The sequence below is a fragment of the Amblyomma mixtum genome, chromosome 9, assembly GCF_055824585.1.
Source record: "Amblyomma mixtum isolate Tamu chromosome 9, ASM5582458v1, whole genome shotgun sequence".
In the NCBI taxonomy this organism is placed as follows: Eukaryota; Metazoa; Arthropoda; class Arachnida; order Ixodida; family Ixodidae; genus Amblyomma; species Amblyomma mixtum.
The window spans coordinates 37826794-37898882 of record NC_143020.1 but is presented as its reverse complement, the minus strand read 5'-3'; the positions used below and the strand labels follow the sequence as shown (position 1 = coordinate 37898882).

The window sequence follows — 72089 nt, the reverse complement described above, 5'->3', positions numbered from 1 at the left end:
AATTAAGAAAGAAATGGGAGTTTCATGGGGCTAGCAAAGGAATAATGATAGCGCCGCGCAGAAAATTGCATCTTCGCGTTAAGGAACATAGGCCAAAACTTTACAGGGCAGCACCGACGCTTCAATATTACTTCAGGGAGCATAAATTAAAAAAACTTTTTAAATGCTCTGTTCCGCAAACGTATGTCACGAGATGTGCCTTACTGCGCTTATTTTTCCAAGAATAGCCGGCATTGTGAAACTGAGGGCGGAAGCCGAGAAAGTGAGGAAGTGCTACTTAAAGGAAGTTAACGTGACACAGCGCAGTAAAACGGAGGTTTTGAGTCCTTGACAGGATAGAAACTGATTTTCTAATTGTGCAGCAGCATTGTACGAAGTTTTTCACTCATTTTATACGTCTCTGGGTTCTGCCATTCGAAGCTTAGAGCACCCCGACAGATCCAAATCTTCTAAATGCAGTTGCCTTCTTTTCACACATTCGAAGTATTTGAAGGGCACGAGTTCTTTCCTTGAAATATTTTCTCACACACATTATTTACCTTACACTTCATGGCTGCCACTGGCTTGCATAACCTGCACCTAAAGTTCCTGTTTCCCCCAACACACTGTCTACTATCTGAAGTAAAAGCGACGTCCACGTAATGCTTCTAGGCAGTCTTCCGAATGTACGTACGTGGCTGATGTTTAAAGGGTTTGAGAAAAGTGAACGTACGCTTCTTTTCTTAAAGAGCAGCTGTCGAAGTTTTTGAATTCGACTACCTTTAAGGTGTGCAGTCTGGAACCTCACTGGTAAATTATGCGCAGGCTTGTCGTAAATTTTCATGTGGTGATGTATTCTAAAAATAAAGCGGTGACGGCATTCGGGCGTCTCTACAGCGGGCAGCCTTTGGCGTGGGGGGAACCATGTCACCTACGATGGCGAGGGCGGTTCGATTTGAAACCATAGATGCTTGATTTGTGAAAAGAAAAACGAAGCCACCGAAGGCAAAATCCGCAAAGCGTTGTTGGCGTGTATCCGACAGCATACAGTACGGTGTAGACTAAGGTGATGAGGATTTGAAATTTCACCATCCGGGACGTCGTTATCAAGTTTCTCCACACTTCCCGGCACAGTGACAGGACGCTTAACCTTTATTTGGTGATTATGTCAAAATTTCAAGTGCCGGTGGCAAACTGGCCATGTCCTCCATGCAGTCTTCTGCTTGGTTTATGGGGGTTTAACATCCCAAAGCTATTCTGGATGTGAAGGATGTCTGGTGAAGTGCTCCGGAAATTTTGACCAGCTGGTGCTCTTTACCGTGCACTGAAGTCGCCTGGTGCACGGGCCTGTAATACTTCGCCTCCATCGAAATTCAACCCCGCGTCTTTCGGGTCAGCAGCTTCTACAAGCTTCTGCCTGTTCGAATGCTTGAATTTTTTACAATTTCGAAGTAGCCATCACAGCTTCAGTATCAGCGATAAGTTGGAACACATCAGGATGGCTACGTAGAGTAAAGTCAGTAAGCCCAGCTACCAAGCGCCAAAGTCGTTGGATGATATTTCGGGCATCCCGCAGGGATCGCCATGGACGAAATATAGGAAAACACCTGCGTGTAGAGCGATGGTTGAGGTACCGAAAACTCCCAGCTGGTGGAAACATTACAGAGTGTGTACAGCCACGGAAATCTAAATCTTACCAGCCAAATCAAGTGCGACATTTACTAACATGGTGCTTTATTCAGATGCCTTGACAACATTCCGTTTACTCATTGCGTGTACGGTATAGCGGCGCACTACAACAGGAGATTGTACAAATACAACAAATATAAAGGCAGATTTTGCACATTGTAACAGTGAGTGGAAGTTTGTTTTAGTGTTCTTATCGAGAAGGAGACAATCAACCATTTGAATATATACGAACTACGTCCACGTGAAATTTTTTGTAATTATCAGATAGTCTGAAGAATTGCGCTCACGATGGCTGCACATGATAAAATATCATAAAATATCCCTATTGATTCAGGGGCTACCTAGTTATTTACCAGCAATCGGCATATGTCTCTAGTATGGTTTCTCTGCGAAATATTCCGGCTTTCGCGGAGACAGCAAACTAGCGATATCTGCTGCTCCCTGGTAGCGAACTGCGTAGCCCGTGAATCAATGGGGATATTTTCGCCACATAATTCTGAGCACACGAGAGTACGACAAGAATAAGCGCGAATGTGGGGATTAACATGAGTAGCTATTCTTTTTGCTGCACAGATCGCAGGAATAATTGTTTCTGTGCTTACGACCGTTATTTCGGACAGCCATTGAAAATAAATAGTATACAGCGATGATCTCAAAACTTTTCTTTGCAATTTTCAATGTCAGCGTCGCGAGAGACCTGCTGGCTTCTTTCTCCGTCGCCAAAATGAAAGACAAAGAGATACTAATTTGCTTTGAAGTTCTAGATGGCACCGGTTTTACGGGAGAGTGGTAGAAACAAAATACCCAATTAAGGAACTCAAGTGGCGCCATTGTTGTAAGACCAATGTTGTAAGGCCATTACAAGGCTAATCACGCCTGCACATAAACAACTCTACTACCAATAAAACAGTTTTTAGCTTCACACATTTGTTCGCAAGCTCAGTAGGCAGTTATACCGCAGGTCTTGCCTTGCTGGCGTCTTGATGGTGTTCAAGATTGCTTCACTATTCTGGATGGACAGAATACAAAGTGCCATCGTTCAGTTCATTTATGGCAAAACTGGCTATTATATATTGATATCACCCGGTCACAAAATATATACACTGATCATCACCAGCACTGCAGCGATTGAACGGTGCCTACTCCGAAGTGGCAGGAAATTTCCTATCTATATATCGTTCATAGAGGAAGAGAACATGACGCAAACTGTTGTCCGTTGTTGGAATTTATTGTACAATGTTTAAAAGGAGCCTACATATGAGGTTGTCAAAATGAAAACAGGACGTATCCGCACAAACAAAGCTGTCAGATGTAACATAGCAGGGGAACGCATGTTCGCTTGTGCTATCCTCAATGAAGCTACGAAAATAACGAACTCATATAAACTCTCAGTGAAACTATTCTGTGTTGGGATAAAACGAGTTGTGTGAGCGGACAGAAAGCTCCACGATGACTATACATTCCGAACTAGGCAATAAAATGGCCGGATGTCCGCTTGCTGGAATCATGCTTGCATCTTCCTTTGGCGAAAAAAGGCTACGTAACATTCGCCACAGTTTAGAAGGTTACTGGAGTGCACACACATCGAAAGGATTGCCCTGAATGCATTCGCCGTCGCGAACTGATGCGACTTTATTCACATGGACAAAAATTTGATGAAGCTTAAGTTTCGCCTTAAGGAGTGAAACGCTACATCATGTTGCAGCGCTGGCAGGGCATCCACGGAACGCCATCGCCATTTATTTATTTATTTCATAAATACTGCCGACTGCCCTTTGGCGGTCAAGGCAGGAGTGCACAAAGATAAAAAAAATTACAAAGTAGTAACAACGAAATAACAGCAACAAAGGGCGATTACAGTACGAGGACAAAATTCAATCAGACCAACGGGAAGCAAGAAAAGTACAGGCAAATGATCCGACGTCAAACAGACTAAGTGAACAGAATAAAAACAAGGAAAGCGAGACACCTTGCCCGTTGGAAACAGCTTTGAACGCAACGTATTTTTGAGGATAGGAAATGGCTCAGTAATTGCGCTTTATCCATGAAACTCCTGCCTAGCACCCGGCGCAGTGGGTGCGTGGCTATAGCGCCTATTATCGTGAGATCGAATTCTGTCGGCAGCAGCGCTGTTCCGATGGCCTGTTCTCTATGGAATGGCATCGCATCTTAAAGAACATTGGTTGTCTGAGTTCTTCCAGACGCCTCCACAACGGCTGCCGTCATAGCCAACATGTTTCTTTGGGGCGCGAAACAACAAAGATTTGACTTTACTGCTGGGTACCAACACGGTACGCATTGTGGCGGATTAGGGTAATCACTCGTTTATGCCACCTTCTAAACAAGATAAAATATTTCAAGTTGTAAATTTCTCTAGAGCAATGGCTAATTTATTTGCAGTTATTAATAAAACGAAACCGTTTTAGGGAAGCCCATTAACAGCGCAGAGTTGATCCCATCCTGGACTTCTGTAGTGAATAATGAGAGCACTGCTTAGTATCCTCATCTTCTTCCTTGAGGTAGTGTAAATACCTAATTATTTAGCGGTTCATATATTACTTGAAAAATCAGGTGTCAATGTGGCTCAGGGGTAATGGTCTGAAAAATGAAGCATGTTCGATCCCGGTCGCGGCGGTCACATTTCAATGGAGGCAGTGCTCGAGGCCTGTGTGCTGTTCGATGTAAGTGCACTTTAAAAAACTCCAGGTGGTCCTCGACTACGCCCTCAATCATAGCCTGAGTCGCTATGGGACGTCGAATCACATTAACCGAAACCGATTTCTTGAGAACTCAATTTTGAGTGCTCACCCACCTACCCTAGTCCTAAAAAGTATAGCGGGCCAAAGTAGTGCCGACAGGCTCACCATATATTTATAGTTTACCAGCGGTCGCGGGTTCACCACTCGTTTTGCGCCAGTCGAAGAATATGCTGACAAAACCAAAACACGCTTAATAATTACGAAATAAAATGCCTTGCACTATTGTGTTTTCTGACATATCGGCCGAGCTGTTCGAGGAATCCCCGGTTGAACATATTCTTGTTGGACAAAAAAAAAACTATAGAGGTTATGTCTGATGATGGCTAACCTCCGTACTATGTCTCATATAATCTGAATGTGTAGCATGAGTATGCGTGACGCAGATCTAAGACGTTTGCGAAGCATTCCTTCTTTTTATTCCTGTTAATGTCAGTAATTCTTCATAGATAGTGCGCACTGTTTAAATAATTATACACCACTTGCGCAGAAAACTTACACACAACTTTCGATTTTTTTTAAGAAGAAAAATTAGGCGAGAATATCTCGCTCTTGATCATGAAGCATCGTATCGAAGGAAGAAATCTAGACACCTACTATCCCTCTCTGAATGACCCCATCCACCTTTTCTAACCATTTCTGAGGTGATAAAAATTTCGGCTCGTTTCAAGAGCGGCTGGTTTATAAGGAAATTCTTCAAAAACGTATGCAATCCTACGACCACTGACTGCTAAATAATAGCTACAGCGCATGCTAATGGCAACCGCCACGAGCCGAATAGCAACACTTCTGGCGTCGCAGTTCAAATGTTTGTTATTGCTGCGACCAATTCAACTTAAAAAAATGATCATCAACACAGTGGCCAGACCAAGAGCATCTACCAGGCGACAAAGACTTCTCCGAACGAACGGCGATAAGTCTTGGCTTATGGAAAATGCTGCCACTTCATCCCCAAATATACCTAATCCCATCCACTCACCTGACTCTTTGGCCGCCCATGTAGCGTTTCACCTTCACTTTGGAACCCAGTCCATTGCTCAGAATAGACCGGTTACTACTGGCCGCCTTAGAAGTTCCTCAAAAAGTCTTAAATTTGACAATGATCCCCATGAGATAGGATTCATTGTTTGGGGCCAGTAATAAAACAGAATAAGTACTTGCATGAATCCTTCTGTATCGGCGGGTGGTAGGACAGATTATGGTAGTTCAAGAAACGTCTGTAATTTTCTAGTCTTAATCCGCGATCGTACAGGATCCCTAGAGAGGCTCTTTGTTGACGGCGATGTGCCATGAACGACAGCAAGACGCGTAAGCCGTCAAATGGATGAATAGAAACAACTTTATTGGGCAAATAAAAGTCCGTCATCCGGCTGGCCACCTCCCTGTCCAGGAGCCCATGGGCGTGAGTGCGCTCAGCTGCACCCACGAGAACATTTTCCTTGAGTGTGGCCATACGCGACGCCATCAAGAGAAGTGCGCCTATGGGTGCGAATGCACATGCACTTCGTCTATGCTTCTTTTCTTTTAGTTGTCTCAAATATCCAAAACTTCGGGTAAACTTCTTGAAGTGTGTCTATTTAAGGACATTAATACCGCCATCACTACTGCGTGCAGCCAGCGGCCAACGCGCGATTACGCGGAGGGGACGTTGTGTGTTGGCTGCTTCATTTAAAAATTTTGGTGAGCACTGCAGTTGTAATTTTTATTGATTTGTTAACATGTTGACTATTACTGACATAAAAATGCTAATGCATTCCCCTTTAAGCCTGGAAGTCCTGTCTGCCCTACCAGTCAACGTTTTCATCAAAAGGATTGTGCTACAATAGTGTGATAAACGCGAAGGCACTAACGTTTTTTTTTTCCTTTGACTCAAGTCGTACAGCTTGCTTCGTATTTTCATTGGTTAATGCTCACCCCGGCGCCCAGTAGTGAATACACATATAACCTCAGACTTTCAGTGTTCCACTTAGAAAGCTGTAAGCACGCTGGCGATAGAGGCTTGTAGAAGGTGCGGTGCTGATTACGAAGGATTCACGTATCCGAAAATCTCTTCAGTATGCGCGTCTACAACACAAAATATCATCATAATTTTGGTTTGTGTTAGTTGATGAAAAGACATAGGTAATGGAATACAACAGCACAAGAAAACAAGGACGAGAACGCACAAAAGACAGGTTGGAAGCTTGCTATCAACTGATGTATTATCTCGAAAAAAACAAGCGCCTATATCCACACGAGAGTACCCATAAAAAACAAGCATAAGAAGCGTAGAAAACGAGCAAAGACGTTAAAATGCAGGCATTGGCACGTTTAAAAACCCCACCTCTTCATCTGTTAGTGACACTGAAGGCTTGCTCAAACAATAAGCTCCGTTCCGAATCCCCGACATGCACTCAACACCGAATTATTGTTACAAGTTAAACAGGAAATAATGGAAAAATCTTCCTCACGGTATGTGTACGATGTGTTCGTCGAGGTACACACCCCCACAAGCCCTAGTGGACGGAGCAAGTCAAGAATCAGCTCCTCGGCGTCCCCTTCAAGGGACTCGGTACTCTCTGGAGACCATACTCCCCCATGGAAAAGGAAAACTCCGGTGCACCACGTGAGCACTTCTCCAACCGTGTGGCACCGACCTCCCTGGTGACCTTGCAGGCAGACAAGAGGTCTTGCTTCGAAGGTTACTACTCTCCGTCGCCCTCCCAAAAGCGGTAACCAGGTCGTGGTTGGCACAGTATGATGCCCCTTTAGGGGACTCCTTCCCCTTCGGCTTCCACTACTGTCTTCGAGGTGGTCACTTAAACACCTGCTTTGGACCTCTTTGCGTGCCATCCAGCTGAAATTGCTGCTCCGGTGCGACCCGTCCCCAGTCCGTCCACCGGATGTGGAAGACTGTATTTTTAGACTGCACCACTGGACGTTACTCGACTTCTTTTGCGGAGTCCAGTGTGCATCTATACTTGTGGACAATACTTTATGCCAGCAGAGTGTCGCAAAAAAAAAACAGCGCGCTAACATTGTTTATCATTCCTTCCTATCGTGTGACCGCGCAATGAACAAAGCTTTAAAGCGAGTAGCGCTCCGCTGCGGGGTCCATAGGAATCTAATTTTTGGAGCGAATACCACTCTGTAACGGGCTTCAAGTTCCGCCAATAAATTGTGGCAAACTTGACTTTGAGTGCGATCGGAGCTAGTTAATGCCGTGCTGGTATATGGCGTCCCGTCTCGCTTAGTGTGACGCTTACGTAATGACGGCAGCTCACGGTGCGTTGCCGTCCCGTTCAGCATGCACCACCAGCACTGCGCATGCGCCTCTTGGGCCTCCTCGGCGCAGTGTGCTGGCTATGTTCACTACGAGATTCCGAAGACGTTGTTGCTTGGATATGCGCCGTTCTGCTAAAGCCGCATATCCAAGGACCCTTGATCAAATCGTTTCGATACCGGGCTAAACACATGTTTTCGAACGTCTACTCGGTTTAACTACGTTAAACCTTAAAACTTCGTTGAAAAGCAGGACAGCAAGGACAACTTTTAGGACGTGTCGCCATGTGGCTATCATAACTGTTCTTGACCCGCGTTTTGTGCTCTCCCGACATATCATTAAAGCACTGACCACGTTGTCCTATGTATTCAATGCCGCAGCTAATAGGAGTGAGATAAACTGCAAAGGCGGTTCATTCTGTGAGCACAGTTTATTGTTTTTTTTTGCGACATTCTCCAACACGTTTCTTTTGTCTTTATTTCTTTATTCGTTTTCTCATTTTCTTTATAGGGCACACTAGCAAGTTTATAACAGGGCGAGAGCATAAAACCGAAGTGAAGAATGGCTTTGGTAGCCACATGGCGACACAATGTAGAAGATGGCATTGCTGTCCTGCTTTTGAAAAACCTAGACTCTTTCGCTAGTGTAATGCCAGGCTGCAAAAAATAAAAAATGGCTGCATATTTGATTGAACAACGGAGTCCCATTCACGCTATAAAGCCACCAGTGTCACTAACTGATAACGAGATTGCCTTTTTAACGGTTCCGTGCTGGCCCTTTAATCTGTTTACTCCATTCTACGCTTCTCTTTGTTTCTTGTTTTTATATGTACTCTCATGTGGTTATAAGCTCTTTCTTCGAAAAAGTGCTATAGTACGAAGAGGAAGCCTGACACGAGGAGCTTCGTTGTTTTCTGCGTTCCTTTATCAAATTAAACTCGAGGCAATACTCTATGGTTGAAAAGTTCATTGATCACAATGAGTACGAGATCATTTGTGAAAACCGTTCATTTTCTGGTGCTTAAAAAGAGCTGAAGACAAGTGAGCTGATTTTCCAATCGCGTGGCCTCCTTCCTCATTGCAGGATCCCAACTGCAGATAGCAACTGGCGGAGAGTCTTCAACTCCACTGCGCTCCTTTATAAGAGATTCATGTTATTTTCGTGAAATGCCGAGCACTTCTTGTTTTTTGACTATTGCTTTGACATTTGAAGTTTAGAGACACTTGTCAAAATATCTGTTCTAGGAAACAGATATGAAGAAAATTTAATAACAACGATTATTTTCCGCTGACATTATAGACATTCTTCCGTGCAGAAGCTATTATGAAAAGATAAGATGTGGGAAAATATATTGCCACGTATCATTGTAGTGTCCGTTCGTTCGCGCAAGGCTGCAGGAAAGGGGTGTTATCATTTGTGTTCGTGACGCTAGAAGCGACCGGACTAATCTCGATTGATCACAGCCATGCTGAGCTGCATCTACGTGTTTCCAGTTTAATCTAGATGATCTCGACCTGTTATATCGAAGTTGCCTTGGCGGCTTTAAATTGAACGATGCCGTGAGCAGCGGGCATTCGTAGTTTGACGACTGACGAGCAAGTTTGTTGCTTACGCCGCCGCCGAGTGATTCAGTTATTTTGCGGGCGCAAGTCAGCCCAAATAAAGAGCTTCGTTTGCAAGGCTTGTTGGTGTTTTCCTGACTGCTGGATTGCCATCACTACCACGTGACAATATTTATGTTCTTCTCAGTTTAATAATTATTACAGTTTGATTTTGAATTGATATTGTCGTGTCAGCAAAGTACTAAGAATAAAGTTGTGAAATTCAGCAGTTTTTTTCATGAGGATGATGGAAAAATCATAGCTCCAGATATTACACTCTACAATGATTGATGCGAAAAAGGTTCATGCGGTGGAATATAACTGTTAGCATATCTATTACGATGAATGATGCGAACAAAATGAGCGTAGCCGATAATTTATTCGAGTGCCTGTGTCCAAGAAGTTGTCAATCTGCAGTAACAGTACGGTGATGGCTCACATACCCTTCTACTGGGAGTCATTCCGCAGCCCTCATTTTGTGTTTTGTTTTTCAGCATAGCATGGTCAGCAGTGTAGTGCATTAGAATACAGCTATGACGTGCTAACTAGCACATTAGTTGACTAATATTGAATAGTTAACGTTTAACTATTACTGTTACGCTTCTTTATTATTCAGAGGCATGTCGCCCTCCGTAAGCAATATTCGTATAAGTTTTTTTTTAATTCTGGAAACGTAGTCGCCCTCGACGTTGTGGCACAAAAATAATCTCTACATTGCGCCTTAATAAAAGCGCTTTCGTGAAGCTTGCAGGCAAAGCAACCTCTGCAATGCAAATAAGAGGTCGAAATAGGTAAAATTTGTTAGGTCACTGCACCTATGTTAACCGCGTTTTCGAAATACTAAGAACTTATATGAATACTAATTAAGGTGGACTACACGCCTCTGATTAAATATGGAGCCGAACAGTAGTATTTAAAAAGTTAATTATTTCTAGCACGTCTCAGCTGTATTTTGGTTTACTACACCGCTGACTGTGCTCTGTCCAAAGATGCTCTCCTCTAGCTGAAAAAGTCTATTTAAAAAAAAAGTTCGAAGCCTTAGGCGGAACGCCCTGTGCCTAAAATTTCCTACCCCTGGCTTTACCTCTTGCACGCTTATGATTATGCTACAGCATGAGGATATCGTCGGTCCAGAAGGTGGCGCACAGTGTCACACTCGGTCGGGGCGTGAAATAAAAGTAACAAACCAAAAAAGAAACAGAGCGAGCTTATTTCAAATCCGTGGCGGCGCGAATAAATCAGCTTTCCTTGCCGCGCTAATAGACCACAACGCCATCGCTGCAGCCCAAACATCAGGTTTGTTAAACTGCCAGTCTTTAGCGCTTTGGCTTGATTGCCGCCGTCCATGTCATCTACCATCCGTGCGCAAGTCAGTCCCTATGCACTGCTCGGGTACTTCCACTAGAAAACCGAAACTGGTACGCTTGGCCGCTTCACTTATCTAAAACAAAAAAAAGGCTCTGGGAAGCGCCATTTTGTAGGCATGCACCGAATAGCACGAAACGACGGGAGACTTGAATCTGCAAATTAAGTTTACTTTGCTTTAGTCTAGTTTAGGCTATGGTCAGGATTCGACGTCCCAAAGCGTCTACAGTGGAGGGTTCCGGATAATTTCGAACACCTGAGGTTCTTGAACGTGCACTGGTATCGCACACTACACGTGCCTCATTGAAATGCGACCACCGTGGGTGAGATCGAACCCGCGTGTTTTGCCTTAGGAGACGAACACCATAACCAAGGACTCCCAAGGGCATCTCCCGGAGCCAACGAGTAAAATTTATCATTGGTGCGCATTAATTTTAAGCTACTGCATTCGGTGGCGGGCCGGGTGCTAAGCGTCTCTGATTTTTGAAAAACACCTATTCATTAAAGGACCCTTTGCGAGCCTACCCACCGTAAATCCTTTGTACTTAATTTTAACGGGTTTCATATGACCGAATTTAAACACGTTGAATCGTTTATTCGAGTTAAAATTTTGAATGAATTAACGTACTTCTTTTGGTATCGAATGGTGCGTGTGGGCAGTATACAATGATGCATGCCTGCAATACGTCACTCATATTTGTCGCAAGTCGCTATCGTGAACCAAGTAAATGTGTACTAAGAATTTTGTAGTTCCTAATGCTCATCTGAGATTTCTTTTTCGCTTCATGTGACTAGTGCCTCCTAGTACCGAGCGTTCCAAAATACGGAATGAGAGTGCTGTACGTACGCTGAAACCACAGCGCCGCACGCCGATGGGACGCTTTACCACAGTGACACAAAATTTCTGCGAGTAGGTGTGGAGAACAGAAACAATTAAATTTATATGGTAACTGATGGCATTAGATTTAATCTTTTTTTAACAGAAAGGCCGCCGTTCCTTAGTCAGTGTAAATGTCATTAAGCGTAAACGGGTTAGAAAGGCGCGGTCTTAATATCGCATAGAAGGAAAAGGATGAGTTTCGATGGATGGGTAGCAGTTATTGTTTCTTCAGTTTATTTGCTTCTTTAACCTGTTTGATCTCAGTCACACTGCCTATGATGATGTTTTTTTGAGATAAGTGGTCGTATTACTCGAAACAAGATTACAGTTGTACATTCCCAATTATTTTTTTTTCTGGTATTAGGCTAATGAGCATCATAATTTTTTTTAAATCAAGAGCTCTCTTCTTGATTCCCACTATTTTAATTCAGGAGTTCTGCATATGTCATAATATTATGTATACAAATGAAGTAAAGCGCAACGTTTCCAGTTTATAGCCTCCTGAGGACTACGAATCTCAAGACTCTAGGCACAAGCTCGTGCGTAGTCAATGCCAGAATTTTGGCAGAAATATAAATAATCTGAGAATATCTCAGTGAAATTTCTCCAAAGTGTCTAGTGATGACATTTTTCGTTCTCCTCCCAGCATCTGTGGGTTCGAAGCTTTGAATCACTTCTACCTCTAAACCCGGTATAATGCCTCATCAATCAGGCACGCCACATACACAAAATGTTAACGAATATCAGAACGAGCTCTCACCCTTCCTCCCGCTACGATTTATGTGGGCGCCTGCTTGTCAGCTTCATTTTTTCTGATGTCTTTAAACAAAATGCTGCTGCTAGAAACGCAATTCACAATCGGTAAGTAAATGATATGTGCTATAACATTTCTGAACGTTCACGACAGAGCGGTAAGGACTTACGTTGTCGAAAACATCGAGTGTGGTTCTCATCGCGAATCATTGCCTTGGGTTTTGATGGAGACATTTACAAGTTGACTATTTTTTTTAGCGGCACAACAGTATAACAGAGCAACATCAGCTTTTACAAAAAGTGTGATTAACAGTGACAGAATGCTGAATATATATACTGCTAAAAATACACTCGTGCGAAATCGACATCCAGGCTTGTGTAATAAACCGGTAATATCTTCCCACTGGGTCACAATTCTTCCTCTTTTTAACAGCAGGCATAACCTGCCTGTTACCAAAATCCTGACCTACGCAGCCAACGATGCCGGCTACGCTAAAAGTGGCCTCATATGTACTACTAAGCTTTCAATCCATCTTTGAAATATTTGCTAGAATAACGAGGTGCCACTATATATTCGCAGCGTCAATGAAAATCAATGAATATTAGCAACCTTTTATTACCCAGAGATGATGTGCCAGGAATATTGGCCAATTCCAGATGGAGCAGCACTGTTTTTGTCGTGTACCTTCCGCGTTCTTGCCGGTAAGAAGCATGCAACACGAAGCTGTTTACAGAGAAAGATTTTTCAGAATTAAACAGAGGGTGGAGCTAGGTGTTCCGCGATTTTTTTCCTGATGAATCAAGCTAACATAGCCTGTCACAGCTCCGTCAGTGGACACTTTTGGAACATTTCTAATCCTGAAAATGCGCCTCATGGCCCAACTCTAATCATTACTACGGCTAACTTAGTCTCTATTGGGCTGTTTCTTGTCTGCTCTGTCAGGTAACATATGCATGTGTGCAATCGCCTTTGCTATATGCCAAGCACGTTTCCTTTCACAGTGCTTAAAGGGAAACTGCATAGGTTTTAGAAATCAACGAGCTTGAGAGGGTCGACTGTGTGAAACTTGGAGGTAAAGCATGCAAAATCTTTTTAGGCTAGCACTTGAAATAGTGAAGTAATCGCCGATAAAAATCCGGAGGCCCTTTAAGCTTCTCCGCAGCGCACAACGGCAAGTGGGGGACGCATGTTGACGTCATCGAAGGTATCGGTACATTTCCAACGCACAAAGGCCTGCTTTGAAGGAAAAAAACCAACCGCACCGAAGGCGAACCCTGCCGAGAGTTATTTGGCAGCGTCTAACTCCTCAGGGCAGGGTGTGCATGACGACAGCGGTAATTTGAAATCATACCTTCCGTGACGTCACGCTGAGTTTTCCTGCACTCCTCCGGTGCATTGAGAAGAAGCGCAAATTTCAATCGTTGATTACGTCACTATTTTAAATGCTAGTGCAAAAACACTTGGCATGCTTTACCTACAGCCTACATAGATTTGAATCCTTGAATATTCCGAAATTCTGAAAAAAGTGCTGCAGCTGCCCTTTAATGTGAGTCAGCGCCGCGGGATATCAATCAGCAAATTTGTATTCAAATGCTGTCATCTGGTGGTTTAACGCACATTTGCAAAATCCTGAAGTCGGAAAATTTGAGACAGCTAAGATATCTCAAAAGGCGGAAAGAAATCACTGTCATGGATGAATTTTTTTCCTGTTTGGATCTGCAGGAAACCCTGACAAATCCTCCACAGTGGGTATGTGGAGGATTTTGTCCTGTTCGTGTACCTCTGTTTCGCTGGTAGCGTTTCAAGTTTTCACTCTGCTCCCAACGGTTAAAAGCAATGTTTGCTGCAAAATTTACACTCTTAAATAAGTTATTTTACCTGAACTGCTTTACTTTTTTTCTACGTAAGCCAGTGGTGAAAGACACAACCTTTGTTACAACTGATACCGCTAGCTTTAAACTGCTTTTGCAAAAAAATAGTGCGTCCTTCTCATTGTGAAAGGTGTTCTGAGTTAAATAATTGACAGAGTGCGCTCGCGAAATGGATGTACAAGAACAGTGGATTATTTTGCTGCTGTTTCTTTTCTTGCTGGATTTTGCAAGGAACCCCTTTAAGTCCCTATTTTTATGACGCGTTCCTTCATTTTTTTTTTTCGTTTTGAACAGATAGCTGTTAATGCCGTCTTCGACCAAGACGCAGAATCATCGCTTAAGTTGAAGTGTTCATTCAGAATTTCTAAGTATTTTTACGCAACATAGTCTAGCCATGTTCAAGATTTCATTTCAAACAATTCTTTCAACAAGAAAGCGCTGTGTCGTCCGTTTTCTTGTCTTTTGTGCTCGTCTTCGTTCGCGCTGTTTATTCAAGATGCTTAACCAACTAGCCCGCCAAAACGTGTCAAACAATTCAGCTGCAAGTTATCCCAGTTCATTGTCTCTCTTTGACTGCGTGGGTGCGGGATCCCAAGGAATCTTCGCGTTTTCATTATTGAAGGGATAGTTCTTGGTGTAATAAAAAAATTGAGGCTGCTGTAGGTGGCATTTCATGGAACGATAATGTCATCTGCTGCCATTTCACATTCTCCTACGAGCCACATAGCGATGAAACCTTTCGAATTTCCCCTTTGAGGATAGTGCGAGTTCACTCACTGTCACGCAGATTAAATGCTCTTCGGTCTCGGGATCTGCTCTTCCTCCATTGTGTATTTTTTTTTGCAAGAAATGGCAGTCAGCTACAGTCTCTTTGTTATTGGTACAGCAAAGTAGATGTTGGGAACGCACTCGGCTATAAGAAACAAAAAAGTATTCTTTATAGGGCTTTCGAAAGCTAACGACATTTCGGTATAGCATCTGTGTTCTTGGTTATATCAAACGTTTCCAGCTAATCTCGAGTCCTTTTCAAAAGTTATTGATGAAAACATTTACAGGCTTACATACAGATTTTTATTTCTCGTAGTGATGACTTTATAACATAACCCTTCTAACTGCTTTGCAAGAAATTTAGTTGCAATGATTTTATGTCTTGAAGGGAGCCAAAAATTTCCGCGACATACGAAAAATTCTAAAAGAAAACGCCGCAAACTGAATTCGCACTTCTTACCGATCACAGTTTTCGCATTTTATCAAATCTATCTTAAGTGTTTAAATTTTTTCATTTCTTGATTCTATGCCTCGAACCTTGCCGGGAGACATGGATGAAACTACTTTTTTGGTGTGATCTGAATCTAGCCCTTATAAAGTGACATGCTCTCTCAACGGCCTTGCAGGTTTTTGTTTGTCGCATATCAAGGGAGGCGCTCTATGTCATCACAACGGCGACGCTTCAGCGAAAATTCCTGAACTATTTAGGAAGTCGACTCTTTGATAGCAGCCACCCAGATGAAATGAACGCACCGGCCAAGAGAAGCAAGCAATTCGGGAACAAACACTCCTCACCGGACGGCAGGTGTCTGCGAGTCTTGAGCATAGACGTTAGGAGCATACTGCGCTAAGATGGCGGCACCTTGAGCTCCCCTATGGCTCGGTGCATAAGTCTCGTCCCAATCATACTCTGGCTGTGAGCGGGCACATTAGAGTGCAAAGACACTGCGCATGTCCGGCAAGTTCTTCGCCGCAACACGGTGAGCATGTACATGATCTCGCGAGCGGTCATATAAAGATGGAGTGAGCAGCGCACAGGGCATACCCGCGCCGGAGTGCGGGCCGTGAACTTCTAGGTTCCCGCACTACAGACGAGCCGCTGGCCAGACCTTCATGAATCGTGTTCGGTGGGAGCAGCGGTGCGAGCAGCGCCCATCATGGCTCTGTAACTGCGGTCTACTCCAGTGTTACCGTGGTGCTTGGCGTGAGCGTCTGCGAAGCCGCCAACCCTTCATCTCTACAGCGTGTAGTCTCAGCTTATTGGAGCGGACCGCGTCCAATGATTTTATCTGAGAAGTCGCAAATTGGATGGTGTTTTTAACAGAGCAGCCGTGTAATTGTTGATCGTTTTAAGAGATGGCTTCTGGTGTAGCTGCTTCCTCAGCAGTGTGTTTTAACCGCAGCTAGCGGAGCGCAGCATTGCGAAGATGGCATGTCCTGAGAGCCACTTGTGTTGTTGGGGAGTCCACACCCGCTCATCCTACTGCGTACTGCGAGCTTGAACCGTGGTGTAGGTGCACTAGATTTGCAGCACATTTCACTGCTGTTTTTATAGCTCGAAATAAGGGATGTTGCATCCACAAATTTTGATGCCCTATTACTACAGCGATACCACGGCTCGTGACCCCCTCAAGAAGGTGGTTCCCTCAAGATGAACCCGAGAATACTGTCCTTTAAGCGCCATAAACGGACTTGAACGACTCAAGTTCCTGTTCATTTCATCCACGTCGATATTCCTTTTGACTCGAGTTCCGAGCTGCGAATTCCTAATGTCATCGCCCAGTGATACCAGAAAATGGTGGACTTTTCATAATATGGCTACTGCTAGAGTCGACGAGGACAGCTTTCGCTACCATGTACTCAGAGTGCCAGGAACCAACACTATCGGCGTTAATGACCTGAACAGAGATATTTGTGATTCTGACCTGCCAGTATTGATAAATCCAGGGATGAACAGCCCTGAAATACCAGGATCCCAGCCCCTCCGTAGGTTCAATTTTACAAAGCGAACATTCAAGTGCAACTATCCTACGTCCCTCTTAAAGGTTTACCACTTGCGACAAGCAGGCCTACCTTTCCTACCAAAACCGTTTGAATGCCACAAGTTCATGAGAATCCGGCCCGTTAGTGCCATCTACAATGGTACAATCGTGCGTCGGAGACGCATTCTATTCATAACGATGCCATCTGCTGCCGAAATTGCATTAAGTGCGACAAATATTTTTGTCTTGTGATAATTCACTGTACAAATTTCCATGTCTAAAGAAGAAACTGGCAGCGCTGAATCCTATAGCGCGTGACCTACACGCGCTAAGAGAAACCACTGCTATTGTGTGACGATGTCGTTCAGGTCTTTGACCGTGTACCATGAGAGCTAGTGGGTTCGGTCCGGAGGCCTCCAACTCTCCAGCACCGTTGCGTACTCTTCCACACGCGGTCTTTGTAAATGCAATCCTTGTGACTTGTAAAAACGGAACTATTGATTAAGGTGTGTCTCTACCATCACTACGAAAACCTTAGGAGTCAGGAGGAGGCGCCTCCTATGGTTTTCTTCCTACATGTGTGCGAACTGAGAGCCAAAATTACGCTGAAGTGAAGATGTGAATGTTATTGAAATCCCGAACTCTCTTATGACTGCTATCCGTGTAATGTGCAGTCTGCACTCGTTAGTGACAAGGAATGTACAGCAAGCATTCTACAATGGCTTTACAGGAGCTTTCACTCGTCCAGTCGGCTTAACTACTGTAAAACCCTACCATTCGCGGCATAAAAAATCAACATGGGTAGCCAACCTTAGAAAGCCAAAAGTAAAGTAAGAAGGCAAAGCAATGTTCGTCACTTCTGCTCTCGCATATTTTTAAAATCTAGGCAGAAATTATGTGTCATTTTTATTGTTTTTTCGGTGCCCTCCAACAGCGCCCAGTATTTCTGAACGTTGAAATGCCTACTGGTAGACAAACGCTCATCTTGTATCACTGCAGATCTTTTGAGTTCCACCTCTGCCAAACGTCTGCCACGCATTGACTTTGTGTTGTCACAGCTCATGTGGAACAACCACGAAGGTGTTTTTTTTACAAGGTGAAAGGAAATTAGAGCAAAAATAAAAACATGGAATTGCCTCAAATCTTTGTAGTGTTCATTCTTCAACGCTGCCAGCGTGCGGCTTTACCGCTTTTTTTGTGATGCAAGACGGGAGCAGATTTATTTCGATTGAGAGCGTCCAGGCGGACCCGATACTACGTTGTCCCAGAGTGTTGCGGTAACTTTGCAAGCCTTATCTCGAAATTTTCTTATCAGCTTTAAATTCAGCACAGCCGAGAGCGCTGGACATTCTGCTCTACAACCGTCGAGCACGCTCGTTTCTTTCACCGCCGCCGAATCATTTAGTTCATTGTTGGCGCCACCACTACTTCATAACATATTTCTTCATCACAATAATACCCACAGTTATGAATAGAAATACCGCAGCTCCAAAATACTTCAGTAGGAGGCATAAAGTACGTACCGCCATATATGGAATAGCTCCTAGACCTCAGGGTTTAAAGGTGCATGAAAAAGTAAATCTGTTCGTGATAGAGCTCAGCGAAAAGATCAGGATTTAATTATAATTTAAAAGTATATCTTTATGTGTTCTTGTTTGCTTTCTTTTCCTTCGTTTTGTTGATAAGAGCAGGTGCTGTATAAAAGGAGTTGATCTGTTTATAAAAAGCTTAGTTGAGAGCATTATGTGGAGTCAACTTCACGCCTTCCTGCGCTGTTCTGCGTATAAAACTATGTCCTCCAATAAGAGGAAATGCTATGATATATCTCACCGAGCTTTACTCACAGATACAGAACTTATGGCTGTTTGTACCGACTTTGAGTGCAATATTCACGAAATCAATCGCTCCTGGTCTCTATACTATTAAGTGGAAGCAAACCTCAATTGCTATAAAGCTGCTCTTCGTCGCGTATCGCATGGACAACTGGTGACTAAAATCCGAGAGCGACGTCACTTAGTTATCAATAGAAGACACGGTATAGAATAAATCTGGATGCTCTGTTTCGTGACCGTGAGGCGCGTGCGTGATAGGCTGAGGAATATCCAGCTCCCTAACTGAGTGCAAGCCTTATTTTATTAAATCGATAGCGTAAATGGCGGCGTTCATCAGAAATTCCGCTGTCGGCATTATCGACGTTGTGAACGAAAAATCTTTGGCAGGTGGTCCCTCGATCCTTCTGTCTTTAATCTTAAGTACAGATTGTCGTTTGCAGAAATTGTTGCTTCCTTTTGACAGTTTACTTTTACCCTTTTCCTAAACATCAGTTCTTTGACTTTTAGATCTAAATGTCAGCGAAAGCCCCCCCCCCCCCAAAAAAAAAAAAAAAAACTCGCGCTGTTTTTAACTGAACTTCGATTTTTTTCTGTCAGAAAATCAAAACATTGCTCACTGAGATGCTTTGTCAATTGTGAAAGCCGCAGGGTGATATTTCACGTTGTGTTCCCAATGTGCATTTTATTTGCTTTAGCCTCACATCGAGCATGCTGACGTATTAATAATTTTGACTAAAACCAAATGTTCCCAGATTTCATCTTGTCTGGCTTCTCCCGATCCCATTCTTGCTTTAGAGCACCGGTTTGTCACCCGCAGTTTCTGTGCGTAGTTAACAGAAGATGCAGACATGAACAGTAGCCTGGCTTTTGGTAAATACCTGACATTTGCCGTCACCTTTGTACTGCTTGGGGATTTTCCGACATGCCGCCGAAGTTTCTAAAACATCAAAAGACTAAAATGTTACTTGAGCTTTAGGTTGAGGGTTGTTGAGTTAATGACAGGATTTATACAACACATGACAATTTCATTTCAATCTTTACTCTCCCTTCAAATGCACAAAAAACATCTTTTTCCCTTATGCGGTACTCACTAAAGATGAAAAAGGTCAAGAAAAAACGAAGATGTCTATTTAAAGTCGTGGACATTCTACTTATGTTTAGTTACAGCAAGAACTGGTTGTCACAAGCACTCACGTCTATACAGCAATCATAATTATGTGTGCCGCATATTTTTTTCTAGGCTCGTTGTCTGCCGCCGCTTTTTTTGACTATGCGTATGGTGCGTACAAAAATCATCGCATATCCTTTGCTAATGTGTGCCTAGATTATTTCCTAAACATTGACAAATTCACTCCAAAATATATAAGAAAACTGATGGTACTTTTGTTGAATCTAGTGCGATATTGAACTCTGTGACATGAACAACCCCAAATTACTGTAACGCCGTGATCGTAAGTGCAATGATTCGCACTTTCATTTCTGCTAAGAGCTTGACATTTCTTGCTAGAAGTGGCACCATGTATCTGGCGATTTTTTTTTTAATTTGAAAAAACTTATTATACACTATATATCTCAAGGTATAGAGACTGTCTGCTAAACAGATAAGACTTGAAAGTGTACGAGGATAAAGAGGCAGCCGCTGCCACAGTACATGGTTAATTTGTGGGATATGAGAATGGTCTTTTTTTTCCTGCGAGGGGCGTGGTTGGGTTGATGAGCATTAGAATCACAGGTTTGGTTAGCAAACATTTTCAAAAACACCATGTATGGATTCCTACGGATATATTTTTGTTTGTGTTTCTCTTTGTAATTTGTGAATATTGATCATGCTATAAGACACACCGTATTGAAAATTCTTTCAGACAGCACAAATGTCATTGTAATCGGTGAAACGCCAGTAACCGGCGCATAGTATAATCGGCGACGATCACCTCTCCAGTCAGGTCTTCATTCATTTATGCAGAATCATCAGCGTTTCAGAGGCTCTGCCATTCAAGACAAGCTACCAATTTCACAGCATAATAATGAGAAAAGCCCCGCTCCAACTGCTCGGCGGGGGCGCCAACAAAATACGTGCTACCAGCCATTACGTCAAGAGGATCCAGAGCGAAGGCCGAAGTTAGCGTAGATGAAAGAACTTGCCAAGTGGCGAAGAGAATGTGGAGAGTAATTAGCAGAGGTATCAAAAAGAAAGGCTCTAGTAGGAGTTCACGCTCCGCTATGCACAATTTTAGTTTAATACTGCTGTAAAGTTGTGATCGGTTTGTCACCGAACATATGGTGGTGTAGTGGGTCTCTTGTCGGGGGGAGAGATGCATTTCTTCATCCACTGTATCGGCACTGCATTGGTGAGCTAGAAGAGAAGCGATGAAATAAAGGGTTGAGCGTAGCTGCCGGCGTATAGTTTAGAGACTTTCTGCAGGTAGGGCACCCGACTCTTCGACGTGACCGCTTTGCTCATGCAGGTAGAGTTACAAAGCCTGTCTCCAACTGGGGTTGCAGCCGGGTAACAGAAAATTGTCACGAGAGCACGCTTTTTGGCAGCACCTGCAGTCCGACAGGATATGACCAAAGTTCACCTTGATGAGCCTGCATCAAATCTTCATTTTCATTCATGATAAAAAAAAAATCGATGATCAACCGCGATACTGCCCCACGTTTTTTGAATAGAGTGTGGCGAAATTACATTATTGTGCACGAAACGCTTCTTTTTCGCAGTCCACACAAATCGTATGGTCAAGTGCTCGGCCATCTTCCTTGCTACCTTTAGAAATCGCTATCCTGCAGTACATCATGGCAAGGCACAACTGGGAGGAACAACACTGACCTGACCTAGTGCTTTTAGAATCCGCCTTGCACGAGGAAGGTTCAGCTTTGACAGCCTTTCTCACCGTATAGTCATCAGTGCTACAAATAATACCAGAATTTGCTGGCTTCGGGCTCTTTTCTCAGGACTGAAGTGTTTACAAAAATAGATCCTGAACAACCAGCCGAGCACTAGACCAGGGAAAGACATACCCAATTAAGGCAACCAGTGGCTACCCTCCCATGAGCGGTGTCGAACCAGCCACATTACAAAACCTGCCATGGAGGATATGGTTCACAGTCACTACAAGCAGCTATGACCCCAGTAGATTCCTCTAGCTTGGTGGCACTTGCTTTCTTATTAGATGTCAGTTTTTAATATTTCTTTCCTGGTCACTGTAAATTGTACTGATCTGATCGATGCGCGCACACAAGCGTTTATCTCTCAACGCGGGTGGCTCTGAAATTACTTATAAGTGGTTCTCAGTGATTTGTTATTTCTCCCCTTCCGTGGTTGGTGTCACTTGCACCCAAGCAAATTTTCAAACCCTGACCAAGATTTTTATACATAGGTCGAATAACAAATGGATACGTATACCCAAGAATTATTGAAAGTAGAAGTGCTGAAGGGTATTTGGAGCTAATGATAAAAGATAACATCATCTTGAACCTGGAAAAGTCGTCGCCATTTGCAGACACATTCCGTGTGATTTACGAAAATGAGGACGCTCACTTCGTGGAAGAGGTAAGCTGGGCGTACATTTTCAGTTGGCGCTAATTGTGCACATTTAGCCCTTATTTTTCGAACATGGTTGGTGTTTACTATTCATTGATTGATATATGTTTGACAGCTGAATGCATGTCTTGCCTCAAAAACTAAATATCTATTTATGCGTACCGGCATTTAGTATATGGCATATATCGCAAATACTTCGACCTACCGTATCAAAAGCTGACATGAAATAAAAGAAGCTGGAAAATGAACTCCAAGGTATCGTCTTTGGAGATTCCCCTAATACATTGGAGAAACAAGATTCAGGGGGCACTTTGTTGACCTAAAGTGTGGTGAGGCGGAAGTCTCAAGCGCGGTGTTGCTGCTTGTGTCACTGATGTGTGGTTAAGACGCTGAGCTTTGCCTGGAACGCGACAGCGTCTTGCAACGCTGCCAGGGAGTCCACAGAATGCTATTGCCCTTTCGGCTGTACGCCTTGCTCATCGGTAAATTGGTTTTTGAGGAAAGCAAATGTATCTGCATCGCATGTCTCGGTGGACACCAGAACCTCGCCGTAACGGGAAGGGAGGAAGAGGGGAGTGAACGAAGGCACTGCATTCACTAGACGCGCCTCAAGTTCATTCCAAACCATCAAGCTGGCATGGCGGAAGCTATAAAGACAAAAAGAAAAGAGCTGGCATGGCGGAGTGGCTATCATGCTCATCTCGCACTCCGGAGACCCGGCTTCGATTCCCCAACTCGACAAATTTCCTCCTCGGGTTTATTTATTTATCTGGTCTTACTATAAAGGTTAATTAGGCTAATTCGTAAATTAGGCAATTAACTAAACTCAGACCCACTTGGAGCATCATTATACGATCCCTTTAATTTCTTGCATGGATACTAGCCGAAGTACAATTGGCCCCGTTTGAAATTCCCGCACTGTGACGTCATGACCGTTTTGACCAATTTAAAAGCGTGACATTTCTGTCGACAACTCCTGCTTACAACGATGAGGAATTAAAGGCTTCCGCCTTAAAAGAATACGCAAAAGCGCCACCAGGTACGACGAATTGAGTGTCACTGCTGCGCGGGTAACTGAGCCCTCATTGTAAGCTATGCCGAAGTATACTGCGAGGATTTATATATATATTTTTTAAATGGGCAAACTGAAAAAAGTATAAGCGCTTTTGTAAAATTCATATGAGCAGAAATACACAAATTGGCTACCGGCTTTTGGAAAGGGTATGGGCTTCGTTTATTTTTTATAAGCGACATATTTGGCCATGAACACACGTACTTCCACGGCAGCTGTAACAATGAACTTCTTACCTTTGCTTAACCACCTTGTTTTTCCGCCAGGTCGGGGCCCAAGGGAAGCGTTGCTAGGGTGCTGAACTTTTCCTGAAAGCAGTTCTGATATTTAGAGTGACATGAGTTTATTACAGTGACAGTTGATAAGCGGCCTTTCCTGAGCTTCGTGTCGCATTAGTCTTCGTAGTAGTCCTCACAACTGCTTGGCGCGTTGCCGTGGGTACCGGTCGTAGCGTGGTTATTGCAAGGAAGACGTTCCCACCTGAGCAAAGGAATACGCAAACAGGCGGACCCACTCAAAGGGTGCTTGCCGTGTGAGGAGTAAAATATCTTAAGAGGGGGGTAATCCACAGCAGGTGTATGGTTACCGCGGAATGATGAGGGTACGGCGACGGCATAGGAAGGCGTAACCTTAGGTGCTCACCACGGGAACACCGTGGAAGGGGTTTCCCCTCGAACAAGGAGGATATGGGGAGATCGGTGGGATCACCAAATGAAGGATGGCCGCTGTGGGAGGAGGGGATCGGGCGAAAGCATAAGGAAGCGTAATCTCTCCTAACATCTCGTGAATTTCCTGCCATAGACGGCGGATGCATGCTTTTTTTGCTAATGGGACACAATAATATTTCGCATTAAAAAGAGATATAAAAGTACGCCTGATTAAATTTTTCAAATGCGGTTTGCGCCGAAGAAGGCCAGTATTCTGGACGCACACGGCACTTATTACTCGCCATTTAAGTTACACTCAAACTCAATAGAAACTCAAACTCAAACTGAGTTAAAGGAGAGAACTAAATACATGTGGACGCTACGCATGAGGCGAAAAGGTTTGAGGCGCCGGATACGCAGTTGTGCTTTTAGGATGCGCAGCTCTGCAGACTAGGAGTTTGGACATAGTCCCATTCCCAGAGCAGTATAGGAAGCGAAAAAACTGGGCGGACGATCACACAATCAGATTCGAGCCCCTTGCGTGAGCAACGGTGATTTTGTCTCGATGTTTTTTTGGTGAAGGCCTTACGAAATGATGCCTTTCCTTTTGATACTATCAAGCTTTTCAACATAGAAATATGTCAACTTGCGTCAGAATGTTGCCTATTTCATTTTGCTGGTTTATCAGCCTTTGCAGCTGTAGTGCATTAGTCTTCTAGTGGCAGCCCTCCAAGGGCTTGCCGGAATGTTGTTTGCGGTTAGTGACTAACTGTAGTGCTGCCCACTGTCCTTTTCGCAGATAATAGAGATTTTCAATACTACTTTACCGTGAAAGCTAACTCAAGCGAAATTGCGTTAGCGTGCCGGCAGCCAGTAACTAATCCACAACTAAGGCTTTAGTATAGCATTTCGAAAACGTTACACGCAATTGACATTACACAGCATCGAAAGGGACTTTTAAAATGGTTGCCATCATTGCTAATTTCTCAAAAGAATGTATATTGGATATCTTTAGAGCGTGTGATATAGCGACACTTATTTCCGCCTTGAAAATTCACGCAAAAATACCTCGGCGATTAAAAACATGAAGTATTCAACGTAAATACTGTGGCGTTATCTCATTATGGAAATGCGAAGTGCAAAGAAACTCGAGCGAGCATATAATAAAACACTTGACTTGCAATTTTCAAAATACTTGTGCTGATTTAGCAATAATTGTGTTGTTAAATTACTGAAATATTAAACAGCATAAAGCCCATTTATGCTGCGTCCGGAGCAGCTGCAAGTAGTTGCAGCGCCGCGGGAAATCTGCATTAGCATTGAGCGCGCGATTATCGACAGCGTGTCTAAAAAAGTGGTCTGAACTGCAGCTTAAAATGTGCTGTCGAAGCAACTGTAAACATGCGGACCGGGACGGCAGCCACTGCTTATTTGAATGAAGCGGGCGGCTCTCGCTTGGGAGGAAGCCGGCATGTTTTCACGCCAAATGCACAAAAGCCGCAACACTAATTTCTCAAAACTGCGCGCGTTGGTTGATAATATTTTCTCGTTAGCGTTGTCCGCCTGCGAACTCGGGACTCGCTTTTGGTCTCAGCTCGCAGTCACGCAAAGCCCGCTGTACTGCAACTCTCAAATGCTTGCCTGCCTCCACATATGAAGCACTGAGCGGACGCTTTCGCTTCATAAATTTCGACAAAGGTTTTATTTTAGGCGTAATCGTCAGTTGGTGTTTCTGGGAAGCATTAGGATTCCTTACCAGAACCATGGCTTTCTGATCGAAGCGCGAGCGTGCAGCCTTTGGGAGGGAAGAGCAGCTCCTCCGCTTGCAAGCACCGTCTGGCAAGCAGACCATATCCCTGACGCCAGTGACGTCAGACATGAACTGCTGACGGGCGGAGCGCCTTTCCCAGTTATCCTCCTCACCGCTTACTATGGCCACTGCATCCTGCTAACGACCAATGTTGACAATCACACGGCTGCTGGCAGACGTTCAATGCACTGGATTCACGTAATCTCGCTTCTAGGTTTGTGCAGCGCTGTATACATTATCAAGGCAAGGTGCATGAGGCTTTAGTTCATACTGACAGCAGATTCCCGTTATGGGTACGGAAGCAGTGCTCTTGTAATAACAAAAAAAAAAACAGGCGACGCGCATGCGTTTGAAACACTTGGTTGGCCCGCCCTTCAGCTCAGCCTCGGCCCGGATGTTCATTACGAAGCTTACATAGCAGACTTCTCTGTTAGGAGGGGGATCAATAGTAGGGTTCGGGCTCCAAAGAGTTTTGAAATAAACATTTATTTTGAGAGAATCTAGAATTCACGTCGCAAAGAGAGCGACTAAAAGGGACTGAAATAATATTGGTCTCCACCTCTGGCGTCATGAAAAATTGTGGAAGGTTACCGATGTGGTTTTATCAGTAAAAAGTTCAACCTGTTCACACTTGCCCATTGAACGTAACAAACAAGGTCCCGTAGAGAGATAATAATTGCTGATCACCGCTTCTTGTAGCGCTTCTGTAACTGAGGTCAGCAAAATAAAATGCGGTAGTTAAAGTTGACAAAACAAAAAAAATAGAAATAAATATTCAAGTCGAAATGGAGACGACACGATATGAGTATAAGAAAGCAATGCTGATCACCATTCTTGAAATGAAATGAAAAACAGCAAATCCTGGTCATTGTGTTCACAACTAAACAGTGAACACATTGCACACAAATGTGTACTGGTGCTGCAACTTTCTTGCACAACTCTGACAAACCAGGACGCTGGCTTTGTAATTCGTATTTATTAGAATGCCCTTTAAGACAGTAGTGTTTACCTAAAAACAGTTAGACACAGATGTACTGAAACGTAGAAGTTACTAGATAGGCCGCGCCAGGCAACATACGGCATCTGGAGTAATCTACTTTATGCCAAGAAGGGCAATCTTTAAACCTTTGAAAACTTAAGGGAATATACGCCTATGGCAAATGCGTATATAACTAACCGTGACCCATCTTTTAACGCGGATTTGGAACTTGTTTGTATAGAAGTATAGTTAATGATCTAAGGTTGTATAGCAGGCATGATTCAAAAGCTACACTGCAAACCGGAATTTAAAATTGTTTTAGGCTTGTGTACATTGCACTGCACTGATGTTTTACATGACTGAAATAGTTAAACTTTAATTTAACAGACATTCGAACCCCCACAAGCAAGCACGTTACCACGGGAACCTAACGTCCTACTAACACAAGTAGTGGCTTGTTGCTGCCACTGCAGAAGCAAATCAGGGCATAGAGCCTGAACACATTTCAGGACCACAGAAGACGATGATGATTTGGCACTTTTGACAGCGCCTAACGACTTCTCTTTTAAGTTCCTCCTTTTTAATGCTTGCAGCGAAGTGCCGATTCGCTGAGTGGCGAAGTCTACAAAGATACTAAACAGCAGTCTGCACTCTTAATTTCAAGAGAAAATGGCCTCCGCATTGTAAGTAGAATTGTTTACAGCTTCCTTTTCAGGAAGTTCTTGTTTCTGAGAGCAGCAAGGAAAACAGCGCAAAAATAATCGTGGTCACGTGGGGGGTAATGAAGACTATGAGCTACACGTTGTTCTGCATGCGCTTTTGCTATTGCTGCAGTTGATTTTTATAAGTGCTGTGTAAGTTTGTGACAATTGTTTATATGTTTTGAGAGGCTCACAACGAGTGCTTCATGGCATTAGAAATGTTTTGGCATGAACACAACCACGTCGTAGCACAGCATTTTCCAGGGCGCATGCGGGCAGCGTTCGTCGTGTGTTCGAATAGCCGCACGTTTGTGGTCTAGCCTCTTGACTTCGTGCAAAGTTTGGATCACCACGCTCTACTTCGGCTGTAATGATCGCCTTCAAAAAACGTGAGCAATGTGGGGCATCATCGCTGGTGTTTCTATTATTAAACGAACAGCACAACCTAAACAATCAAAATCAAAGCGGCTGCAGAAACACTTCCTATCGAAGAATGAAATCAATGCAAGATGGTAGAATATTACTAGTCACCCGAATTATTCGAATTCTGGACCTTTGACTTTCTTTACTCTGATTTACATATTGATCTGTTTTAGCCTTGCTGACAGATTGCTCCGAAATTGTTTCGTGAACATGTTGAATTTAAAGCTCTACTTTCGGTTAAAAGATGTAAGATCACAGCCACTTCTTCACTGGCGTTTAGAAGTGCCAAAATTATTTTCATTTAGCTACATAGCACGCATGCATGAATTACAAACAAGGTGTACAAGATTGGTTGGCTTGGTTTATTGGGGTTTAACGTCCCAAAGCAACTAAGGCTATGAGAGACGCCGTAGTGGAGGGCTCCGGAAGGTGTACAAGAGGCAGATCTAATGGCGGATTGTATTTTGAGGGGCTGCATAGTTTGGCCTCCTCATTATTAAGCGATGAGATGTTCTTGCATTCAGAAAATGACCTTCAGCAAGGGAGGTTGTCAGGCTAGTTGGCTTGATACTTGTAGTACTATGAAAGGTTATGCGCAAAAAAAAGACGACACGAAGAGAAGACACGAAAGGACAAGCGCAAACTAACAGCTGGTTTATCCAGAAGTTGACACCTTAAATATAAGATCATCAGGTGCACACGCAGTGGATACACCCACAGCATGCCTGGTAAGCGTGATAAAACCATCATACCATACAAGATAGATCTTAACAAAGCTCACTCGCTTCCATACAAGGTAAGAGACGTATAGCTGACGCCATTTTGTGCTTTCTTAATGAAGAATGATTCCATTATTTCTCGCGCCACGGCGTTGCTGCCCTGACCAAGAATCTTGATGTCATTCAGTCGCGGCCTGCACTGGCGGCCTGCACTGGCAGGGGAGCATGAGCGCACGTTAAGTGAGAAGGAAAGGGCACGAATATGGCCGAACATTGCCGAAAATGCTAGTGCAGGCCGCGACTGAATGACATCAAGATTCTTGGTCAGGGCAGCAACGCCGTGGCGCGAGAAATAATGGAATCCTCCCTGATTAAGAAAGCACAAAACTGCGTCAGCGATACGTCTCTTACCTTGTATAGAAGCGAGTCAGCTTTGTAAAGATCTATCTTGTAGGGTTATCACGTTTACTAGGCATGCTATGGGTGTATCTCTAAGGTACATGCACGGTACGGTATATGTACGGTATATGCAAGGTATATGCACGGTATACGGTATATGCACGCTTTCACTGTTATCTGCTTGCCAATAACACAAATAATCATGTTCAAACCGTTAGTTTAAGGCCTCACAGCCGCCCAGGTCAATCTCTTTGACAGTATATATCCTATAACCTCGTGTAAGGCAGGCTGATATATTAGGACCCCCCCAATTGGAAGCAAGTTTTTCAGAAAGTTGGCGTAATAGAGTCATTGCGGGTAAATGTCCATTATTTTCTTGAGGCACGTTTTGAACGGAGCTGCCGGACCTCCACGCCTCTCTTTTCTATTATGACTAAGCGTCCTATAAAAATAAAGGGCCCGGCAACCCTTACTTTTGCGGATGCTTGTTGCTGGGCGCCTTGTCATCTAAGCTATCAATGCGTTTTCACCAGAAAGGTCGACTTGTCTCATGCTAATTCGTAATCAACGGCGAACTGTAGCGTAGTATCCATACACGACGTTGCACTATAGAGGGGAACTCATCATCATCATCAGCATGACTACGCCCACTACCGAGCAAAGACCTCTCCCATGTCTCTCCAATTAACCCTGTCCTTCGCCAGTTGCGGTCATCGTATTCCCGCAAATTTCTTAATCTCACCCGCCCACCTAACTTTCTGCCACCCCCTGCGGCGCTTGCCTTCTCTTGGAATCCACTCCGTTACCCTTAAGGACCAGCCCTTATCTTGCCCTAGCATTGCATGCCCTGCCCAAGCCTAATTGCTCCTCTTCATTTTTAACTAGGAAGTCATTAACCCGCGTTTGTTCTGTCACCCAATCCGCCCGCTTCCGATCTCATAACGTTACGCCTATCATTTTCCTTTCCATAGCTTGCTGCGTTGTCCTTAACTTAAGGTGAACCCTCTTTGTTAGCCTCTACGTTTCTGCCCCATAGGTGAGTACCGGTAGGATACAGCTGTTGTATACTTTTCTCTTCAGGGATATTGGTAAGCTACCATTCATGATCTGACAGAACCTGCCATATGCGCTCCACCCCATTCTTATGCTTCTAGCTATTTTCCTCTCATGATCCGGATCTGCGGTCACTACCTGCCCTAAGTAGACATATTCTCTTACTACTTATATATTCCATTGTCCATTGTCGAGTATCCTTTATGAAAGCCTGCCTGATCATTTGGTTGATTAAAGTCTAAGATTGTCCTGACCCTATTAGCAAAAATCTTATTAAACACCTTGTAGACAACAGAGAAAAGCTGATGGATCTGTAATTCAAGTCCTTGACGTCTCCTTTCTTATGAATTAAGGCAATGTTAGCGTTTTTCCAAGCTCTAGGTAGGCTCGAGGTCACAAGGCATTGTGTATAAAGGGTGGCTAGTTTTTAGAGCAGAATCTCTCCTCCATCTTTCAACAAAGCTGCAGTTATCTGATCCTCACCAGCTGCTTTTCCTTTTTGCATTGCTCCTAAGTAGACGGTAGGATGGTTCGACAGGATACCGGCAAGCTATCGCAGGACACTAAATATCCGATTAAGAAAAGACAAAGCGTGAGGATGTCTAACTCCATAGACAGAATAGAACTCGAAAAGCTGTCGAAGTTAATAAATAAGAACAAGGTAGCCGACATCAAGAAGTTTAACATAGAGAAAATCGAGAATGCTCTAAAAAGGGGAGGTAGCCTAAAAACACTGAAGAGAAAACTAGGCATAAGTAAAAGCCAGATGTATGCGATAAGAGAAAAAGAGGGGAATGTCATTAGCAATATGGATATGATAGGTAAAGTAGCCGAAGAGTTCTATACAGTAACAACTGCAATCAGAATGTTACTGAGAGAGGCAGTAGAGCACAGCAATGAGACATAGCGCCAGTAAAAAAGGAGGAAGTAAAGAAAGCCTTAGAGGGCAACTATAGAGGGAAAAAATAACTTTTTTCAATGGGTTGTACAGCATCAAATTTTCAAACTGAAATTGCAGCCCTTACAGGAGTGTATACGGCTTGTATAAATCTCATGAAGGTTGGCACAACGCAAAGTCTTCGACCGGTAGCATTTAATATGATTGTATCACGTATATACTTTGCGAATCTTCAACCTTTACTTTAGGTATATTCGAGCGACCACCGACGTTTATATGCTTTAGTTCTGTGCTGTAAATTATTTTCAATTACTTTCGCAGAAGGGAGTAATACAAGAAAATTTGGTGATTGACCACGATGACGAAGCTGTTGCTAAAAATGGTCTTGTAAGGCACCGCTTAAGCATCAGAAAGAGGACTGCCAGAGCAGAATACCATGATGATGTTTCTGGTGAGTGGACGCTTCGCATCACAGATCTGGAGTTTACCTGTCTACCTAAGCTATCCATTTCGATCACTGGGTGGTAACAAAATCTCATGTCTTTATCTGCGTATATTGTTTCCCAGTCGTCATATGTCTGGAATCGCGAGATGGAGTTTGGTATTTCTATTCTTTGCCATGTTCAAAAAGTGTTATTATTATTAGCCTTGCTCGGCGCAAAAGAAGATTTCAACTCAGGAAGCTGCAATGGTCCTCAGACCAGCAAACCATATGAGAGACTACTGTTGCTTTTTGTAGGAAATTATAAGCTTTATTTATAGAGTTTAGAATTTGGTTCTCATAAACAGAGCGAAGGCATTCTTTGATTAAAATAGGATACGCTTTATGGTTATGCTACCAAATAATGTGCCTAATTGTTTCATAACAAACCGAAAAATATGTGTTCGTTTTGAACAACTGAGATATTTCTAAATTTAAGAACAATAAAAAAATTTCAAACATCGAGAACACGCATAGTAAAGTGCATGGGCAGCTTAATTAGTCGTCGAAACATAGGTTCAATGACTATTGGTGTTGACTAAGCCGCAATTTGATTCCGATAGCAACTGATTTCCCTTGTTATGGGTGCTCCTTCTGTCCTAAAAAAATTGGTCATTTTGAGAAATAAATTATAAGGAAGAAGTGATACATAATTTTGTCAGCCGAGAATGCGTTAAGATTGTTTATGTTTGCGACTAAATTGTAATTGAGCGCTAAACCTAGTCGAATGGCCATTATTCCAAGCCAGGGTGATTTAAAAGTACCGTGCACATTCTTTGCGCGCGGACACATGATATTCTAAGTAGTTGGAGCTTCCCTTATGTGATAATTCTAACATTTCTTTGTGATTTTAATGCTAGTGATTTCCTTAGGTAAACCTATCTTGTAGACCTTAGTGTGTCCCACCTTCTTTTTCCGTCGAATTTTAATCTTCTCTCTGGGGATCAGTTTCAAAATGATTTCTCTTTTTTACTGAAATATCCAGTTTTTTTGGTTTGGTTTGGTTTATGGGGTTTAATGTCCCAAAGCCAGCTTGTGTTTTGTCGTCCTGACTAGATGAAACATCCAAACTGCCACCCATTGCGTTGTAGGCAAGAATTTTTTAACTTTGCACAATAATACCATCTAGGGGCTAAAAATGTTCAGCGACTTTCATTGTTATGAATCGCAAGGATGCAAAAGAAGAATAGCCCTAAATATGGCATATTAAAATATAGTGTTTTTAAAAACTCAAAGGTAAAATATCAATCCCCAATTTTTCATAAACGTCCTGAAAGAACTCTCCAGGAGGAGACGAAACATAATACGGAAGAGATCTTGTAGCAATGTTTTGTTTCCAGTTATGTTGTCCAAGCTCAAACCTGTAGCTACTCGAGCATGGGCAGGAGAGCTTTATAAGGGGGTGGAGGCAGCAAACAGACCTTCCGCTGATTTAAATTCTCGCCATATCCAAAGACTAAGACCTTTCCATCAAGCGAGAGCATACCTGTCTAAACGTTTATGAACAAACAACAGTCTGTGGCGTAAGAAGGATTCAGTGGTGCCGCAATCCCCGGGTGCAGCCCATAGGAATGTTTGGGGGAAAAAAAGCATTCGATGTAACTTTTTGGCTGCACAATGAAGCTATCAGGTTGTCCTTCACAAAAAATGGCGACAACATCCTCTAAAGCAACGTCACACTGTACAATTGCATTTCAAAGCCAATGCATATATAAAACACCACAATATGTGCTTCCTAGACACGTTTTACACATCCACTTTCTGTACGAGGCTCTAATCACGTTTTTTTTTAATGAATGGGGAGCCTCAGTTACACATTTTGAAGTCTCTGGTTGACAAAAGTTTAAATAAAATGGTAAACGAGTTGATGGAATGCCTTCTCTTGCATAGGTCTCAAAGGCTTTAGCCAATGAATATAAATCAACAGTTGCTATATAGAAACCAAAATGTATTTTTCAATCAGACTCGAATTAGAAAAGAAAATTAGCAGCGATATGCCTGTTGTGGAGCAACAACGCGAGGTCCGCCACTAACGGCTTCGTAGATGCACTGTGCAATCAGAAAATTGCTTTGGAAACCTCTCTTTACATGCATTCCTAAGGGCCACACCCACAATTGTTGTCCGCGCCCGGTGATAGCGGCGTCATTTCATCCTGCATACGTCAGAGTGATGTTGGTCCATAAAAGTGTTATAACTTATTAGGTATGCTCTATCTTGACGGAAAAGGTCAACCTGGGATTTGGGGAAACTTTATACCAGCGGGGGAGTAGTTGCTTCCGCCCCTTCATTTAGGCGCTCCTGCCGAAGCTCGAGAAGCTACAGATTTGAGCTCGCATAACATATCAGGAAACAAAATATTGCTGCATGTTCTTTCGTATTTTTTTTAACTGCTCCTTAAGACTTGCTTCAGGGGGTTTATGAAAAATTTGGAATGGTGTTGTTTTTCTTTCGTTTCTGAAAAACACTATAATTAACAATGCCATACTTAGAACAACGCTTCTTGTGCTTCATTAAGTTACACAACAATGAACCTCAGTACTCATTTTTGGCACTTAGGCGCCTATCTAATGCGCTAATTTGAAAAGTATGTGGTTTATACTACCGGAGAAGAAAATTCTTGAATAAAGCGTTCTTTGAGACCCATCGTTTAGGAAACTATTCTTGTGAGCGAAAACTTCCTCACAATGGCACAAGTAAGCCTGACATATTCTCTTTTACCCCTACTTTTATAATGCAAAATATATTGATGATGGCTTCAAAATCTCGCTTCCTACGTAGTTGTAAAGTTTAGAAATTCAGCTATGCGCGAAAAGGATGCCCCTAAACGATATCGTTTGGAATGTTCTTCTCCTGAATTATTTGCGCTTTCACAAATAGAAATTATTGTTGGCATATTGAATAACGTGTACATACTATACAGAATAATTGAGAACATTAAAAATCTTAAACATTTCGGCACTTTAGCCTCTCGGGGAATCACCCGGGGCCGCTATTCAGCATAGTGAAGAAATATTTACGAAAAACCAGCCGAAAAGACGGGGACAAAGGAGAGACGAGGCACACACAATGACCTTTGTCCCCGTCTTTTTGGCTGGTTTTTCTTAAGTATGTACCAACTAACCCAGGTTTCAACTCTTCTGAAAGAATATCTCGGTCGAATAAGCTCATTGTTACTTTTTTTCATACACGTATGTGCTTCAACACAACTTCATTTATCACCACATAAGACATCTAAAGAACATTCATATTTTTTCAAGTTGGAGGATAAAGTCTAAGTTTGATTTATAGCGTCAATAAAACAGGGTTTATGCTTAAGTAGCCATTCGGTCAATTTGAATGGACGTTTACTACTTTGTTTTGCGTTCTCCAGCTGGTTACTTGAATAGACCGGAGCGCTTTCACGAAAATTATGCAAAAAGTTACAAGGCTCCTCTAAATGAACGTTCGCTACACAATACAGGTGAGTGCCCTTTTTACATTAAATGTTTCAAACACCAGTAGGAGTAGAAGATGTTTTTGATATTGTTGTTTTCTTTTAAAGCGAAATCTGTATTGATCATTTCTTACTTATCAAACTGCTCACATGGCTCACTTATTTAAACACTTAGGTAGTTAGCCTTTCACTAACAAAACATTGATCAATGTAATTACTGCAGGATAGGCCACATGACGCCCATCGTAGATTATATGCGCCAGGGGGCGTCGGCCTTTTAAAAAAACTACGTTATATTCAGCTGGCATTTACGGTATGTTGTGTAAAACCTCCTCAACTAATACGCTAAAACCACAACATGCTCTGTTAATCGCGGCATGTAGACATTATGCTAATACGGTTGCTTCTTTCTTTCCCTAAGGTTCAAAACGTGCAACTGTGGAAACCACTCTGGTATTAGAGCATACATATTTTGCAGAGTTCAAGAAATCTAATCACAGTAAAGTCGTCAGTGTCATCGACTATATGGCTGTATTTATGGCCTTGGTGAGTATCAATCTTAAACTCAAGAAAATACGTGTAGTCAAATTACATCTACTCTTCACAGGTGCTTCTTTTGCGGCGAATTTTTTTTTACTCCTTCCTCTGAAATTCTGGCCTCGCGCTAGACACAGTTCCTGATATTAAGCATAGAGGCATAAATGTCACCATCGTGATAAACATGCTCACTGCAGTACAAATGGCTCTCGTATTTCTCTCTCAGCTGCCTAGTTAGACGTATCGGCTTTGCTATTTTGCATTGGAGTAGCTTGAGCAGGAAAGAGGCCCAGTTCTAATTGTAGCTATTGATTTTTGAAAACAAAAGTGCATGAACATTATACTGATTCATTATACTTATTCATATTCTTCTTTGTCATTCTGCACATTTTTCTTTTTGCTGAGTGCGCTTTGTTACATTAAAGCCCCATAAACCATGAAAGGGGGCGCGAAGCACATGACTTGTACTGGGGGCAGGCGGTAGGCGGTTATCACCAGTGACATTATGCCCTCCTGAACTACGAAAGAGAACGCGATGGTCGCAGAATGAAATGACGGGTAGGCTGGGACGGAAACTGCCTCACAACTGGGCCACTTCAGAAACATTTTCAGAGCTGAGCTTACCGCCTGAGCACATGAGCCAGCTAATGATGTCCAGCCTTGGTTTCGCCATTTAGTACTGCATTTTTACATGAAATCTGCATCGTCAGCTGGAAGAGAAAGTCTTGCAGCTCTCATGTTTACTAGCGAGATCTCACGCGACCACCAGTCATAATCCATCCTCTTTCTCTCTTTCCTGTCTCACTCACCCTCTGCTTCCTCTCCTCTACACTTGGTGAGGGGGACAAAAGCTTGATGTGAAGTAGTCGGTCTTTGGAAGCACAGGGCAAAGCAGGCAAAGAAGACAGAGACTGGACTAATTGAGGGGGTTATTTCTGTTCATCGATTTTTCAACGTGCCACGGTTGCATGTATAAATTGAATTCAACTTAGTTCAAATTAAAATAAACCTAAGTAAATGACTTATATATTTAGGTTAATATAAATTAATTCATAAATTCGACTTGCGCTGTAGATTCTACAGTTGATTGCACGTATATAAGGGTAAGCCACAGCTATAGCAGCTTCGGATGTAAAAAAAGTATTAGGCGTATCAGACTGCGAAAAAATTAATGCTGCGAATGCAAAGCTTGGAGGAGGTACCATTCATCATTCAGACATGTGTCATTCTGGAACGCTAAGATGTTCTCCCCTTCTACGTATATCTCAGTGAAGCAAATTAGGGAGTCAAGAAGCATTAGATGAGTTTTCTTTTCGAAAATTCAGCGCTTTGTACTGTGATCTTTGTTTTAAGCTACAATATTCGCGAATATATTTTGATCTTGCTTGCTGATGAGAACGCGAGATGTAAGAAGTTTTCCTAATTTTTTTCAACATTTTACGAAGGTCAACGCTGTATTTGAAGAGTTTGACAAGAGAATTCTTGACATGCAGCTATCTGTGGTTTCCGTCGTAATTCTCAAGGTGAGTTTTTAAAGCTGCATACATGCACGTTTTCTACAGCTCTGTAAAATCTCCATTTCTATGCTTCCACACCGAATAACTCTTTTTTTTATATAAATTCCGCTTGTACTAAGCTGACGCCAATATTTAAGGTCCTTGAGTGACGCACCTTATGAGCAATTCCCGGTGCTTACACTGTGACTGGCCGCATTAAAGATATGTTGAGAGCATAGATTGAAGGGTAAATCCAGTTTACTCTTAAAATAGTATTAGGAAAAATAGTTGCTTTATCATTTCTCTTTCGCCTAGAGTGAGTTTGCTTTATTTTCTGGGGCTCTTGCGTATTTCTCAAAGCTCTCAGATCTGCGCCTGTGTTGAGTTTCATGTCCTCATTGAGCCCTTATTGTAAATAGTACTTCCCCTCTAATTTTGCTAGAAAATATCTCTGAATTCTCGCGAAAGCCTGTGCAAACAAAATTAAAGTGTTCTGGTGCAAATATATTCTTTTTCGTGCGTATAACCCACCCCTCCTTATAATCTGCACACCTAACTTTGACACCAACGACTGCACGAATGTGTCGTATTTTCGCGTAAGTAACCTGTCCCACCCTATAATCTACAAACCTTACTAGCACCAACGACTGCAGAAATGTATCTTATTTTTGCGGTAATACGCCACCCTTCCCTGTAACCTACACACTTAGCTTTCCAACCAATGACAGTAAAAATTTGGAGGATATCTAATTACCATTAGCTGTGTAAGACGGGAGTTTATTGAATGCACTGGCACCTCAGGAGCAGGGTGGCAACAGTCCGTGGTCAGCCAAAGCAAGTCCACAGCACGCGCAGCGATGGCAATGCTGCCGATAAACAGAATGTTCGGCTTCGTTTTTATAGCTCTAATAATTCGGCAAAAACAGTTAGGCGATCCTCGGTAGATCTTCTGAATGCGTTATAAGCAACGCTTTCGCTATATCAGAGGTTGGAAGGAAAAAAAATGGCAGTGGTTTAGCTCTGGTTAAACTGGAAGATTGCGAAAGCAACGAGGAGATAGAGAGAGGCGATGGAGAGCGCGCGGTAGCGGCGGCGGCCCCGGCACGCTAGCTATACCCCGCTACTGCGCATGCGCAACTGGCGAGCGCGGCGGCGGTGCCTCTGAGTCACCCGCGCAGCGACGGCGGCGGCGCGCCAACTGTGCGCCGTGTGACATCAGTGCTCCGCGCATGCGTAGTATGGCCTTTCGTCAGCTACGCGAAATGGCTCGGCGACTCGCATAGTGCTGCTTTCACCACAAGATTCGTCATATCCGTGGTTGATACACTAAAATTTGTTATAGCTGAGGTAGCATGCTTACGTATCATAATCAAAGTTCACATACTAAGTTCGGCATATCAGAGGTTGGATACTGGGGCTTGTTATCTTAAAGTTTCATACCGAGGTTCGGTAAATGACCTAAAAGTCATTATTTCCGAGGCGGCATACTAAGCCACCTCGACACAGCGCTGTGTTCTGTTCATTTCGTTTCCTTGTACTCAGCTTTTGCCGTGAAAAATGTATTAAAATACGACCCAACTAGCCTACAAGAACCTTCTCGCACAGTATACTGAGGTTCGTTATATCCAAGGTATTATACCGAGTTCGTATAAGTAGTATCAACGTTAGTGAACACACCAGTTTCGCAGCTCCACCAAAAATGTGGCCCAGTGGCGATCACGCGAACTAAAATCATTGCTGCCGAGTCTTACTTCCGGCCAAGCGCATTGTCTGCTACACTTAGAGCGCAGTGGCTGTGCGCATTTGTGCTTTATATACGAACTTTCGAAGGAACTGTTCTTTGGAACAAAGCAGGCAAGTCACAACTGCTTGTTCATGTTGTGGGACACGATAATAATGCGCTGGTATTAACATAAGTGCCGCGAAAGGCCTAGGGTGTCCTCTTTTATGTGCGCATTGTACCACGAACAACCTGAAGGAAATCGCTGTCGTAACGGCCGAAGACAAGCAAGAATTTTTTTGCTGCTAAGACAATCTGTCTTTCTCATTAAAAAGTGGAGTTGAAGGATAGAAGGATAAAAGGGTGAAATAATCGCATGCGCTTCGTTTGGGTTTTTCGCAAACTGCGGTAGAGAACTTTATCAGAGTAGGCTCACCCTAAACTGACTTCTTTCATTGATTTTCTTTGGACATTCATTTGAGGCGCTTGCGAGAATTTGCGTCACACGTTTTTTTCCTTTCGAATGTCGTGGCTAGAGCAGCAGTGTGTGGAGATGCGATTTAGGAGTTGGTACTGCAGCCACATAGACGTCTGTAAGATGTGCTGGCTCTCATGCATTGTTTCTTGGTAGAGAGAGCTGTAACAAAGCTTTGGAGACCGGCTGAGTCCCTCCGGTCTTTCCCTGAGGTACGGTAGAGTTGCGAAGATGGAATGTTCTTAAGGAAGCAGTAGATATTTGGTCATTGTTGAATTACAGGAAGTGTTTCAAGTTCCTCTCGAAAACGCTATTGCGTGAAATTAGCAAATTAAAACAATTTACATTGCGAGTTGCAGAGGTAGGGACAAGAGCAAACGGAGCAAGCTATTTCTTTCGAAGTGCAAATAAGCCTTCCCTATTGAAAATGAAGAACATTCACAATCATATAGATACCATTGCTGGCAATTGCAGTTAGGAACTTGCGGAAGGGGTGCGAAGGCATGCTCTGTTTACATCTTCCCGCCCTTCCTAATGCTGCACTATTACTAATTTGTTTTCCGATAGTGCTATGCAACACACATTCTCTCGGAAAACCCGCGTCTATAGCCTCGTATGGGAGCATTTGATTTTGCGTCACAAAATATCAGTGCTTAATGACGCGTTTCTGTGCTTTGCGCCCAATGACTGGCTTTATCTCATGTCGTAAGTTCAATTCCACTCACAAAACACTGAGACCTTGGTGAGAAGAGAAAACTAGATGTCTACAATTCTTCAAGTACAAGCTTCTGGTCGTGAGGCAAAGGAACGGGCCTATTAAAAGATTATTAACGCATGAGCAGTGTAAAGAACGCACTGCAGCTGGGAGCTAGTGAGGGCGGCTGCTTGTTCCGATTTTGTTGTTGTTAAGCAACAATAATAGCTTTTTTCCATCACCTTTTGAAGGGGCAGAAATCGACAGCGAATGTCTAGGTGAGATGAGAAAATATGTGTAGCCCAAGTTTTCGATCGTTCTATACGTGGGATTTCAAAAAACAAATACAGTTCATTTCACGCATTTAGGGCAAGGAAATAAATCAGAATAGTATTTGTCTTGTGCCGGAATGGTTGAAAAGTGTGCGTCGAAGAAGAAGATGGCGGGAATGGGTCCTAGAGTACGCAGGGTGAAGCTACAGTAAGGTGCGCCACGTCCTGCGGGACACAATATCTAGCACCAGCTGATTTTGAGAATGGAAGCGTCGAGAAAAAATTCCACTATTGCCCATTTGCTTGTTCAAACAAATTACCTAATTTTTTCTTGGCAACAGAAGACCGCCATTAGAATCCTGCCATTGGCTCGTTGCCCTGAGAGCTTTTGTGACGAATCTGGCATCTTTGCATAAAGCTAATCCGGTACGTGTTCCTAAAAGAAGCATTACTAATGCAGTCTTGTCAGAATTTCACAAAGAGATGTCCTCTTTAAAACGCCTTAAAATCACTACTCCGGCAGTTATGCCATGCAGGCCATGCACACGTTCCCCTTACACGAACTGCAGCCCTGTGCATCTTGAGCGTGCATTACCGGGTGGCATAGAGAAACCGATTAGCGCTAGTTAGAGCTCAATTTGCTCGTTCGTGCGCTTGCTTCCCGGTTCTCAGCAGTTTCACCTTATATGTACGCAATTCCCAATAGAATATCTTCAAAGCAGTGACACAAGATCTCCGGAGGTTTTTGCACTTGATTCAAGCCGCCCAAAAAAATGTTTTGACTCTGAATGGTAAGCAATGAAAACGAACATTATGCTCACAGCCAGAGCTTAGAGCAAATACTAAAGATTTCAACACTTGGCTTCAAAGTGGAATAGAGGTGAGCTAAATGAAAAACTAGAAAAGAAAATGCCCGCGAGCATGGCTACTACACCTTCCTGTGTTTTGTTATGGCAGTAGCAGACCACCGCGCTCCAATGGAACCAAGACTCGGCTTCAGCGGTGTTAGTTCTCGTGACCTCCAAAGTGGCCACCTCTGACGTCTGGCCGGATTGGACTCTGCGAAACTCCTTCCTCTGCCTCCGTCCTTCCTCTTATATGTATTTATTTATTTACACAGTACTGCTAGCCTCTAGGTGAGGCTGTAAGCAGGAGCGGGAGAAGAAAAAAAAAACATAAGTGACATGCGCAAAACAAATCAAGGCACAATAAGCTGCCTTCACAACAAATGAAATGCACTCACGAGAAAAAATAGATAATGCAAAGTTGCGTGCAGAAACAAAAAGCAATCGCAAGAACACTCCGTAATCGTCAGTTACAATTTGACAGCATTCATAAATGCTTCAGTAGTAGGGCATTCTACAATGCCGGCCGGAAGCCGGTTCCACTCACGGACAGTTTTCGGAAAAAAAGAGTTAGCGAAGGTTTGAGTGTGAGAGGAATAATCTAAGTTTTTTGCTATGATGCGATCGGGTGGTTCGTCGGTGTACAGGCTCTATGTAATCGTGTTTTCGGATACCTAGTTTATCATGAAACAGCAAGTGCATGTACTTTAATTGATCATACTAACGCCGTTTTTGTAAATTGTCTAAACCTGCCTTTTTTACTAGAGTACTCGCGGAAGTAAGCCAGCTATATGATCGGTATATAAACTTGGCTGCTTTCTTTACAGAACATATAATTACAGCTGCTTCACTCTTGCATCGTTCCAATTTACATCACACTTACGTACTGTTTCTGATTTTAAAACATCTAATCCCTTTTATTTCAATTCTTGCTATTCTTTTTTATGCAGGCAATTATATATGCCTATTTATTCGGAGAGTCGTTAAGGGGCGTAGTAGGCGTGGCAACTGAAACGGGTAATTAAAAGACATAACAGGAGCGTTTAAACAAGACCAGTAAACAAGCTGACGCCACATTTATGTTGAATATTTAGAGAACTTCGCAGACATTCCTTGAAACTATACCACAAAAAGAAGATGCCATAAACGGGAGCACACTGTCGTCCTTCAACAGATTTGTAGAACAGGACAAAAACGTATTGGGCAACCAAGACATCGTGGTTTTCATCAGCAAGTAAGTGAGATGGTTGCGTAAGTTCCCTATGCTTTACTGCATAATACGAAACTTGCTTAAGATTCTACGTAGAGTCACTTTTAAGGAAACTCTGTTGCCCCCTTGCTTTGTAGAAATAGGTTTATTATAGTAATAAATGCTTTTTTTCTGATCAGATAAGCACAATGTTCGGCAAACATATGTGCATATGAAATGTGCAGTTTGGTCTTGTAAGCTTTCCCTTAATAAAAAAAAAACGCACGAAGCACCAATGCAGTTCCTGTTAGTCAAAACCAGATAAAAATAGGCGGGGGTAACGGCTAATCCCTGGTGTTTCCTTGCTACGGGAATGGTCAATTTTTTATTCACCTTGCTAGGTTTTGTTTGCGGAAGTTAGATGTCATAACAGAGAAACTTCTGATAGGACTCTAAGACAGGAAATGTACTCAATTCATGCTTGTTTGTGCCATATTGTTGTTATATTTTTTGGTGTCATTGTTTGTCCTGCATAGGTGCTAAAGGTGTGTGCAGCCGCCTGTATCAGGGAGCCGAGGCCTAGTCAGGCCTACGGCCTTTTGCTTTGGCTTCCCTTTTCATTTTGAAAGAAAATAAACACCAAACCAAACCAAAAGGTTTAAAGATTTCGTGAGAAGCGTCAATAACAGCGATGAAAACAAGGCGGATATATTTTCTATGTGCAGCAAACATCACGATTAAGGATAGATTCATTATCCTACAGTTTTTTAGGTGAAATAAGAACCATGACCTTTGAAAATAATTATGCTAAAAAGATGCTAGCTTCGATGAATAGGTCATGACGCCATAGGGTACAGAAAGACCTTCATGCTGTGATCAACACCGGTTTTAGTGATGACAAGATGCAGAGAAATCCCGAATGCTGTGAAACTTTAACCCAAGTCTGTCCTTTTCTGCACGTGGTGAGAGTATTATTGGAATCTTTAAAGAGGGCGTCAAAAGCGAAATGTGAGTCAAAAGCACGAGACAGTCACAGGGCCAACCAGCGAACTCAAGGATGCCCTCTAGCTCACAGCGGTCCTCGTCGTCATTGTTAGTGTTGCATTAATAATATTTTAAGCCGCTGAACATGATTTAAAATGCACCATACTTTCAGCGGGCGTAATTTAGCGGGGAAAGTAAAATGTGGTATTTCTTTAAAGGGCCTCACAACTGGGATATTTTCTAAAATGGTTTGTGTTTTAGAGGTTTTAATGTTCAAAAGCGAGAAAAAATGGCATAATTCATCAGGAGATTTAGAAGAGGGCATGCGGCACGGGTCTTATTACATTAAGTCCTTCCGCACACCACGTATATAGTACAGCTATCTTAAAGGCCAATGTGTTGTGGTTAATATGACCGCGTGGTTGATAATGATGTGAAAAATCCTAATGCGCAATGTCATTTCCCATTAGCGAAAGGAGTGGTATAGTAACCAAGAATGATAACATAGTGCACACTTTTGAATCGCTTTTTATTTTATCTGGTGCATATCAAGCAACAAAAAGAGCCTAATATGTGGTTAAAACTTGCAGCTGCACAATAAGAACCGGCACAGTTCATCAAAGTCTCACCCATTACACGGCGGGTAAGTCAACTGATCGTTTTTTTCAGAAAACTTATTCGCAGGAAATAAAGCCATCAATGTTCGCGTTTGCAGTATGAACTGTGCTCTCAAGTCGGCGGCAAATTTATTGCAGTTTTTTAGTGACAGCGTGCTGCGCGGTGAAAATCGGGGTTTGAACTTGTCATATTCGTACATTGGTAGCATACATAGGCCAAATGTCTCTCACGCTAGGCAACCACTGAAGGCTTCGCTTGCGATGACGTGTTACTTGACAGTGGTTCGGAGCCCACCATATTCGGTGGAAGCCTTCCTAAGCAAAACTTCGTGGTGGCCTAGTTGGTGGGACATAGTTGAAACTTGGTTCAGCGCGAAAGACGAACACAAAGAAAGGAAACGACACACACGGAGCGCTACTAACAACTGATTTATTGAAATATGCAAGAAACACATTTATAGTCTTCACACGCATGCGCACAATCGGGCGGCTCCAGGCTACTTTAAGAGTTTTAGATGGCTCATACTTATCTAAGCTCACATTATGTCACTGAAGAAAGCGCGGGAACCAGATAAGGTAGATAACTCTGAGCATGAAAATGACAAAAGGAAAAGATACGGATCGGATATGACCAAACAATTTCGAAAATCGACCGACGAAGAAAACACGGGCCAGGAAGTTACATGACGTTATATGACGTACGTTGTCCAAAAACATACGCTGATCTGAGTACAAACTTCCTAGGAGAACGCAGAAAACTCACATTCTGCAGAATGGATTGCATTATTCCACAGTAGATTCAACATACTTCAGTGCAAAATGTTTCACAGAGCAGCAGTACAGCTTACATAATTGAGCAGAGTATCTTCTTCAATTGCCGCTGCTAAATAGGTATCGTCGATCGGAATAACAGTCTTGACTTGAAATCATACTGACATGTGCTTTCATTTGAGTTCGTGCAATGCCGGAATTGCATAATGTATTTTTCCAGGTTTCGTAAGCTTATTGGTCCCATATTCATTATTTAATTTTTGAACACGGTCAACACTATAGGGAAACAGGCGAGATTATGATATATTTCAAGCTTTCTTTGCCCACGCTTGAGTGATATGGGTCATGTTTGGTTTGGTTTGGGTTGGTTTGGTTTATGGGGCTTAACGTCCCAAAGCGACTAAGGCTATGAGTGACGCCGCAGTAGAGGGCTCCGGAAATTTCGACCACCTGGGGTTCTTTAACGTGCACTGACATCGCACAGTACACGGGCCTCGAATTTCTCCTCCAAAGAAATTCCAGCCGCCGCGGCCGGGATCGAACCCGCGTCTTTCGGGCCAGCAGCCGAGCACCATAGCCACTGAGCCACCGCGGCGGCTGGGTCATGTTTCCTGTGAATAAATGTCCGTCGTGATTCGTAGCTGGTTCTGTGTTTCCTCTCCTCGTCAATATATTTCGCTTATTCTATCTCATTTTTGCTTCCGCCTAAGCATAAAAATATCTCCTTTTTATCATGCATATCACTAGGGTATTTTATTCTCAATTTAAGCTGCTATTGCTTACTTTATACGTACGTTTATTTCATCATGTGAGGGTCATTTCATTTCAAACAATACAGGTGTGCTACTCATCGATGTGAAATGTTTTGTTCCCTTGTGCTTCCTAGATTGGTTCTGTGATATACAGACAATAACTGTCGAACTTTTGCGGATGTAGGAGAAAATTAACTGTAGCTGCGCTCCAGAAATTATATTTTTGGCGCTATTTCTTGTTGACACTCACTTAGAATTAAGATTCAAGTTTTGAGGGCTGCTCAAGAGATCAATAATTTTTCGCAGAAATTATATTTGATGAGTACGGCTTGCTCCCTGCAAGCCCGTAACAAAGCTCCCCGCAGCAACCCCGCAGCTAATATGAAACAGGTCCAAGAATTGTGTCTGCGGCGTAGTAATACCATGGTCGGCGGAAATCCGAATACCGGTCACTCTTCTTAGCTACTCGTAGTAGGCTCATTGGCAAATTTTGAAGAGACGACTTTTCAACAATAATAAGAGCCTAAACGGAATTACCACTTGTTATCGGCCGTTAACATCACCATACCAGATTTCAGAGTGTTTCAATGACAATTACTCTCGGTGGTCGGCACCACACATTTTATCCCTCTCGCTCCAAACGGCGTGCTTTCAAAAAGGACACCTCCCTTACAAAAAAGTTTTTACTCTATAGACTGTCTGTATACACTTCTGTCGGTAAAATCTGTAGACTCCCTATACACAAATCCTTGAGAACTGTCTATAGGCCACACACTTTTTGTGCACTTTCGTTTATGGACTGTCTATAGATTATGAACAGACAAAAAGAAATATCCATAGGAAGGCAATAGAGTCTATAAAAAGACTGTCTATAGACCACTTTCCAAGGGCTTAGAGACGCGCGCATAGCAACGTCGAACAACACACGTCACTCCATGACCCAAGTTTCATGTGGTCTTTCCATCGCGTGTAGCACTGCTTGGCGTGTATTTCTTCGCATTATTTTTGGGCGAGATGAAGAATTTTTTTCAATCCGCAGAGACCAGGTTATTCGCGTTTTTTAAATATGAACGTGATTTTGCTCGCACTAGCGGAACGAAATAAATCTCTAATTGCAAAGGCGTGACTAAATACTAAATTTTCCACATTAATACCCGTTAACCAGCTTACTGGTGGACATGACTTACTCATTTTGAGCTGTCAGCCAACATTGGTATTACTTCATCCCAGAAGCTAGTTTTGCGCCTTAAGCAGCTCTGTTTGAAATTTATTGGCGTGCGTCTCTAGAACAGCCAGTAAAAACTTCAAGGATCATGAGTATCTTGTATGTGAAAGCCAGCCTACAAATTGCATCCCACACTGCGGTAATCTATTGAAGATCAAGGTCACGGTCCGCCAATAATAGCCCAATATTAATAAAACAAAATGCGAGCGATTACAAATGAATAGCTAGTACAGATGCTTGACTGACTGTGTAAGCTGCATTTTAAAATAAAGGGAAACCGTTCTTGAGCCTATTTCCAAAGCGAATTCTCCCGCACACGTTTTTGATCTCGTATCAATAGCCCCCGCTATACTGCTCCACTCCAATGTGTTTATCGGCTGAAAAGTATTCCACGGCAGCTTAATTACAAAATGTTGGAGAAGGCCACATGATACGCACTCCAAACATCGCTTTTATTTTGCATATACTTGCAGTATGTTGTTAATTAATTTATTTATTCATTTTCATCAGGCAACAGAAGTAGTGCACTTTTTCATGTGCTTTATTTGCTCTTTTCCACGTTGGATTTCTGTCTTGAACGTCTGGATGCTAATTATGCCGAGGGTACTGACAGCTGGAAGCGTTTATTTGGGCCTCCAGGGCGCATACGGTGGCACTCGTTGTTTCTAGGAGCTCTAATGGAAGCGACTGACAGTCGTCTAGTGTTTCTTGATGGTTCAAGCATCGTGCTTGCATGCACACTTTCGTGTCCTGTGCCAGGAAACGCCGCTTTGTGATTTCCTGTTTCTTCTGTTGGAGGACTTTGAAGTGATATTTGCTATGAAATTGAACTGTAGCAAACTCTTTAGCCCAAGTGTTTTTGGTATATAAATAGGCGCCTAGCTGTGTAGGTAACCTTTGATTTGGAAAAAAAATAGACAGTCATGTGTTGAATCGCTAGACATGCCGAATTAAACTTTCTCATCGTAGACCTTATTTCCTATAGGCCTAGAACTTACTGGGATAAATCTCACTTTTCTGGTGACTAGTTTTGTGCCTTACTTAAAGGTTACTACAATAATGATGATGTCTCTGCTCCAAGCATTTCATTCCACTCACAAAATGGCACTAGATACTCAAGGTCGCTTATAACTCCTGGTGTTTCGGTGACGAAAGTTTTTTTATTTTTAAAAGCTTTTGTTTTTCAAAGGCAAAGGCCGCAGGTCTTGGCAAAATACACAGGAAGTCTACGTATTTCTGGCATTATGCGGCTTCCCAGGCACATTTTCCAGCACTGCTTCCACAAGCGCATAAAAGCTGTTCGCACACCCTGGTCGAAACTTCGTTAAGCCAGAAATGCTCTTTCAACACGTGAAGAAGGTTTGACCTAAGCATTTTGCAAATCTTAACTAAGGAAAAATAACTAAAAAAAGCAAGGCGAAATTTGGGTCACAAATGTCCACAAGCATTCGCTACCCTTGCAACATCGGCCAGCCGAAGGGACAAGATGACTTCCAGCGCTCGTCCGCCAGTCTGTACAATTGTCTCGATTTTCCTCTGCATACATTGCGCCTCTGTGAGATCCCTTAAGCATATGGCGTATCTGTATTGGTTTCTCCGCAGCGCAAAATAGTACGCCGGGGGTCCAATCCTATACCAAATTCAGTGCGCATTCTTGTTTCAGTGAGGTTGCCTCTAGCAGCCTGCAGTGCATTTCCCACGGTGTCTTCCAAACTAGAACTGAGGGTTTCTTTGAACACCTCCATAATATGCGTTTTAGCTCACACGATTACCATCATGGAAAGGGGCATTTCTGGGGCTCTTAACTTTAATGTTTCGATTTTTGTCCATGCGAAATCCCATGACTAAAAAAGTGCTTGGCCATGTGCAAGCAGAAAAAGTTTTCTATATTTTGTAACAAAAGCATCCGGTTGGACGATACTCGGTGCTTTATTCTTAACTTAGCGTCTCTCATAGCCTCAGTCGCTTTGGGACGTTAAACCCCAATAAACAAAACAAACAAAATTATTCTTAACTTATCCGAAATCTGTTTTGTGAAATTCCAGAAGCGACATTTTTTTATCTCAAATAAAGGAAGACATTTTTTAAGGCTAGTAAAAGAGGTTTTTGCAGAACTAAGGCGTAATGACTGTGTTCATGCATTTGCCCTTTACGTATAAAAGTTCATTCGAGAAAAAAGTGGAAATAAGTCACGGATTGCAATCGTTATCTAAAATAACTTGCCTATAAATGTATAGCAGCATACACTAAGAAACACTTCTGCAGGCTTGTTGCAAATATATACAAAACCGGAACAAGCAGAGTGCAAAACCGTTTATATTGGCACATCGGCCATGAGGCGTATTTAATAAGCATTTCAGTCGTGTTACCCCTTTTTGGGTCTCTGTATACTGTAGACTGTCAGGTCTGCGTGAACTCAATAAACGCGTGGTTATGAGCGATCCATTAAACACTTGGAAGATTTTCACGCGTAAAAGTAATCTTAGCGTGGCGCGACTTAGGATATAAGCAGCGCGTAAAGCGATGGGCGCGGTTTAATTGTTTACTCATTTTGTAGAGCGATACATGGCGTAGAAGCAGCGATAAATTGTCGCCATATAAGTACTTCTATTTGGGCAAAGTTGCCCTATTTTCTTTCAGTGAAGGTAATGCTTAAAGATTTCTTTTCACTCTTTATCGCACATATGTACTGGAGCATTTCTCTTTTCCGACAAGAACTTTTTGAGCCATTTCTTGTTTTTGTCCCCAGTAAATTATATGTGCATGTTTTCTCTCACATGTTACCTGCTGCGTCAGCCATACATTTTTAAATACGTTTTATGCTTACCTAAACAGAGGCTTTTATCGTGTTTCTGAAAGCAACAGTAAAATACAGAAAAAGTGCAATTTATGACTATGAGCTGCTATCCCAGCCGTGCCGCTGGTATGTTTGAGGAATATTGTCCATATATTGGGGCTGTATGCCGTTTGGAATAGATTCATTGCATCCGTCAACGGGCTTGAGCCGCGGCAAAGGCGGCCGCACGAGCATTCAGTTGTCTGAACGTATAACCTGACGAGTCGATCTGGTCGAGACTGTCCGGTCAGTGGTCTCTCTTAAGAAAACCTCAACTTCCTTACTTTTTTATCTGTATGTGGATTGGATTGAAAACGCCGATATAATGGTTAGAAAAAGTTTTCTTATAAGTCCAACACCAATTTTACCCAGCACTTGGTGCATTCTCGATGTTTTCACCAATGAAGAGCCAAATGCTGTCAGATCAAGATGGTTTCCGTTTGCCGGAGTTCGCAGAGAGCGTAACTTCATGTTAACATAAAAACATCCAGCACTCTTTTTCCTTTTCCACTGAAGGTTATGCAACGGTTGGAGGAGCCTGTACACAGAATCCTGGCTGTTTGGTTAAGGACGACCCGAAAACATTTGAAGGTGTCTACACGTTGGCCCATGAAGCTCTACACCTGTATGTAACAATTGTGTCTAATTGTTTTCACAGTGGTATGCTATGTTTAATGAAACTGCACTACATGACACCTAAAGGTTCTTTTGGAATGAGGTCTGCGCACTAGCTTTGCAACAACTGTAGGGAAGGCCGCATTGACCTTGAGCGGCTGCATGCATGTTCCATAAGAAACAACGTGCTTATAATTATTGCGCTAATATAAAAAGAACAATTTATCGTTACTGATGCATACGTGGCCCTTAGCTAGCAGTAATCAGGATAGTCTCAGGGAAAATGAAGCTGCAGTGATTCATTAAAACATGTGCTTGCCTGTAAGCTTTGTTGTTTATTCGTATGGCTGTCGATCATTATTTTCCGAAAATTTCAGTCTACCAGTGAACGCTGTCCATAGTAGAAGTGAGTATTCAGTAAAAATGCTCTCTATGACTAAATGCTAGGGAACAAAGTTAATTTGTAAAATTACAATAAAAAAATTTCTTGTTACGAAATGTAACCCAGCCCTTATACACTAGAGGCGACATAGGGACATAATGTGTTTCGAGGCATAATAAATGAATAATAAAATAAGCCTCTCCCGCACCACTACTGTATCGCGGGTTCAAGCCAATCAAAATAAATGAATTGGCCCGTAGTCAATAGTAATTTCACCACCCGAAGGTGGAAAGAAGTCAATAAGGGAGTACTACTATAGCGACCCACAGCCGGGAGAGCGGGCCAGGAGAGGCTCCCCTGACCTCCCCTGGGAAGTAGCGGAAAGGGAAATGGGACATGGGAGGGGAATGAGGACAGCGAGTGTTTTGCTCTGATCCTTCAATGACTCGACTCCATTACTGGCCTGCCTGGCCAGGACAGGGAGAGCGTCGAGTTGCCCAATGGTGCGGCCCCACTCACGGGATGCCCGACCACCTACCATACGCAACGGGCTCCGACCGTCGGAGACAGGAAAACCTAACACGGGGTCAGCAGCTACTCAAGGGCCCCTCCAAGACTGCGTTTGTTTCCAACATGCCGGCTACCAACCGACGAGGGCTTTTCACGGTTTTTCAGACTCCGGAAGTATGTGTGATGAGTCCGGCCAGCAGAGGCCCCAGATCGCGGACCTACGCGGCACCACCGGCCCTCGGTCTCGGACCTGACACACTCTATGGGGCCCATCTGTACTTCCTACCAACCATCCATGCACTTATTTCCTCCCCTAGCTTGCTCGTCTCCTACTGAGGAGCGAGTGTTCAAGGCCGGGCGACCGGGCCACAAACCAAGAACGGGGCTTAGGGTGAGAGGACCGGGCCTACTCCACCGTTACTCCACTACATCGCCGGAGTCACTCGGACTAACAGTCGTACTCCATCCCCGTTCCTCGGCGTCCCGCAAAGGCCATGAAAGCCCTGCGGCCGGCCGTGAGGCCGCCTCCCCGAGGTGTCGTTTCAGTGCCTGGCTACTGTAAACCCCCGCGCGGACCTGGTCTCTCCGGAACCAGAAACCGGCGCGTCGGTAGCCAGACTTGCACCCCCCCGCGTGCGGAGGGTAGTAGCATGTATTCGAAAACCTTTTGATCTTTGGACATGCCTTCCGGGCCGGATTTCGTGGGTCCAACCTGAGTATGAACCCAGACCTGTCTCCGCTCAGGCATCGGACCTCACGCGCGCGACTGGCCCTCACAGTCGCCTGGGAGTCGCTGCCACTCCCATGGGGTTTTGCATCTCCAGAGGATGGGTCCCGGCCGTCCCATCCCCACCACTGGCGTTGCACCGGAACAAAGCCTAGTAGCCGAAACTACACCGGCCCGTATCCGGTGGCGGGGGGGGGGGGGGGGGCACAAGGAGGCCGCACAGTCAGATTTCCCCCCCACTAGAGGTGACAGAGTATTTCGCACCAGTAACAATTATAACAGAAACAACCTTTCCACATTTGCTCGCGTAATGATGCACTCGCACATGGAAAACCGCCGATCACACGGTACTAGGCGCTAAACATTTATTAGTAGTAGAAACCATACATGTCGTACTCAGGCTCTAGCCTTAGCTTGGAATAAGTTTCTACCGCCGTTGCTTTTTCATTAAGCTGCATTGTGGGCTGCAGGTGGAAGAAGGCTTCTCGAAGGAGAAACATAAATCATGGGTGGCGGGTCATTTTCTAATTGGTGGACCAGTATAGAAAGTGGGTAAAGGCGGGTAAGTTGGAGAGGGTTTTTTACAGTTGGATTCCCGAAGGTGCATCCACATGAGGAGGGAACATCCAATTGCGGAGGGTGTCCGGAACGTGCCCCAATTGTCTCTTATTTTATAGAGGCGCTTAAGGAGTTAGTGACAGACTGCGTCGGTCAGCGGCGCCGGCGATGAAGATGGCGACACCAGCGTGGGCCGGGCGCTGAAGAACCGCGCGCGGCGCGTGAAGTAGACAGCCAGACAGTTTAGTGGGGGACGGACGGCGTTTTTCGTGTTCTAGCCCCATACTACCATACTTTGAGGTGGGTGATCCTCCAGTTTTCGGGGACCAGTCGTGGGTAGCCTCTGCTTTAATACGGAGTCCTTGACCAGGACTTTGAGCAGCCGCGTTCGACGCTGTGCTCAGCTCTCTTGCCGAGGAGCGTCTCGGCCACACCTTATCCTGTTGGCGCCGGCAGTTTGTTGACGGCACCAACGCACATTCCGTGGCTCTGAAACCTGCGGAATGAGCGCGGCGTCTTCCTATCAGATCAGGACATCTTTTTCCCTGGTTGGGGCATGTTATTGCAGTTTAAAACATTCAGCGTCGGTATTGTATTATAACGAATGCTTAAAATTTCTTTTGTTCGTGTAAAAAAAAAAAAGATAGGAGGCTACTTCAGTGACCATATCTCTAGTGGGTACTAGTTACTACTCTGAGATATAAGAGGGCCTTTCGGGTGTACATGAAACCATTTCTCTTTTTGTTTGAATTCTGTTTATTCTTTTGTGTATGACTCATTACTGTTCTGGTAAACCCTACGAAAAGGCTAATAGGGAGTATAAAATAACATCGTAGAAATGCAGTCTCAGAAAACAATTTTAACAAGATATATCAGCAACCTAAATTACACTACGAAACTATATTACGACCTCCTTGAGTGCAGGTGGGGCTTTTTGCTTGCACCTCTTCTTTCGGAATGCACGATTATAGCTGATAATTTCCTGCTGATCCGTCTAAATCTTGCATGCAAACGACAACTCTCATTACCCAACCACTAAAATTTACTTCAGCAGTTGAATGGACTTAATGCACTGCACACTGAGCATGCCCTACGCCGAGTAAACAAAGTCAGATGAGGCGCCTGCAAACGCCTAGTCTCTGTTGTGGTTGTCTTTAGCGGCAGGCTTTATGCTTGGAGCGACAATTCTAGTGGCACTTTCGTTAATGAATGGAATGGGCTTTTCGCTGAAGATAAACTAACTGGCTGCGCGCTAGGTTTTGTGGATGTTATTTTTAGTTCCTCTAGGATTAAAAGGTGTGAAAACTTATAAATACAGATGGGGCTGGCATCTCAGGAGGAAGTAATCTGTTTACTTTCGGCACATTTCTGAACGTTAAATTAAATTCAACATAATAGATATCGCCCAGGCAGATTTTAAAGTACAAAGAAATCTGGATAAAAATTCTTCAAAAAGATGTTTTGAAGATGTCGCATATTTGAGTAAATATACAAAACTATTGGTTGTTATTTTCTGTGCAGGGCATCGCCGCATTTCAGTTTGAACTGTTAAAAGCTAATATGTGCTTTTGACTACTCTTTTTTGCAGCATGGGAGTTGTGCATGATGGTTATGAGGCACCCACGTACCTGAGCAATAGTCCCGGAGCCGTGCATTGCTCGCAGAACGTCGCCACTGTCATGGCTCCAGTCTCGCATCACAACGTGAAACTTTCATTATCATCCTGCACTACACAACAGGTTGTTGCCTACTTAGAGTAAGTGCTCTCTGTAATCTTTGAGTGGTACCATAGCAAATCTAAGACAAAATGTGTGTAAAAGGGGGCGGCGTTCATTTGTTCTCAACTCAAGGTGCTCATCTTTGCATCTTTACACGTTCTGTGGTCTGGCATACCGTACAGGAAGTCTAATTTATAGCTTCTTTGCATTCTCAAGTACTGAAAACTCTCCTAACAATTCTCATGCAGTGATAAAATGCAGACTTCAGTCTTAGGAACATGCTTTTGTGTTACAGTACAGTTTCGACGATATGTCAGCAGAGCATCGCAATTAAGCATCAGGACCGGGCATCCATACGAAACACGCTGTTTTATAGGCATGGCCAATAAACGCGGGCATAAAATGCCGAAACTGCTGTGCGTTTCAGCAAAGACGGTACGCATTTCACTGTACTACAGTAACAGTATCTGGGAGATGGAAATGGCACTTGCTGCTCACGAGCTCAGTATTGTTTCCACTGAGTCATCTTGAGAGATTTCCTTTCGGCGAGGTCGTAGATTTGTCTTTAGTTTAGCGGTGTACTTTACATTATCTTGCGAAAAAAAAGCTCCAATTTTCTCTAATGAGCCAGCGCTAATCAATAGCACAGGGAAAAAAAAACTACCTAAAGACGACGTGATCAGAAGCGCTCTCAGTGCTTCCGGGGGAGGTGTCCTTCTCCGCCTTTTTTTTAAAGCTGGTTCATCGACGTATGTGAACCCAATTAACTCCACACCAAAAGCTGTCCCATCTGGATGAGGACCATAGCTGCGCGTAAGGCAAGGAAGAACCGAAAATACTTCCGCTAAAAGAGAAACAAATGTGCTTTAAGAAACGCGATGGTTCGCAGGTAGCTGCAGGACGCAAAAGTGAGGGGTTCAACGAAAGGCAAATGGAGCGGCAAGCCGTGGCTCCTACTAATATGAGCGATCCATTATCAGCCAGCGAATGGCAGCTCCGACCAAATAATACTGTCTTCATATAGCACAATGTGAGGTTAGCATTGTGCACTGTGTAGAGAACCACGGATTAAAAATTCGCTGTGGCTTAGCTTGGTTAAGCCCGGTAATTGCGAAAGCAATATCCGTACCTATGCCATGGTACAGCTGGTAGTGTAGCTGGTGGTGGTGCTTGTGGTTAGACTTGTGGTGATGCATCGGTTATACAGTCCAATCCAATCCACTCCACTCCACTCTAATTCAATCCAATCCAATCCAATGTTATCTAATGTAACGTAATGTAATGTAATGTAATCTAGTCCAATCCAATCCAGTCCAATCCAATCTAATCTATCCAATCTAATAAAATCTAATGCAATCAAGGTCAAATCAAGGTCAATGGTGGTCACCGGCCGCGGCACGATGGTGGTCACCGGCCGCGGCACGGCAAAGGCGTGAAAGTGCAAGTAGTACTGCTTTCACAATAAAATGCGTAGCGCATCCGTAACGGGTGGGCAAAACACTGCCCGAATCTGATACAACGGGCTGAGCGCCAGCGATAAAGCACTCATATGCAGCCTACATGATATGTTAGCTGGACGAAGGAATAGCATGGGGAAATGCAGCTGAAGAATATCTGTGGATGCATTGCCTAGGCTTATTGCGGATGATATGCGTACCATGCGTGTACAGCAGTGGTGACTAGGCGAGTAGTCAGTGCATTCATGGCGCCCCGATTGTGCTGAGAGACGGCGCTTTGAAATCGGAGAGGAAACCATACAGGAAAGGAAGCTGCCAAAACAGAGTGGTCGAGTGAAATAGAAACGGTATGGAGGTTAGCCATTCTTTGTTTTAGTAGTACAACAATGCTGACATCACATAATTTGCTCATCTATGGAGAAAATCTCAAAATTGTCGATCATAAAAACCAACAAGATGCTTCATATTTAGGCGGAGTTTTTTGCTTTTGTATTGTTTGAATATTTGTCAGGGTCAGCTGCGCCTCACTTTACTACCAACTAAATTTCATGCTTGAGGCAATTAAAGATACGAAATTCATAAAAGCACGGAATCACCAGATATAACGTCCGCCTTCACAAATCATTACGTGCTGCTCCTCTGCTCAAAACAACAGTAAGTGCCTGCTAGAAGGGAAGTGGCCGGAGTTTTTTCCAGGATTACACATTTCCGTTAAACGCCTACAGAACTTCAGCTAAGTTTTACCTTTGCCTCAGCTTTTATTTCCGGGTAAAGCACATTTAATAATTCCCATATCCGTCAACTCCGTAACGCCAGCGCCATGAAAGCAGTTTATTCAGTGGTATCAAAAATATCATGTGCTTGTTATGGCCCTCTTCTAGTCCCTAAAATGAACATTTTCAGTTCAACATTCGGTCACTTCAGGTATTCTTAAAAAGAAGTAATATTTTTATTATATATTTTGGAAACCTGATGCACTTGAGATTATTTTTAAATATTATCTACGTCTTCGCAGCGTGATGAGAACCACTGGCCCCAACGCTTACATCAAGGTTGTGTTTTGCACTATTCTTCTTAGATATTTCAGATCATGGCGGTAATACATGAAAGTTCAAGCAATATTATGCTATCATCACCACAGAATATCTAAAATTATTGTAGGGTATACCTTTAAGGCTAAAAACATCAAGAAATGACAACACATGCCGCCTACTACACTGACAATCCTATGTATCCCTGAATATCTGACTTATCCTGAATCCCTGACGTATCCCTGAATATCTATACACTAAATTCACAGTTGCTGAAAAATCAAAACACTATGATGGAGTGACTGTTCGTGAAGCAGCATAAGAGGCGTATAAACCGAACGTACCACAATATCTTCTCACAATATGGTCTGCAAATTAGAACTCCTTTTTTTAGGAAAGTAACGTTGGGAGAGTACCTTGAGCGTTGTTCGAAAACAGTATAAATATGCTAACTAATAGAACGGAGACCCGTGTGCATCTCAGTTTGAGCTTTTCTTCGCCCTTCTTAGAGAACGTGGAGCCGAGCTTCCTAACCGGCTACATTACTCACATCTTTGCGTACAATGGTCAATATTTGTTTTTCGTGTGTCACTGTGCTGTGTCATAGCCATCTATGTATTTTTAGCGCCACTGTATGCCCTGACCGTTTCTTTAGCACATTATGAGAGCAATTACGCGGCTGCCAGTTATTATGCTTAAGAGTATTTGTATAGCACAGACAAGAAAGCAATGACAGGCTCAGGCTGTTAGAGATAGATAAAGAGGAAGAGGGAAGGCAGGGATGTTAACCAGATTGTGTTCCTGTTGGCTACCCTGAACTGGGGAAGAAGCTGTTGATCCGGCTGTGACATGCACGTCACTGAGTAATAAATGTTCAGGATAGCGTTTTTGTACAGCCGGAACCAGGAATATTTTCATGAAAAGTAAACATGGTTGAGTTGCCTGCACTGGGTACAAACCAGTGTTGTTTATGGCAACTTCGACGAAGAAGTCACCAACATCGTAAGCGATATCTCCTTCTAGCTTATCCTCTTTCACCTCTTCATGGGTGCACTAAATGATTGTTTCTAAACGTTCAAGCTACATACATAATTCAGCAAAAATTGCCGTATAAAGTGGCAGCTACATCAAAACCGCGATTGAGGCATGATACGAATTTGTAGAAGAAATTATAATAATTTACAGACGCGCGTGGAGGACGTTGATAGTCTCATCCAAGTGGTGAATGTTTCTCCTGATGTGAGGCTACACGGAACGCCACATATAAATGACCCGCAGAAGCAAGTGTAACTGAACACTGTTTGTTCTTTTTCCAAGAGCTAGTGCCTAAATTGCGCATATTAAAGCGACGCATATCGATTATCTGTTTCAGAAGTGAACGCGGACGCTGTCTACTCTCTCGAGCACAACGGAACTCCAAGCGTTTAAAGAAAAAAATTATCCAGGCAGTCCTTTTAAACACAGTTCACTTTTGCAGAGAATTAGTGCCAGAATCAAACAAAGTTACGTTTGAGAAAGTAAGTACCTAGACATTTTTTATGTGCGGAAAATGTATTCTACAACACATACCCAAGCCTCAATCTAGCTGCTACGTTGATGAGGTGTGCTTGAGGCGCAACAATAAGAAAGTCATTTTTTTAGTCATGCTGAACAAAGGGGAAACATAATCGCCAGAAAATATTTGAGTGTTGCTGCTGTTTTTAAGGACACAAAATAGAGCAAAAACACCGTTTCTTTCAAGCTGTTTAACGCTTCCCTTACGATCAACAGATATTAACGTCGTATATCATAAACCTTCGGCATATATTCAAGACACATTTCTGAAACACTTCGTGCAGCGTACAACCGAATAATGTTCGGGGTATTGTGATAAAACTGAACGGTCCCGATAACGCATTAATTAGTTTAAAAGTATGGTCACGTGTGGAAGTATCTTACTAATACTCCATCTAATCCATGTGATAACCGAAAAATGGCACCCTGCAGGCTCTTTAAAAAAGCTTGTGCTTAAATATTAGCAATAATCTCGAGTGCAAGCTTACTATTTTCGTGTCTCCCTGAGGCACACAGGAAAATAAGAAATATCTACTCTTCATATTCGAGTGGGTGCTGTAGCTCAAGACGTAGCCTAAGAGGTAATGTATTTTGGTTATAACCCTATCAACTGATGCATAAAGGGACTAAATACAATAACTTCTCGATGTGGACCATTCGCGCTCCTCTAAAGCCAAGCTATTGGACCCAGTCCACGTTGTTGGGCTGTAATAGGGATTGTTTCCATATGTTAGAAAAGCAGAGAAACGTGGGTCATAACATTCGTTAGCAAACATAGCTGACTGAATAGTTATAGAGAGATAAAAAAGGCCAGTCGAGGCGGCCGAGATCGTGCATTGCGTGAAAACAGGCGCTGACTACACACTGCTTGTAGTTGAAGGTGCAAAGCATCTCTATGAAGGCGGTTAAGCTCCTGCCATTGCGACCTCATAATTTTGCACATCCTGGTGCAATGGCCTTGTGATGGTAGGAAGCCTCCGAACAAGCAGCGGAGTTCACGTGGTAAAACCTTTTGGCCGATGTAGAACCCGAGCGCCCTTGAGTTGCAGGCGGCCGTAGTGATGAGAGGAACAAGCATAGCCGGACGCACACAGGAATATGGAAAAGGGCCCTTTGTAGAAGAAATAAAAAAATAAAGTAAAGAAATAAATTAAAGGATGTGCAAAATTAAGAGGTCGGAATGGAAGGAGCTTAACCGCCTTCATAAAGATGCTTTGCACCTTCAACTACAGGCAGTGTACGGTCAGCAACTGTTTGTACGTCTCTTCCTGTTGTCCAAGTCATTTTTTCGCTGTTTTAGAATTAACAACTACCAACTCACCCAAGTTTTCACCTTAACAAATTTTCATTGGCTGAATCATCAGTATTAGGTGGAAGGTATATAGTTATCCTTGCCCTCAGGCAGACTTTGTGATGAATACGCAACTCCATTTCGTCGAACGTATTTCTCAAACAAATGAAAATAAGAAGGTAAGCAAAACCTGAAAAAATCACTGCCATGTAAAATCAATTTGCTCTGCTATGAACATCAAGGTAGCCGCTTTTCGATACAAAAGATTCTCAGGGTCATTGCGACAGAGAGCATAAGGAAAAAGGCACCAATAATGGGCAACGAGAATTCTAATCCCAGCGGAAAATGCTTATTGCGGTTATTATCCCATCTTCGCAAGAGTTTGCTTCGTTGTTAGCTGACCCGAAGAAACTGATGATCTGCCCTAGCCATTTAGAAACGATATTCGAAAGCCATAACGACACAGGATCGAAATATAACATGTCTGCGAGAGGTGAAAAACAACCCCCCTGAAGCTAAAAATTCGTACAAAATGAGGTTAATGTTTATAGAAAGGTCCTGCGTTACATATCATTTGACATGTTGTTTATTTCAGGAGCTGAATGAAAACATAAACCTCCATAAATGTTATGCTGTGTGCCGCTGGGTAGACGGAAATTATATTCGCTTCCGGTACAAGGAGGCACCACCCTACACATTTTGTGGTGAAAACATCACAGATATGAAGGTAAATTTTAAAATAATTGCTCTAAAATATCTTGGAGCTATGTTCCGTGCTGACGCAATAGGCGCTTCGAAAGCTGTGCTCTGTCAATGTGCCCTAACATAACTCATTTTCGCGCACAGGTAAACGACTGCAGGAAAAACATCTCGGCTTATATGCATATCTGAGAGGTTGAGAAAAGCTTAATTAAGGTGCACATTTATTTCAAATTGCTAATGCCAGAGGACGTTCTTTGTGTTGAAAAATGCCGGCCTCTGTTTTTAACATCGACTTGAAAAACATGGCCGGCGGAATAGCAATGTTTGGCACGAAATATTGTTCGAATGCTCAGTTATTTCCAGGTGGACCCCACCACCACGTATCCAGAAGCGCAACTGTGGTCTCCACTGTCCCAGGGACCCAGTTATGCACTCCAGCTTTTTCATTGTCAATGCCAATTCACCCAATGAACGCTGGCGTCCTTTGTTCCAGTGTAGCGTTTCAGTAGCAGGGATTCTGACGCCAACACGTATTGTTTTAACGCAGCATTTTATTTATTTTTGTTTACATTACCGCAAATCTCCTGATGTCCCTACTATCACGTTGCTAGAAACGCGAATATTAATGTGATAGTAGTATTAGTTGATCAGTAAGATTACGTGCAGTGCCCAGCTGGAGGGTGGGTTGTAGTTGAACACGTGGTGTGTTTGGTTGCGGCGATAGCCTAGTGTTTTCGTGCATAGGAAAGCCAAGCTGTCTGTTCTCGCCCAACTTCTTATTTCATATATTTAAAACAAATGCCCCTTTTAAGGTATTATATGCAGTATATACATAGGTATATAGTTTTTTTTAGACATTGTGAAAATGATACATGAGGCCGTTGAACTCTCACGCTGCTCTTGCAAAGAAGGAAATGGAAAAGTTTACGGTACGGGCACGTGCACGAGAAATTCTCGCAAAACTAGTAAGTAGGAAGCTACATGTCACCAAAAAAGCGTCGGAAATCATGGGTGAAGTTCTTGCGTTGCTGATAAATGGAAATGTTGCATTGTAATGATTATATGCTTGAAAAGTGATAGTTTAGAAGGTGTAGTAAGATACGGCATAAGTCGCTGATTAGCTACGCACAGATGCAGTACCAGCAAACAGTGTTCCTCCCTGGCAAAAAGGTTATCGTTCTAGAAGATTTCTTGTTGCCAAAACTAAAGTCAAGCACTAGTGAATCTTATAATCTAAATTATTCTGATGCCTTTGGATTACGCTGCTTAAAAAGATTAGACCAATAGAAAAGTACAAAGGGAGAGAAACATAGAGTACGAGCACTTGCCCTCTTTGTCTGTTCATCAACTAGCCCATCTTTCTTCTTCTCTACATCACTTAGTGCCCATATATATATATATATATATATATATATATATATATATATATATATATATATATATATATATATATATATATATATATATATATATATATATATATATATATATATATATATATATATATATATAACCGGGAAGCACTTTACTTCTTAAACGAGTATATAGCGAGGTATACGATTCTTTAAAGGAAATTTTTTTTGACTGGACATTTCGATCGGAAGACCAATCTTTTTCAAGAGTTGTTTGTCTTTGCTAATGTACCCCCTTTTATAGGGGTTGGGCACAGAACAGGGGAGCGAGAAATCGAAATATTTAGATAGAAGTAAAAAAAGAAAAATATACAAGCGAAAAACAAAGAAATAAGCACGGATAAGAAAAAGGGCAGTGGGACCTCCCCCAAAAAGTAGAGAGTACACACACGTTTGTGTGTGCTTGTACTCTTCATTTTTCGTGCGGGTCCCACTCGCCTTTTTCCTATCCGTGCTAATATATATATATATATATATATATATATATATATATATATATATATATAAACAATTATTGTCGAAGTTTCGAGAGTGCTCCGGTCTTGTTGAATAATTTTGGAGGAGACCAACCCCGTAGAAATGTCGACAATGTATGTGCCACTTAGAAGTGCCTACTTTTTTCAACTATTCCCTGCGCTAGCGAACAGATCCTACTTTCGCAAACCTATCTGAAGGGGGTTTCATCTCAGATTTTCCGCAATATTTCAAATTAGGCTTTTCCAGTTAGAAGTTGTTTTTTTTTTGCCATACCATCGTAAGGAAAGTAGTACATCAGAGTGCAGCTAAGATCTGCTAACTAGCAGGCTGTATGACTAATATTAAATAGCTAAGTTCTTAGAATTTCGAAAACGCGGTTACCCTCGGTATTGGGCCAAAGCGTCACAGCCTATGAGGGACGATATGGTGGAAGGCTACGGACGATATCTACCGCCTGGGGTTCTTTAACGTCAGTGACATTGCACAATACGCGGGCCTTTAGCATTTCGTCCCCTTCGAGGTAAGACCGCCCCGCCCGACATCGACTTCTTGTGTTTACGGGTCAGCAGCCAAGCACCATGAGCCGCGGTGGCAAATACTGTATTGATTCGATGATTATTCAATTTGCAGAACTTCCCAAAGCGCAATAGATATTCAGATATTCAGAAAGGAGGTAACTGATGAATGTTTCAAGAACTATCGTATTTTGCACTTTCTGTGTACTGAATTAGTTTGAAGTGAAAACTGCCTCCATTGGTGCTATTGGAAGATGAACATAGAAAAAAAATTTAAAAGGCAATTAAATCATTTTGGTTATTATTCGTGCAACACTCAGTGTTTCTTTGGTGTCTAGAGTGGGGCGACTCCATCGCGCTTTCAGTGAAGGCAGCATCAACGTGATCGTCAGTGCAATTTATTTCATGATACTGTAAAAATAGAATTGCCTAGCAGGGGCAATCAACCATTGGGTAGTGTCATTTTTAAAAATCAACTAGTCTACTTTACTACCTAGAATGTGGGTGAGTTCTGAGGGATCATTTATGCTCCGGTTACTGTGTTTTACGCCGGTACCAACAATCGAATTCCACTGATGTTGTGTTGTTTTAAAATCCTGAGCTCTTTTGTGACATACATTAGCCGACTATTTTAAAACACACAGCGGTACGGTCTCTGCCTCCATATGAGACCTCTAGAATTTCGTGTGGTATTTTTTTGCACATGGCAGTGTTTGACCTTTGGAAAAGTCGCATGAAGGATTGATGAGCTAATCCGACGCATTCAGTGAGCCCAGTATTCAAAGAAAAGACGGGTTTGATGCGGGAAGGGGTGGGGGCAGGGGGTGAATATTGATCTCCTTAATTCAACGAATAGACGGGTTTGATGCGGGGGGGAGAGACTTATGCGGCTCAATATTGATCTCCTTAACGCATGTTCTTTCTTCACGCGTGTGTGTGTGTGTTGGGATTTTCATGTGCGCAAGGTGTTAATGACTCGAGAATATGGGTCTGAGTCCATGAATGAGAGGCCGAGATTTATGACGTTATGAAGTTACTTTGTTGTTATACAAAGCAGTTGAATGAATGCTGCGGATATGGCCCGGTGTTTTAAGGCACAAAGAAAATATTTCTTTTTAGGTTTGAAACAGCGCTGGTGTTAACCCTTCTTATCGGTTGAAATTTTTCTTGAATTTTTTTTGTGGTGCAACATTCTAACAGACAACGCGGGAATTTTTTGAAACTTCTTATTTATTTAGACCTTTAGGGTTGTCTTGTTATAAAGCTCACGGCTGCCTAGTTTTAGAGAAATAGAATCCAAATGATCACCTTGCCTGAAAAGTGCACCAATATTTAATCGTGGATTTTGAACTGCTACTTGAGCAATATTAGTGTCCGAACAAATGCTTTGCTCGAACGCATCCGCAGTTTTATAGGTTAAACGTTCCCCTAAAAATCTGCTATGCTTATTTGCTCTATTTTCAGGTTTGTCTGCACGGAAAATGTTCTGCAATAAGGAATACAATGTTAGGCTTTTCTACAGAAGTTAGAAAAAATATTTAAATATTACATATATTAACATCAAATCTGGCCTTATGATTGATTGCTGAATAAACACAGTTATAACAACAATAATAATTACGCTGTGTTCATTTTCTTCACCTCACAGAGTTTTTATTGCAAAAAGCACCAGAATAGAAAGATGCGCCCATTATACTAATTTGGCTCCGGTTGATGGTTACATTTTCGCGCAAAATAAAATTTGAAAGTGCCGAAAGTGCAGGCCAGCTAGAACAGCGGATAGGAAATCAAGTCTTGATGATTTTTTTGTAAGATGGAATAATTACTGCCCGCTGCAGTGCGCAATGCACCGAAACCGCGGAGAACACCAGAGGATGCTGTTCGCTTATGAGTGCCGGCCAATGAAGAATGCTGCTATTCCACGGCTGCTTATGTGATCATTGAATGCCGAGAGGCTTGTGCACAAAATATTCCTATATGTTCACTAAAGGTACACGTGCTGTAGAGTGAGCGGCACTATTGAGTATCATTAAATGATCTCTGGGTGAAAGCGAAACAATGCATACGTTACGAAAACGTTCGGCTTTCACACGCGACTACATACATGAGCGACCATTTTATAACTTCCTCGACGCGTTCGCGGGACGGGCCTGCCATAAATACGTTGGTGAAAGCCACATTGTCATGGCTTTTAAGAACAAACTTTGCTTACAACGTTTGTCACAAATTCGTTTCAAGCGCATATTTACTTGAACAGGAAAATTTATACCAAATCCCTTAAAACGTTGTATAGCTTTACAAGGACGCCATGTAAGCAGCACAACAGTTCGGATGACTTTTATTTTCGCGCCTCCGGCGCCCGTGCTGCGGACGTTGGTGTATTCCAAACTTGCGGTGATTATGTGAGAACGTTCTTGCGGGCTAGTTGGTTCCTCAACCCACGAGTGTTCCCGCGGCGAGTGCATGCTTGACGTCTCCTTTTCCTGTTTCTTCCGCGCAGCAGCAGACTTCGCCTCGACCGCTGGGCAATCGCAGCTGACTTTAACAGACAGTAAAAGTGACAGAGCATGGACGTCTCGTCTCGAGCTCATTATTATTAATGGACCTAGCAGTATAAAGTATTATTCCCAATATTACTGCCGCTCAACGCAAGAACCAATGGTCGCAACTAAACGGGACACACTCACGTTAAGAAAAAGTTTATCAATATGGCGTAAGCGCTTGACAGCAAGTGCTAGTATAGAGCATTGCGAGGTAGAAGCCCGAGAGACTCAGCAACTGGTTAACACTTATTCGGCTTGTCTAAGTGCAACCTGCCCTTGAGACATATACTGCACTTCTGGCTTTGCTTGATTTCTGCTCAGTGGAATAACAGGCCCACAGAGGGCATCTGTAGAACCTTAGAGGAGAAGAAGCAATAACGCCCGCGCACAGTTTTCACAGCTTGGTGTTGCGGCATTTTTTCTGTTATCGTGACAGCATGGCAGCGGCCTTCGGAGAAAAAGGCGGCAGCTTGTACTCGGCACGTTTTATTTGCGTTCGTTCTAGTCCTTTAGACCAGAATTATGTTCTTTCACACACTTTTTTGACGCCGCTATGTTTCTTTCTTCACGCTTTTCTTATCTATATTCGTTCTCTTAAGTAATTTCCCTAGAGTTAGCCTTGTTACTAGCTCCTCCAGCAGACCTGAAGTTCCAGCTCAAATTTCAGTGTTAGCATGGTAAATCTCTTGCCGAGTAGTTTTAACCAACACCTTCAAGGACGGATAAATATAGGACGGTCAGAAGAAGGAAATTCTTTTCGGAAATAAACTGTCAGCCATAATGGATCGCATAATTTTAAAATCTGCAAAATAGGTACGTTAATAAATAGCTTTTGCTCTTCAGTCTTTTCCTTAGCAAACACTGGTAATAAGGACCAATAACGAAGTTTTAGCCGCAGAGACTGCGATACGACATCAGTTTGAGAAATGAATGTTGTGTTGTAATATAAAGTCCTGCAGCGCAAAAAAAAAACGCCTGCGTCTTTTTCCACATACACAAAAAACACGGCGCATGAGCTGCGCAAACATTTAAGCGCACACCCAACTTCGCTGTTGGCGTGACGCAACGGCCACGGCGCCTGATTCTGAACGCCTGCGCAATTTTACCGCAGTACATATATCGATTTCCTTTGCAGCTTTGTAGAAGTAAAAACAAAGCTTTCGCCATCTTCACGGCTGTCGATAAGAGCGACTCGCTTTAAGTGCGCTCAAAGAAGCGTAATGGCTTGGGTACCACCGCTTGACTATCAACGCGACGCCCCAGGATCGCCATTGCATGTTCGATGTGAAATATGGTAATTACAATAACTCCATTTGGGATAAAAACAATATTGCTTTTGGATGAGAAAGTTGAGAGTGCTTAACTTTGGGAACGACACTGCGATGAATCTCTAACAGTCCCCTTCCATTAAGTTTTGCCTAAATGTCTGGACCGTCCTTCTCAAATAAAAAGCCAGATCGACATAAGGTGGCAATCCAAATCGCTTAATCCCCAATTCTGAGTGGCCGTGCACGTTTCTTGCTGCTAAACTTGCTGCTAAAAAGTGCCAGATTTTTAAAACTATAAGTTACTGCAACAAGCGAGATTTCAGTAGCTGAGGCTGATGGTTTGATTTCTTCACGTCATCTTCTTTTAGGTCCTGCCACACTGTGTTTAATTAATTGATGTGGCGCTATTTGAGAATTAGAGGCCAACACAGCTGTTGCCTCGGCATAAACACGAGCCCCATAGGAGCAGCTTTTGAGAGACGTTTTCAAATGGACGACAATTCGTATCTCCTTAGGCTAACAATAACTAAAGGTGCGCTTCGGCACGGGAAAACAACAGTGCACAGAAACGAGGTTCCGCGATTCTGAGCTCTTTCCCTGCCGTGGTTTTTACATTGTAATAAAAGAGAAAACGTCATCACATCATCATCTTCATTATTATCATCAGCCTCTCGAGCAGTTGTGTTTGAATAGGAAGTTTTTTTATAGCTATAACAGAAGTAATTTTCTGCGCTCTGCACTTGTGGTTACCATAATTCTGTTTACCGTAATTCACAAAAAAACACATTTCCTTCGGTATATTTTTCTGACAGACGTAATCCTAACTACTAATTTCTTTCGGCTTTCTGTGGTACGTGCATATTGCCTGTCAATCTCATGAGAAAGGTTGCGTACTTCTACATGCTGATCGCGTGTGCAATGTGATGAAACACTTGCGCAAAATAAATTATTCTCGCTCAGCTAAAATATAGTTGCTTTGTCATGCTACAGGATAATTCTCTGTAGAAATACACAGAAGAAAATTTTTGAATGCATGTTTTTCTACCGCTTAAGCATATGTACCAAGTGGGCAGGTTGCATCTCTCTTCTCATTTCGATCTTCAATACGCGTTTCTTGCACCATAATTGTGCTCAATTCAGTCGCGCACACCAAGATCAGCCTTGTTTTGTGTGCATCTGAAATAATAAAATGAAAACGACAATGGTACGACTTAGAATAAATATGCAGAAAAGTAAAGTAACGTTCAATAGTCCGGAATTCAACAGCAGTTTCCGATTGTTAGCGCGGCGGTGGAAGTGGTAAGGAAATACATCTCCTTGGAGCAGATAGTCATCGCCGATCCTGACCATGAGAGGGAAATAAGTCTAAGAATAAGAACTGTGTGGAGTGCATATGGGATTTTCTGCCTGATCAAAAACAGCAGTTTATCGGCATTCCTAGAGAGAAAAAATGGCAGTGGTGTCGGTGTGGTTCAACCTGGTTGTGTTGCGAAAGCAGGGGCTGCCTGGCTACACTTAGGATTCGCTTTTGGTTAGACTTTCAGCCGTTTAGGCTAAGCTCCATTGTTTATACACGAAGAAGACACATAGTTAAGCATTGATTACAACTTTATTTGCACCAATGAATACGCTTTGATGGCAAACAGTATATATATATACCGTTGAAACGAGACCTCATCTCCCTCTATTACGCACAACTGGCGGAGCGAGTGCCGGTGACGGCGGCGCCATCTGGCGAAGTGAGCGCAGGCTCAAGGTCATTCGTGGAGTCTCCGCCATGGCGCAAGTGCGGCCGCACTGAAAAGGCGAAAAGATGGCCGTAGTGCTGCTTTCGCAACAAAATATAAAACAGCTTCACCTTGCCGGTACGCATCTACCGGGCAGAATCATGGAGGCCAGCGAAAGGGTTTCAACGAAAAGAAAATGATAGATGCGGCGTTGAGAGAGAGGATAGTCGCGGAGTGGGTCAGAGAAGACAAATGGCAGCCTAGAGAGAATCAAGAAGAAATGCGCGTGCCACGGTATGTAACGCGAAGGCAAAATAACCGATGGCCGTAAATGGTAACAGAGTGGATTCCAAGACAAGGCTAGAGAAGCATGGTGCTACCGAATGTTTGTTGTATGGATGGGATTAAGAAGTTTACGAACATAAGGTGCGTGCGGCTTCCAGAGAACAGTGTTAATTTTCGAGATATGGGAGATGCCATTGTCCTGTAGTGGGCGATGTAAGGATGATGTATAATGCTGCTAGTGTGACGATGATGAGGAAATCGTCTGTCGTACTGTTGGCGCTGCTCTTCGTGGATTTTCTCCATAATTCCACAGTTTAGTAACCTCCGTGAGCAAGGAGCAAGCATTCCGGTAGTAACACGTAGATTTGTCTTCAGCCGCCACCCCATGAGCAGTTCAGAGGGGCTGTAACCAGTTTTCATTAGACGACCTCCACAATAGGAAGATCGAGTACGTGTCCTGGGTCTTTTTCAGTAAAGCCTTGATAGCTTTGACGGCAGCTTCAGTTCTTTGCTCGGAATGTAGTGGGGGCACAAGGTGATGGGGGCAAACATGGGGCGTTGTCGAACACCAGCACCTCTGGAAGACATTGGCGGCGATAATCGATTTCTAGTTACCTGCCTGGTCACGAGAACTCAACTTCTCTCGATAAGTGACCTCAAAATTTCTCCAGCGATAATTGGTACCAACTTCTAGCAGTAGCCATTGAAGAACAGGGTCCTTGAAACACGCTTCCATATTATATGCTCTCCATGCACTGCCTATAAGGGCACCACTTAAAGCTACCAAACTCTAGCCGCTGGAAACAGGGGCAGCACGCGCTCCCCGGCTTCCCCATTGCTGCAGCAAACCTGGAAAAAGTTGGCCAATGTAAGTTGCCATTTGCGCAAGTGAGTGAATATTAGTCCTATCATGACTGTGTCCGCGAACGAAGTAAACTGTTTTAAAGTGGACATTCCACCGAGATTTCAGCTCTATGGTACGACCCGACTTGCATTCGTGCGGAGTTGTCGTTTCCAGCAAGTGTCATCAAGTCCGCCTTGGTGAAACTTGAGTACATTGCCTCCTTTTGACAAAACAGGTCACGTCAATTTTATTTTCTGTTAGAAGAAAAATGGCGAACCAAGACTAAACGTTTTCGAGAACAGCTTGATAAGACCCTGGCGCCCTTAAAGGAATTGAAAAAATAACATGCAGGAGGCAAATTAATTTAGAACATGCGGAACTATTTATGCATGCAAACTTTTCTACTTTTACATATCTAAGCATAGAAATATCATACACAGTAAGCATAAAGAATGAAAAACAGAAATGCCATTAAAACATTCACGATTGTGAAAAGAGAATATACCAAGATGAAAACATTACAAACACAAAGAAACACTTGATCCGTGTGTTTTTCACGCAAAAAAAAAGAAACTTTTTTACATTCTTAACTGGATGAGACCTGGTATTGATTTAATATTTTGTCTACAGTGTAGTATAACGATTGAGTTTGCAATCTTTACGTACGAGGTATTCAACAAGATATTTTTCTTTGTTTTGCGTTTGTCGATGTCATAGATTTCTTCTAGTTTCGAAAAACTAATAGTAATACTCTGATTACATGTCAATAAATATATACCTGCTACGATGAACGTGTACTCAAGTAACAAGAACATACAAAGCGCAGTATAATTAAAAAAAAACCTATTTCATTGGAGGAACCGCAAGTCTGAGGCGGGGGGGGGGGCGGTCTTTTTGGAGACATATGCGTCATGCTGGTTTTGACCTTCATTTCAATCATAGTAAGAGCACAGAAAAAAAAACAATGTCCTTTGTATTCGTGAACAGCGTATGCAACCTTGATGTGGTTTGCCGAAAATGCTCTCCACTTTTATGGATGGCCCATACATGTTGGTAAGAGCATTCTGGTATGGGCCGGGCTTTCGGTGGAAGTGTGTGCCACTGCATTCGCTGCAGCGTTTTTCTAGTTAGGGCACACGTACCGTACTCCAGGCTAGTTGTTTGGCTGGACACTGGTGCACTTTTCATTGTAACATTCCTGACTGTGTCGGCCAACACTATTCTTCCTGGATGAAGTAACAATGGGTAGAGGGCACCATCAAAAGTGAGTGGAAGTCATCCCCGTTGATGTTATTCCCATACCAGGACAACCTTCTAGTTCTGAAAACCTTCCTCCCAGCTCTCGCACCTCATGTGTGGGGCGAATAATATTTAGCGCTTCCCATATCCGTCTTCAGCAGTGTCTCAACAATACAACATTTTGGGCGAGTTGGTTACCTACATTCATTATTACAGCGCAAAGACGGCACAGAACAAGAAGGGACACAACAGCGCTGACTGTCAACTAAGTTTTATTCGAGACCAGTAGGGTTTTTATACACCTGGCGATCAGAACGGGAAAACAAACATACAAGAATAGCTGTAGGCACGCGCAAGGGTACAGTAACGGCGGTTGTCCGGCACGTGTCAGATTTCACATTCTAGATACTTCATCTCTTTCTGGGACAATGCCACTGATGATGCGCTTATGCACTCGTCCTGCAGTCTAATAATCATAGCAGCTTCTATTATTTCTCTTGTTAATGTGTCTCGGTGTTTCCCTATGACACTGCATTGCCTGTACATCGGTTCACATTTATCCTCGCTGTCAGCTTCTGCGCTGCAGTCCCTGCAATGTTTGGCTACGTGGCCTGTGGTAGCCACACGTGCAACATTATCACTGTGCTCTTTTAGCCTTTTGTTGAGACAGCGGCCAGTCTGCCCGATGTATTTTTTCCCACAGGACATGGGCAGTGAATACACCACATCTTCTTTACATGGAACAAAATTATGCCCGTGTTTCACTTTACACCTGCGCGTTTCGTTAGTCGTGCAGTTAACTTTTTTGCACAACCTGGAAAGCTTTTCCGGCGCTGAAAATACTACGTCAACGCCTGCCCTACTTCCAATTTTCCGGAGGTTGTGCGACACCTGATGGAGATAAGGCAAAACAACAACCTTTCTTTTTTCCCTTTGCCTAACCGGTTCGCTAGTGTGGCGAGGTCTCAGGCGAGGTCACTGCCCATGGAGAGCACTAGAACAAACCGAACGCGACAAATCGGGACTTCATTCACGTTGTATAGTTTTATGCAGTTTAATTTTACTAAGTGTAACGGCCTTTATTGGCAAGAGATGACTTATTGTGAAGACCGGTTAGAGCGGGCAAGGACAGGTCCGGTCGCAGAACAGTTGATGCTCTCGCCACGCGCCGCGCGTCGGCTCTGCTGCTTCAGCTGCCGATCGTCGTCTTCTCGCCTCGCGCCGCGCATCGGTTCTGTTGCTCAGACTGTTAAGCAACTTCCTCTTTACATTTGGCCCCGGGGGAAAAAGAGCCACCCTGGCGATTTAGGCGGTCAACAGGACGCAGGGGTCGTAGTACGACTTCAAACGCGAAATGTGCACGGTCTCACGCCCACGTCGTCGGAAATCGGATGAAGGCGTCACGGGCTCAACGACGTAATTGACGGGACAAGTGCGCTCAAGGACACGGTAGGGTCCGTGGTAGTTTGGCAGCAATTTGGTAGAGAGACCTGGTGCAGCAGAAGGCACACGGAGCCAAACAAGGGATTGCGGCTGAAAAGTGTCGGTGCCATGGGAGTGGTCGAAGCGGAATTTCTGGCGCCCTTGGTCGTCGGACGTGAATTACCAGGCGAGCTGGCGGCACTCTTCAGCGTGTCTGGAGGCTTCAGATACGGTTGTGGATTCCGACGAATCAGGATGGTACGGAAGAATAGTGTCGAGAGGGGAGGATGGTTCACGGCCGTATATGAGGAAGAATGGTGAGAAACCAATAGTGCTCTGCGTCAAACTCACATTGATGCTTATAACTCGTTAGTAGCTAAGTTTGATGAGATATACGCCAGTTCCACGAAGGACGTTAAAATTAAGTTAAGAAATCCAGAGAAGAAATGGATAACGAATGATATACTTAAACTTTCTCATGAGAAGGACAAACTATGGAATGA

General features: G+C 43.1%; 2 long non-coding RNA genes across 2 annotated transcripts; both read left to right on the top strand.

The window, feature by feature from the left end:
* The first annotated feature begins 35324 nt into the window (after nt 1–35324).
* On the top strand, nt 35325–42173 carry LOC149328771 (uncharacterized). Its single transcript, XR_016285413.1, has 3 exons — nt 35325–35442; nt 36879–36956; nt 42030–42173. It is a non-coding gene; the product is annotated as an uncharacterized LOC149328771 (long non-coding RNA).
* A 1373-nt stretch (nt 42174–43546) lies between these two features.
* On the top strand, nt 43547–59923 carry LOC149328770 (uncharacterized). The gene is made up of 5 exons (XR_016285552.1): nt 43547–43751; nt 49826–49934; nt 53690–53857; nt 57680–57824; nt 59748–59923. It is a non-coding gene; the product is annotated as an uncharacterized LOC149328770 (long non-coding RNA).
* The last annotated feature ends 12166 nt before the right edge of the window (nt 59924–72089 follow it).